Below are 65,982 nucleotides of genomic sequence, written 5' to 3'. Positions count from 1 at the left end.
CTTAAGCTACAGGTTTAAACATCTTGTCTTTTTCCTGGAAACCTTTCTCTTTACCCTGACTATAAAAAAGTACACGGACCAAAATAAAGACAAAGATAGGTGTTTAGAACAAAAGAAAACCAGAACATATCTGGCTCTTTCCACATGAGCTCAGTTCTTCCTCTAAAGTGAGAGATAAACTTTCACCCAGATGGCACATGGCAGATGTCGTTTGGACTGTTCTGCTAGTTTACATTTTAGGAGGCAAGTGACCCTCACAGCAATTGCATTGTCAGGCAGCATTATTTCTAAACAAGTATAAAAGGCAAGCAAAGTACAGAAAAATAACCAAGTCAGTCACATCTTTGGGTGTCTTTAAGTCGGCAGCAGCCCAGAAAAGAGAAGTGGATTGCAGTTCAACTTGGCTCGTGTTAATCCAGTTCTGAACAGTTTCCGCTCCTGGCATTCCCTAAACTGCCTGTTCAAAGTAGGGATTTGCAAGCAGTGTTAGCAATTTCCTGTCCAGCTGCAGCTCAAGTAGCTGGGTGCTTTTCCCCTCCCATCCTTTTCTCTGATTTCTTTTCTCTTTCTGGTTTTTTTTTTTTTTCTTCATTTTTTTTTTCTTTAAAAAAAATATGGGCTGTGGGTAATTTTAGTGCATTTCCTCTTTGTGGATTATCATCTCTTTCCTCCTAGAACCTGCATGCCCCGAGTTCCTACTGAGCACAGGCCGACAGCTGGCCTCCCCAGCACTTCCTCTCCTCACTGTGGGTTTGTTTGTCAGTCCACTTCTGAAATTAATAATGTTTTCTGGCCAAGTGCCACAAGCCATTACCACAAAGGGGAAGTAACACATATGAATAGCAGGAAGCCGAGCAGGGTCACAGTGTGAGCTGAACCTGTGGAGGGAGCATAATGGAGCCTGGCCCATTCAGCAAGTGTCTGAGGGTGATTTGGGGAAGAGGGAGCTTCCAGTATTGAAGCTGCTCAAGCTGTGGAAAGAAAAAGTTCTGAAATAAATTAGGAGCAAATGGTCTTTGTCACCGGTCCGAATAAAGAGGAGGGAGGGGGGAGAGTGTAGGGCCCCCGTGAGGTTGTTGTATTTGGGGTTTCTCCCTGTCTTGCATATTGTTTCATAAGGCTGGTGAACAGAGGGGAGTCTGTTTCCCTGGGTTCCCACAAAAGAACTCACAGGGTTCACATAGGCCAGAAGATTCAAAGAGTTACTCTCTTTTCTTTCCTTCTCTGAAAGGTAGAAGGTTGTAACTGACAGCACAAGCCCTCACCCCGCCCTGCATGGGCTTCCTTTCTCTAGGGGCCGGACCAGGGCTCTTCTGGTTCCTTTGTGCTTGCAGGAGCCCCGTGAAGGCGATCATTTTGCATCTTGGAGTTCGGCTGGCTTCCTGAATGGAGCCCACACCGTTGCTAGGGCAACCTTTGCCAGCTGCTGCAGCTCCCTGGCCTCCCCCCTCACCTGCTGTCCCCATCTGTGGCTTCCTCAGTGCAAGAGAAAGTGCTACCTTTCCTGACCTCCTGCAGGGTTCTGGCAGGGGACACCCGGCTGGAGGAGGTTATCTGTGAGGGTTGTGGGGGCCTGTGGGTGCTGTAGGAGACCTGAGAACACAGCAGTTAGTGGCAGGAACCGCTTTAGAGTTAAAATTGAAATGAGGAAGAGGTATCTGGGAATAAAAATATCAACCCAGTCTCCAAAGGAAAGAAAGGGAGTTTTGCACCCTTGTCCTACAGTGACAAGCCCTAAACTGTAACTTCTGCTCGGGGAGTCAGCGTCATGCTGTTTTTCTTGCTTGTCTATAAGAAGAGGGAGTGCTCGCCTCTTTCTAATGAGAATTCTCTTATCATTCCGGCCTCTGCTCACAGCTCAGTGACACTTTTTGAAGGAAAAATGAGATGCAGAGCAGGTGAAATAAACAATGAACATCCATTATGAGTAACAGCTCGGTGAGACAGGTCCTATTTTTATCCTCATTTTCCAAAGAAGAAACTGAGACAGAGGCCTGTAATGTTTTAAAGAGACCCATAACAGGACACCTAATGTTCAGGAAAGTGTGTGCTTGGAACTAAACTTTGTACCATTAGCTCTTTCTGTTGGAAACTGCTTGTCATCAGTGTCTTCTTGTTTTTATGAAGTTCTGTGACTTCAGCTAGGAAGTGGTGTCCCCATTGGACAGCTGGGGAAGTAGAGAAAACAAAGCTTAAATGACCTGCCAAGTCAAGCTTGAATGTGACAGACAAATCCTGCAAAAGACCTCGCTGTGTGAAGTGCTAGCTACTCTCCCCCTCTGAACATTCACCAAATCTTGGGCCATGAGCGCATATTATAAAACTGATCAGCTTAAAGATTTCTAAAGTGGCTCACAGCCGTAGGCCTGGTGTGACCCTTGCTTCCATTCCCTTTTCAGGATTACACAAGGAAGCCTCCCTGAAGGATCTCACTTCCTCACTCCCATCCCTCTGGAGGAAATTGGGGGAGGAAGGAAGGGAGGACAGAGGACAGGGACTCAAAGGTGGTCTGCAGAATGAGAGGTAATCTGGCCTGCAAATCAGCAAATTAGTGGAGGTAGGCGTGGGGAGGAAGGACCTGAAAGGGTAGGTTGTGTGGTAGCTGGTTAGAAAAATCTGTCTGCAGGGGCTGGGGATTTAGCTCAGTGGTATAAGCGCCTGCCTGGCAAGGGTAAGGTCATGAGTTCAATCCCCAGTACCAAAATGAAAAAAAAAAAAAAAAAAAAAAGAAAATCTGTCTGCAGGCCTTACTCTGCCTCACAAGGAGGATTACTCTGGGTGTATGTTTACATGTGGTTCCTCACACAGCTGTGACCATTTTCCAGAAGATCCTGTCAGATTTTCAAATACCCTTACCCCCTTTTCATGTCCTTATGGCCGACTTTGCAGTTGGCTCTGAATCTGACCAGTTCTCAAGTGAATGAAGCTTCCCATTCTTTAAAGTCCAACAATGATTTCCTAAGAGGATTGAAGGGCATAGGACAAAGTTTGAACCATTCAAAAATATTTATCCAGGCCTTGGAATGTGTTACACAGGTTTGATGAAACAAGGTGAAAATAAAGGGTAACCAAAGACCTGAACTGGACCCCTCAAAACAGAAGGCAATGTGCCGTGCATCGCAGAGGGACCCTTAAAGGTCTCTTAGATACATTCTTGTGTGTCCTTCTCTGTTTCAGTCACCAACTAAATTTTACACCCAAATTTTTTTTTTTTTTGTCTTTTTATCGGTACCAGGGATCAAACTCACGACTGCCTGCTTGCAAGGCAGGCGCTTATGCCGCTGAGCTAAATCCCCAGCCTCTTAGACCCAAATTTTACCCCTTTTTGTATAAGAGAAGAGTGATAATCCATGGGGGCAGTTTGTCCTATCTTCCTCTTCTCTTGTGGAAAATACCGCTAGAGCAGGCAAACAGACAGAAAGTTTTGAGTTACTATTTCTTCAAAGGAACTCTCAGACACACAGGAAAAGTGGAATACTATGTATAGCATTTGATAATGATATTTGAAAAGGCACAGATCTGAAAAAAATGCTTATTCTTTGTTGGAAGTTCCCCTTTCCTGTTTTTTAAGAAAATCTAAGTATTTATTCTATTAAATTTTTTGAGGTGTTTGGGATCAAACCCCAATACTAGGCAAATGTTCTGCTACTGAGCTACACCCCAAGCTCCTGTTAACTAATTTGCATGAGCTGCATCTTGATTCCTATTGCAAATACTAACAGAAGGAAAAGAAAAATGAACAGAAGAAAAGGTAAATGCAAAAGGGAATCTTGGGGCTGGGGATTTAGCTCAGTGGCATAAGCGCTTGCCTTGCAAGCAGGCAGTCGTGAGTTCGATCCCTGGTACCGATAAAAAGGAAAAAGACAAAAAAAAAAAAAAAGAAAAGAAAAAATCAAAAGGGAATCTTAGGTAGTACACAGCTCCTAGGCAATCGTAGCAAGAATATCTCTTTATCTCATGTTGCACTTATTGCTATATAACAAACCACCCCAAAATTAGTGGTCTCAAAGTATGATCCCTACTTTGTTCCTAGGTCCGTATTTGAGCAGGGGCCCATAAGGAAGACTTGTCTCTTCCCAGTGCAGGGTTGTCTAGGGCCAGAAAACCCATTTCTATGATTCCCCACAGGCAAGTTGGTTCTGGTCCACTGCTGGAAGCTCAGCAGGCATCTATCTGGGTCCTGAGATTGTGATTCTTCTCCAAGGCGTCTAAATTTCCTCACGGTGTGGTGCCTGGATTCCATGCATGAAATCCCTTGACAGCGCCAGATGGAATCTGTAATGACTTTTATGATGGGGGCTCAGAAGTCACTTCTATTGTAAAAATAGAAGTTCAAGGACAGGGGAAAACCCTACATTTTGATGGAAGAGGACAAGATTAAGAAAGAGCAGGTAAGATGGGAAATGTCATTGCAGTCCTGTGAAACACAACCTGTCTTATATAGAAGACGTTTGAATGTAAGATTGTACAAAGTAATAGTGAGCTCCTGGTGAGTTAGATTAAAAAAATCAAAAGTCACTCAGCTAACTTAGTTTCTTGTTCCTACCTTGAAAATATTACTCAACAATTGTAATTATTCTTTGAATTCTACTCTTTATCTAACTCTCATGTTAAAAATAGACTAATGCCATTGGGATATTTTTTAGATTGACTCGTAAAATAAAAAAAAGGTTTTATGAAATAATATTAATTTTTCCTAATGATGGAGCAAATGTTATGTTTGAGATTGGTTCATCTAAGTTATTGGCTTGATAATTTTCTTTTCTGAAGAAAACCCCACTCCCATTACAGAGAAGAATAAAGACCCAGGCCAAACCTGAAAATGTCTCACTTTCTGGTTTGAGTGATTGGTTTAGAGATGAGATGAGATTCAACCCAACCAATCATATTACAATGTGGATTTGTCCAGGGAAAGGATTTTCTCTTATGGTTGCTAAGCCCAAATCCCCACAACTGAGTCAGAATCTTTGGAAATTTGTTCTGGAATCTATTTTTTCATGGAAAAATGTACAACAAAATTTCATAAGAAGATGATATAATAGCAATAGTTAATGCATTGCCTATTATTATCTTTAAAGGAGTTATTCAGAGTACAAGATATAGGTATAAAAAATTCTCCAATCAATATAAGTGCACACCTTCCTTTTCTGTGAACTAAAAGACGCTAATTTGTATAACTAACTTGCATTTTGGAATCTACTTTTTTGTGAAAGATTCTCAAGTGGTTCTTTTGATTGTCCAGAGCTGGAAATTACCAGCTCTGGCATGTGTATGAAGCAGTAGTTAATTTAACCCAGCACTCCTTGTATCAGGGCGTTCAAAGAACAGCGTGAAAGGCATCATGCCAAGTATCTTCTATAATGTGGATATCAAAAAGCTGAGCATATAGCTCAGCTAAAATGTACCCTAAGCTATTATGGGTTTACAACTGCAGAGAGCCTTAAAGTTCAGTTTCTTTCTAGTTTATTACTTACCCTGAAGGATAGCACATTGAAAACATAAATTGTCTCACTAGCAGTTGATTTTAATTTCACCAGGGTTTCTAGGTCTGCTTTGCTGGGACTTGGTGTATATTTTATCTGTGCCCTTTGTAATTTTATAGACTCTGGCCCACCAGCTCTCATATTTTGTATTTCTTGGCTTAAGCATTTCAAAGCCTCTTTGACTTCTTTTCAGACCCTAATCATTTTCAGTGACCTTTTCGGGACAGCTTCCAGTTTCATTATGATCTTTTTGAGGTTTCATGGCTGGGACTGTATGCAGTATTTCTGGAGCAGATGAATTCTGGAGTCTGTGTGTGTATGTGTGCGTGTGTGGAGGCTCGTGAGACTGTACTTTCTATTTTGTTTTAACATCCTTCCTGATGATACTTGCCTTTGTGACTGCCACAATACATTGGACCGACGTCTTCAGGGAACGGTCGGCAGTGATGCCATCGGCCCTTCCTGGATCACGTCTGCACTCAGAGCCCTTGGATTTCCTTCTGCTGTGGCCGTTTCTATGCAGCTGATGCCACTGTAATAACCATCACTGCCCCTTGCCCTGTCTGTGGAAACTTCCTGATAATTATACTTGTTCAGTTGTCAAGAAACCTGGGTGTCCTTTTTAGACTTTAAGTTTTAATGTGTGTGTGTGTGTGTGTGTGTGTGTGTTTTAAGACAGTTTTGTGAGGTCAGGCAGCCTTAGCTGATGGTGATCCTCTTGCTTCAGTCTCTTGAGTGCTAGGATTACAGGTGTTTGCCCAGTTTGAAGTGTCACTTTCTGGGTGTTTGAATTACTTTTGGAAAATGATAAGCAATATTGTACTTATGCATCCATAAAATACATCATTTTCAAACTTTTTTAAACAGAAGAGTGTTTATCCCTGAAATCTGCCCTCCTAGTATCCATTCACTATCTATAATAATACTGTCTTGATTTTAAAAAGTGAACATCTTATGGTAATTTCAAAAGGTTTTACCTCCTCCTCCAATTTTAACAAGATTTCTCATTAGGAATTATGGTATACAAATATTCAATAATATAGAGGGAATGCATACAGCGAATGTTCCCGAGGTCATAAGAATAAAAGCCTAGGGGCTGGGGATTTAGCTCAGTGGCATAAGCGCCTGCCTTACAAGCAGACAGTCATGAGTTCGATCCCTGGTACCGATAAAAAGGAAAAAGACAAAAAAAAAAAAAAGAATAAAAGCCTGAACTTTTAGCCTTGATATGAAAACAGTAATGAACATAAGATATAGACTAATAGGTAGCATAGAACATAGTTTCTGGCTTTAGACTCTTATGGATTCAAATATTGGTTTCATCACTAGCTATCTATACAGCTTGGACCAGTTGTAAGACTTTATTAAGCTTGCCTCTTCCATTTGTGAAAATATGAAGATAATAATGGAGTTTCTGTGACAGCATTGTCATTGGGATTAAATATGAGAATCCATGTAGTGTGTTTAGCACTTTGGGACATGGAAAATAATGTTAACTTTTCCATAAATGAGATCCAGAAAAGGTATCCCAGGAATTCAGCAGAACAGGGAGTTTTGTGTTGGGGGCACAAGGTCTCACTATGTAGCACAGATTGACTGTGGACTGTGGATCCTCCTACTTTGGTCTCCCAGGAGCTGAGGTCACAGATGTGCACCATTGCCCCCAGCTCAAGGGGATTCTTTTTTCCTCCCTATTAGGAGAATAGCAAAATCCCAGAAGATTTCCTGGGGGGAAAAAAAAACCAACTGATAAACCATAAAGGCAGTTTATAAGTTTGCCCAAAAAATACATTGTGTTTTTACCCTGAAGCTGCCCCATTTATCCTCTGAGATATGTTTTATAGAAATATTAAATCTTCATTTTTAAGATGAGAAAACAGAAATCCAGAGAGGTTAAATAACTCACTGAAGTTTCCCAGAATATTTGCATTGTGGCTTCCTAGTGCTTTTCAAAATCTGCTTCATCTCTCTACAAAAAGAAGTCTAAAGAAAAAAAAAAAAAGAAGTCTGGTTATTGCCCATCATACAGGCTTCTCTCCCCTGAATTAAGAAGAGGGTAGTTGGAGCATTGAACTGCAGATAAATGTAAACTCAGAATCGTGGGAGTTTGTGGCATATGTCATGAGGGTCAAGACAAAAATTACTGTAGTGTGGTGAAATAAATGAAGCGAAACAAGACATTTTGAATCACTAGGATGCTGGGATCCGCGGGATGAGGATGATGGGTAATTCTGACAATTTTTTATCCTCTCGTTGTGTTGTTTTGGCCATTTTTCCTGGAACTTCAACATCTTCCACACCGACTGTTAAGCAATAAGTAAAGAAAATACAAATTAGTGATGTTACTTATAAGTTTAGATTCCTTGCTTTATCCTAATCCTTAAGAGATGAGAAATACGCTAGTTTTATCAGCAGCCATGGACATAATTTTCATCATATGAGCCATTTCTTTGTGCCAGGCTGGATATTGGTTGCAGGGCATCTTGTATAATCTTTGGTATCTTCTTATAAAACAGAGATTATTCTCATAAAGTGGTAAAGTGAAGGACTCTATAGCTAGACTATTAGGTTCAAATCCTTGCTCCCACTTAGTAGCTGTCAGACTTTAAGCAAGGTGGTTCCTCCCTGTTAGAGGAGATGGAGACAGTGTAATGAAAGGTACGGATTTAAATGAGTTAACACATTCAGTATTCTTAGAACAGTGTCTTGATCATGATAAGTAATTAATATCTATTAGCTGTTCTGGGAAGGAAAACCTTCTCCTCTACTCCCTTAGGTTCAGACGACAGGTTAGCAAGAGAAAATACAGTTTTTATTCACGTATATATTTGGGAGTTCACAGAAAAATTCGACTCAAGGGGGTGCTTAAATTTGGGTCAAATAAGTGAAGGGGAGGGGGCCAACGTTAGTTTGGGAAAGCAAACAATTTTAGGTTAGAAAAGGTAAATGAGCCCTTGGGAGAATCCATTGGAGGAGACAAGACAGTCTTAGCGGACTTTTTTTCCTTCTTCCTTCTGATTTTACCTTTCCAGGTTGCCACACTTCTTAGGGGCAGGGTATGACATTAGGATATTTTTAGGGAAGTTCTGCTTTGAAGAAGATCAGAGGAGCCCACAACAACTTCATTGCCATCGGTCCCTTGTGACCCTTTAGATTCCTGCTGTCTCCATTTTGCATACAGCTTATGGGGATTTATTCGCTTAGCATTGCCTACGTGGTAAATAGTGGAGTTGAGAGTTGAACCCAGACAGACCCACCTCAGAGCCTCTGATTTTTCCACTGTAGGAGATCACAGAAGGAGAAATTCTAATCTTGTCTCAGGTTTCTAGGAGAACATAAATTCTGTGGATTGAATTGATTATCAGGATACATTTCATCATTTGCAAAATGAGAATACTGAACAATATTACAAAATTTCTGCTTCCAAAATTAATTATGTTCTGTCTTTTTAAAGCCTAAATCATCACGGGAGAAGAAATTATGGTCATGTTTCACAGAAATGTACCAGGCAAGCCACTGTAGGGTGTGTGTGTGTGTGTGTGTGTGTGTGTGTACGTGCGTGTGTGCACACCCACATCCGTGCATGCATCAATGTATATGCACTTCACTTGCTCTGAGCACAGCGATTGTCTTTGGAAGGAAAAGGGAAGATCCAAAGAAGTAGACAGTTTAGTTGTTTATTCCTACCGCGTATGCCGTTGTCCTAGAATCCTGCACGTCCTCAGGGAGTGTCTCCCAAGCCTTTTCCAAAAGGTGACTGGCAAGGGAAGTTCTTCGGAAAGAGATAAGTGGCTTCTTAAAGTAAACTCAGAATAAATGGAGTACAACTTCTGTTTACTAAACGTTTCCTGGATGATGACTACTAACGTGCAGTCCTGCACGGTGTGTTCTTTGAGGAGTGGAAGAAATGCGGCTCAATACTGTTTCTCTATTACTTGGGAAAGGTATTTGGAAACTGCCCCAGATGGAAGAATGCGTCATTTCCGTGCAAAAACTCAAATCTATAGAAATAGAAGCTACCTTGTGGGAGATGTGTTTAATTTGGAGACCATTGACAGAGAGTGGAGGATTTTAAAAGTTTATCACGATAATTATTAATTACATTCCTTCTAGCTTATTAAATTTGTGGAGGTCTTTGCACAACCACAGATTTTTCCATGCAGCTTACTTCCTTTCTGCTAAATATCCTTTGCATTTTGCAAGGTTGTGTTTCAGAATTGTGGGTGTTTGTGGCTGATGGTTATTCTTGCCAACACTTTTCTTTTACTCTTCCAAGGGAATAGAGGAAAGCTGTATGCTTGAACCAGCTGATTCAAGTATCTTTTGTTGCTCTTCTTTCTTTAAAAAAAAAATACTGATTTTCTGTATTGGTTCTCATTTTTCAAGATAATTTCTTCAGCCCAAGGACAGGCCGATTGCAAACTGCATTATCTGGTATGGCGCTGCCAATAATTATACTGGAAATAAAGGGGAACGGAGGAAGAGAAGTCAAATTAGTCCACAGTGACATTGAGTTACAAGTTATTGAAATAGAACGCACCCGGCCTTTTAATCCCACGGTGAGGGAAACAGAAACAAAAACAAATAAAAGTTAACCAAACCAAAACATAAGGAGCGTTGTAAATAAATAAATCACCAGTGACTCCTAAGAGCCTCCCAGCAAGGGGAAGCCAGGCGGACTACAGCCCATTAAGCCAGGGAAATAAAGGAAGTAGGTGGGATCACTAAATGACTAAGAGTCCAAGGAGCCATAAAGAAAAGGAAAACGAAATCCCACTGATATGTAGATTGGAGGCTTAAAGAGTCCCTCACCAAAGCAGGGAGGACCAGGTCACCAGAAGGTCACAAAGGACAGAGGAAGCTGCAACCTGGAATCACACTTTCCAAGGGAAGATAGGGTTAGGCCAGCAATTTGACTGAGTAGAGGGAGTTAATGCTCTGTCAAGAGGGCAGGGAGAGAATTTTACTCTGCGAGGCGCTTTCTTAGTTTGATAATCAGTAACTTTAGGATTTTATTGTTTTAAGTGCCCTTTGGATGTGTACTGGTTGGGTGAGTGAGATTTGCAGTGTGCCTAAACAAATGGATTTTCTTCCTTTCTGAAAGCCCCTCTTCTCTTTATAGCCCAGAGTTTTGGACTTGGAAATTAGAAAACCTTAACAGAACCAACTTCCTGGGCTTGGGAGCAAGGCTGAGTTGTGTGGAAGCCATCGCCTAGGGTTGAACGGCAGGAGTGGTGTGAGCGTCTACACCTCAGGCTTGTCATGGGACTCTCAAAACTGTCAGGTGCTTGGAACAGCGCCTGACATGTACGTAGTAACTGTTAACCTCAAACAAGGCCCCACATCTATCTCGACCTCAATTTTGTCTTCCATGGAAGAGTCACGATGGTAATCCCTCTAGGGTCAGCGTGCAGCTTGTATGTGACAATGTGTTTTCCTTCTTAGCAAACTTTTCCATCAAGTCTTGGTTGAAAGGCCACCTCTTCCTTGAAGTTTTCTGAAACTTTTTAGGGAGATTTAGGTGTTGATTTTAACATGGCCCTGTGGTAGTTTGCCTTTATTGCTATGGTTTGGCACCTCATATTCTGCTATAAATATTGGCTCTGCTTCATCTTTGTGGCAAAGCCTGTATGGAGTATAGTTGTTTAAAAGCTGGGCTTTCAGATGGGTTGAAAAATCTTAGCTCAGCCAATAATATCTGATGTTGAACGAGGTATGTAACTTCCCCAGAACCTCTCTTTCTTTAAGTATAGAATAGGAGTGGTTAAAAAAAAATGAGTGGTAATACCCATCTTACAGGTACTATTACTAACCTCTCACCTGGTCCATAACGAATGTGCAATGAATATTCATAGAATGCATGAACAAATAGAAAATGATGCATAGTAATAGAATGCACCTGTAAAACACAATGTCATGTGCTTCCAAGACTTTTTTTCCAAAGTCTCTTAAGGAGTATTCAATAAATGAAATGTCGAGTCACTCAGAGATAGGAAGAAAGCCTTTGGGAATCTGGCATCCTAACGAATTGTATAGAACTATTTTTAAAAAGCCTTAAGAATCTTTACTCAATCTTTTTAAAGTGTTTTCACTTTATATTTCTTTTTATAATTTTTTAAATTTCTTCTTTTATTTGAATCATTTCCTTTCTCCAATTTGGTATTTACTATTTTTCTGTTTTAATTAAAAAACCTTAGAGCCTTAATTTAATATATACATGATATATATAAAATCTTAAATATATATCTTAAGATATACATATCTTAAATTAAGGCTCTAAGGATATATATATATATATACATATATATATATATATTGCTCCAAAGCTATCAATTTCCCTTTAATCACTGTATTATCTGGATCCTGAAATGTTTAATATATTTTATGTTCCTTATTATTCATCTCAAAAATATTTTCTAATTTCCCTTGTAATATTTTCTTGACCCTATGGTGTATTTATAATATATATATATTTTTTGTCTTTTTCCTTTTTATCGGTACTGGGGATTGAACTCACGATTGCCTGCTCACAAGGCAGGCACTTATGCCACTGAGCTAAATCCCCAGCCCCTCTATGGTGTATTTAGAAGTATGCTGGTTTCCAAACATTTGAGATGTTTCCAGGTACAGTATTATCCTGCTGATTTTTAATTTACCTTCATTTTAATCTAAGAATATATAGTACTTTGTGTAATGATGACTTTTATATCAATTAGTTCCAGATAGTGGTCAGTGTTTAGATCTTCTATATTTTTACTGATATTTTGCTAGATGTTCCAATAATTGCTGAGAGAAGGATAGTTAAATCTCTGACTTTGATTGCTGGATTTCCTATTTCCCCCTTTAATTATATCAATTTTACTTTTTGCATTTTGAATCTCTGTTATTAGGTGCCTACTCTAAAGATTAAACATTGCAACTCTAAAGATTCTTTAGAAATGAAAACAAATTTCATTTTGTTATAGACTCAAATTGCAAAATTCATATCTGGTCTATGTTCATAATTTTTTTTGAGACACAATCTTGCTGTGTAGACCAGGCTGATCTCAAATTTGAGCCATGTGCCCCCATTTCTGTCTCATAAATAGTTTTTTATTTTTGGTACTGGAGATAGAACTCACGACCTTGCGCTTTCATAAATAAGTACTTCTGAAAAGTATTCTTATCAGCCTCCCACCAGAGATAAGGGCTCAAGTTTGACCAAGCATGCTTTGGGTTTATAGATTTAAATATATATATATATATATATGGAGAGATACATAAACAGGATTGCACTTAAGTATTTTTCTAGCTTTATTTTCAAATTCAACCATTTATAGAACTTCTTTTCATTTACCAAACATGGCTTTTTTTTTTTTTTTTTTTTTTGGTATGGGAATTGAACTCAGAGCCTCTGGCTTGCTAGGCAGGCACTGTGCCGCTGTATCCCGGGCCCTACCTCATCATTTTTTCCCCCAAGTATTACATTGCATTAATATATAATAATTTATATCACTTACCTCCTAATCTAGCTCCTACTGAGGACTGTTTAAGAAATATTTAGCTTTTTTACGCTTTTTCACTGTGATGAGTAAATATTACAATGACACTCACTGGTTTACGGTTACTTACTTTTGGGGATACATTCCAAAGTTCTGATTTCTATTGCCTGCTGCAGTCTGGCCTTCCTCATTTCATCGGATGTGATTACTCTTTTGCAGTCAAACCTGAGGTTCTCTCCACACATGAAAGATCATGCAGTGGCCGAACAAAGTTATTGTTAGCAAAAAATAAATAAATAAATAAATAAAATATGGGGGACTGGGGAAAAGAGAAACACACCATGAGGGTTCTGTCCTCTCTTGATTTTGTCTTTTCTTTGAGCTCACTATGTGCAAGTACCACAAACAACACAGAGAACAGCAGTCAAATTTCCTTAGAAATATGGAGATATGTATGTAAACCTGGTCTGGAGTATTTTAACCTCAAGTCCCTGCTTTTTTCAACATATTACTCTCAAGAAAAATAATTCCAGCCTTCAGGTTAGTGCTCCACATTTAGAAGAAATATTGCAGGAGCCGATAGGTCCGCACAGGAATGCCCAGGCAGGGTGGTGGGAGGCAGATGCAGTGGGTGTTTATAGGAACTGCTCTCCATATTCCAGGGCCTTTGCACACCTTGTCTCACTCCCACTTCGAGTCTGCACGTTAGGCAGAGGTGTTATCATTAATTTTTTTTTTGTGGAGGGGGAACTCAAAGCTTTTGAAGGGCAAGCACACCCTGTTTGAGCTGGCAGAACTGGATTAGGTGCAGGTTGTGTCTACACCGAGGAACCTGCTTTTCGGTCTCTAAAACTACGCCTCAGGGAGTAGGTGGGGGCAGGCAGGAGGGAGGTGGAGAGTGGGACAAAGCTCTGTCCTCGGGGACAAAAGTTTTTGTGAGCCTCGAGGAACCTGCTGGCTGGGTTCAGAGATCATGACTTCAGAACTGTCCTAAACTGCCCCTGGCTTTTGGCAACAGTAGGGCTTATGTTTGCTTCCCGAATTCACAGTAGTGATCACAATGAGGCTGTGTTCATATGTAATCTGGTTTGACAGAAATTAATTTTTAATAAGAGGCTCCATTCAGTCAAACAATTGCCCTTGGGGGCCCATGTCAGGGTCAGTGGAGTAGCCTAGGGTTGGGCAATAAGACATTGTGTGTTCTTGCCTGTGGCCTGGGGGGACGGGATGGAGAGAGAGAGGGGGAGAGAAAAAGAGAGAGAGAGAGACAGAGACAGAGACAGAGACAGACAGAGAGACAGAGAGACAGAGACAGAGAGAGACAGAGAGACAGAGACAGAGAGACAGAGACAGAGAGAGACACAGACAGGGAGAGAGACAGAGACAGAGAGACACAGAGAGAGACAGAGACAGAGAAAGACAGAAAGACAGAGAGATAGAGAGACAGAGTCAGACAGAGAGAGAGAAAGAGAGAGGGTTTGTGAGTGTTGGGGTGGAGGGAGCTACTGACTGGCTGGTGGTCTGGACTTGGTCTGATTCCAGCTCAGACTGTTATTCTAACCAGAAGCTGCTTCTACCAAGATGACCAAGTGCATTTCTCCCTTGGCTTCCTCATACTAAATGTTTTTTCCCCAAATTCAGGATCTGGCAGGTGCTCCAGGACGGCCTTCACCGAGGCCTGGTTCTATCAAGTGCTGCCTGCTCTGCAGTGTGGTTTAACCCCAACAGCAACCCTGCCAGGCGCAATGTCACCAACACCATTTTACCTATGAGGGAAGCTAAGGCTCCGAGAGGTCCAATAGCTCAGATTCCTCCATTGAAATCTGCAAAGTCAGGAGGTAGGAAGGACCCCATGGCTTGCACCGAATCACCCTCCATTCTCTCTGTGGCCAAGCGTCTCCCAGCTCAGCTTCCTCTGGAGGAGCAGTTGCTGGAGAGTAGGTGGCCCCCGTTTAAACTCCATCCCCCATTTTCTATCTCTCTCTTTGGAACTTGCACAAAGGCCACCATATTTATTTATGCCCACTACCAACTTTTCTCCACTCGGCCTCCTGTCAGCACTTCTGCCTGTGACCAACACCAGGGAGGTGGCATTTGTGTCGCTTTCAGAAGATCAGGGCTTCTGTTTTCTCTTCTGGGAGCAGCTTCCATTTTTCTGAGCATTTGCTCAGGAAATGCAGAGGGTTTCTTTCTTTCTTTCTTTTTTTTTTTTCTGGTTCTGCAAAAAGACAAAATCTCGCAGCTCGCCTGCTTGGTGTGGGCAGCCTTGCCATTTTCAAGACTGCAAGCTTCTCCTGTGGCCACCCCAGGCTTCATCAGGAGCCACGGTGGGAGATTTCTCCACTAAATTACACAGATTGCCTTAAAAATAGAGCGCAGGAGTTCCCTTGTCAGGAGAGCTGTCAGGCTGCCCACTCTGACAGTCTTTTCTCCCTAATTGTGTTGGTACACGTCAAAGCATTTTTATTTTTATTTTAAAAATGTGCTGCTTAAGTTCTCGGGAGCCCTGAAATTACCAAAACGGTTCATTTAAAGCATTTCAGGGTGCCTTAAAGAAAAATGTTCTGTTTCCTGACTTAAAATCACGCACGATTCGATTTTCTATGCCTTGCCATCTTTGTAGGGGTATTGTTAGTATGAAAATGAATTTTAAAAATATACCCAAGTGGAGGCGGGAGCCCTGACCGCAGAGTCCTGTTCTGCACCAAGGGAGACCGGGCTGGGGGCTCCCGGCGCCTGGCGCTGGGTGTGTGTCTGCTTGCCTGGTGAGTGCAGCCACCGGAAACGAAAATTTAAACAAATGCATACGACAAACAAAAACTACACAGATAAGACGCAGTCTGGAAGTAAAACAAAAATGAGTGATAACCCTAGTGGTGATGAAAATCCCATCACCGCACAGAACCCTGGCGAAGAAAGTGGCCTGCCACTCAGATAAATACGCTTTGGTTCATGTTTTCCAGAATTACAGGATTTGTTGAAACTTCTTGTCCTTTGTGTGAGGGAATCTAAAAAGACCCATTTTTTCCTGTAACCTTTGGCTCCTCCATTCCTCTCCTCTAAATTGTGCTCTGGGTACCTCCTTATATGGTCGCCCTCGGAAGTGGAGGAATTTGAATGTTATGTGAAAGGCTAATTCTAATTGGGCTCGGTGACATTTGTGTCAAAAGGGAGCCTTAAGGGGGTCACCCTGAAAAAGACCAGCAAGGACACCCATCTGTTGCTCTGCATTGCGTCCTTCATTCCTTTCTCTCTAAATTCTAGTCTGAGCTGAACGACCCAACAGCCCTCCCTTCCCTCACCCACCATCTGACTGTGTGCTTGATCAGCAGGGCAAGGAGGAGTCCCCAGCCTTTCTTTAACATTTCCCATTTACAGAAGGATGTTTACCTTTGTGATCTCATTTATTACACAGGGAAGGCCGAGCGATAAGAAGGACAGGTATTATGAAATCATGTTCGTTTTATAGCTGAGGCACTGGAGGCTTTGTTGGGTGCTAGTTACTGCTTGGGATGGTACTTGCTCATTACAAACAGAAGCTGCTTCCCCTTTCCCAGCCCCAGGCTCCTTGGCGCCCTGTTTGGGCGGATTTTTGTGAGCAGAAAGCTTCCTGACTTTGGGCATCAGGCACCATTTGTGGATACAAGTTGGAGATAATTTTGTGATATGAAAACTCATCCAGGTTTATGTCTCTATTAAATAAGCTTTCCTTATCTCAATCTAAATGACTTCATGCTTCAAAAGTATATTAACTTCAATTACTTAATAAATATTTCCACTGACCTAGTTTAGAATATGGCAGTGAAAAGAGAAAGCCTCTCCTTCCTGGAGCTGGTGTTCCAGTGGGGAAGGCCAGGAATAAATAAGGAGATAAATACATGTCGGGTGGGTCTGGTCGTGAAAAGGGCTGAGAAAGAAAAGAAAGCCAGATGAACAGAGTTGTTGGCTTATGTGAGAAGATCGTGAAAGTCAAGGCCCTCTGATGAGAACCCCCCCAGATCCAAAGAAGTGGGTGCTGCCCATTTGGAGGACAAGCAGTTCTCAGGAAGGGTGCTGGTACACACAGAGGCCCTTGGGTGTGACAATGCCCAGCAGGCTAGAAAAATGCATTTAGATTATCCTACCTGGGGCTGAGGAAAGAGCTCAGAGAGGCGGGCAGGGGAAGGGTTGAAGGGTCAGAGCCACAGGGGGAATTTTGGCTTCCACTGAGCGCGAAGTAGGACACCCCTGGGAGGGCTGGAGTGTGACATGCTGGTGTCAAAAAGCACGTTTAGACAAATGTCTGCAACCTGCTGGGCTGTGGCCCACTTCTGACCCCTTCCATCCCAGCCTCTATCCCCCTCAATTGCTTTTCATTGCTCACCAGGGGGTGACTACAGAACTTGAATGGCCCAGTTCAAAAAGAGAATGTAGTGCCTCTTGTTCAAATAGCAGGAAAAAAGGTACAGCTAGGGTGCTAAAAGATTTTCCTTTCGCCTTTCTTCTGTAACCTCACGGTCGGATGGCTATGGTGTTTTATGTCTGCTATTTCACAAAATTCTAAGCGACCGCGTTTCAAATTGTTAGCTTGAATTTTGCCGTTGGCCTTTATACTGTGCGAGGCCAGTTTTCAATGCAAATATAAGCACAAGCATTTTTCTGGTATGCAGAACAACCACAGCAATACCCTTCCTGTTTTGCAGTTCATTCATCCTTAAGTATTTTGCTTTTCCCAGAGACAGTGAAAAGGCTGCACAAAATAAGCTCAACTGTTTTGATTTCCTGCTATGCAAGATTCTCCAACATTCTACTTTTGCTTGCTAATGAGTAAGACAAGACTGAGAGGAACCAGGAATGATTGGCTGCTTCAGCTTTCTCCCCCCTCACCCCCAGCATTGTTTTCCAGGTAAGTAGCTAGCTGTCCCAGAGAAGCAGGAGGACAAAGAAAGATCTGATAAGAAGCCAAGATGCTGTCTTCTTGCTGCATTTGAAACAACTTCTGGTTGGAATGGAAAGTGTAGTGTCTTGGCGTGGACCATATTCCTACCTAGTTGCAAATGTAACACGCTTGCCAAGCATCATACGTCCACAGTAATCTCGGGCTCGTGTAACATCGCAGACGCTATCTGGGAATGCAGGGTGATGAATGCTAGACACAATGTCTTTTTTTTTTTTTTCTGCTCATATGCATGGCTCAATGTCCCATTTGGCTTAAAACAACAACAGCTGAAACAAAATTATGGACAAGTTTAGAATGGTGATGTCAGAATGTTAACTCACGTGCGTGACCTCTGCACAAGCTGCAGGCTCATGAGGACAACCCTGTTCATGCAGCTTTTTCTAGAATTAGACCAGACCGGCCTTCCCGGAGGAGATGTTACAGGGCACTGATGGGAAACAAGCCTGTGGCTTGAGGCAAGCCCGCATGCCTTGGTCTGGTGACAGTTCTCATTGCCTGCAAGGCAGAGAGCTCTTAGCAAATTCTGGTTGAGAAAACGATGGTTGTTTAGAACAGAGAAGGTTCTGTCACAGTGCCCCAGGAGGGTGCTCTCAAAAAAGCAAAAGAGCTGGACACAGTAGAGATCCCCTGTAATCCCAGCACTGAGGAGGCTGAGGCAGGAGAATCTCCCTGAGTTAAAGTCCAACCTGGGCTACAAAGTGAATTCAGGGCCAGCCTCAACAGCATGGTGAAACCCTGTCTGAAAAAGACAGCCTCCCCCACAACAAACACCCAGTAAAACATGGGAGAAGTGAATAAGAGAGACAAAAATACCATAAGGGAGAAAGCAGATCCGGAGTAGTTGGGAAAAGAAGGTGCTTAACAGAAAGGGGTTCTCTAACGGCTTTCAGTGCCAGGAACTGAAGGACACCGCCAGGACACAAAAGGGGGCATCGGGATGATAATGTGGTTTGGCTGAAGTTGATTTCAGTCTTGGGGCTTGGGCAGGGATAGCTTCAAAGTAAAGGGCACACTAATAAAATTAGGGCCAGAGAATAAGAGACAAACTAGGGCATGAGTTAGAAGGGAACGGGGCACTGGTCTGCTGATGTCTTTTGGGAACTGAAATGACTTTAAGATGCTCATTCTGATGTATCTATGTATTATCTATGTGTTGCATATACCCTCCCCTCCTCACCTCCTCTTGGGGGAAGATGGAGGAGCAGAAAGGAGTTGGATCACCTTGGGGTAAGAAAAACGTCAAGGAAAGACAAGCTTTCTGAACTGGGAGAAAATGAGAAGCTTGGTCTTGGTTCTCAGATGGAAGGATAAAGTCAGGGGCTGCCTGACATTTGCGATTGCTGGCTAAAATTGTGGGAATGGAGGTGTCCCCTAAAAGTAGGTGAGGCATGGGGAGCCTTTGTAGGGCTGCAGTCTGCCTGTGTGAGGAGGGAGGCTAGGCTGTGGGGAGGCTGTGATGTGCTGTTGTTGCCCAGATCAAAGGCTGCAGGTGCCCCTGCCTGGGCTCCGCTCTCCACAGGGTGCTGTTCTGATTTTCCGTGGGCTAGGTAGGCAAGGAGTCTGGAAGGACAAGGAAACACATCTGTCTGAATTCCAGGCTCTGTTCGGAGACCTCGTCCTGGATACCCAGGGCTCTTGAATTGCCCAGACCTGATTGCAGTCTCACTAAGCCACTTTCCTGAATTTGTCTCCCAGCCTGAAGATGAGGGCAGTTCTAGGCTTGTGGGGCTGCCAAGGGCCAACTGTTAGGCAGTTAAACTGCTTGGATGTGCTGGGCAGGGCTACCCCAAAGGATGCCCTGGAGGCTGCCTGTGGTGCAGGGTAGACCTGGAAGATACGAAAGACTTGCACAGGGCAGGGGAGAGCTCTCCTCAGGTCACCAGGTTTCAGGGCAGCCTTCTGAGGAGTCTGAATTGGAATCTGGTGCTGTTTCTTGTTTTTGTTTTTTTTGGAGATAAGGTCTCTCTCTGTATTGCAAGCTAGCCTTGAACTCATTATTGTAGTGGAGACTGGCTGTGAACTTGTAGGGATCCTCCTGCCTCAGCCTCACTAGTGCTGGAATTACAGATATGTACCACCACTCTCAGTTTAAGAAAGTACTGTTGTTAAAGCAGGATAGAATACACTTTATTTATTCCTTTGTTTATTTATTTTAATGACTCGTTATACAGTTGATATATAGATATTCATTCATTTTTCTACCCCCCACATGAACTCTTTCTTCGGTCAAAAGGCTGAGAAGATGGAGGGTGATGAGACCACCTCTTACCTCTTACTTCTTACGCTGTTACTGTTTTGCTGTTACCTTCGGTGAGTACATTGGAGAATGCAGTGGTTTGAGTGGACAGCTTGATTGGTTTTATTATCTACCCTCAGGACTGATGAAGCACAATTTTGGGTGTTGTCTGTGTCTCTGCCTGGTCCCTTGCCCCTTCCTTTTGTGGTCTCTGTTCTCCTGCTCCGATTCCTGGCAGACGTGAGCTAAGCAGCTGTGCCCCTCCGGGTCCTTCATGATGTCTCCTTTGGTGCCCCATGACCATGGACTGAATCCCCTTCAAACATGAGCCAAATCAAACCTCTTCTTTAAATTGTGGTTGTTAGTAGGGACTGGGGATTTAGCTCAGCGGCATAAGCGCCTGCCTTGCAAGCAGGCAGTCGTGAGTTTGATCCCTAATACCGATAAAAAGGAAAAAGACAAAAAAAAAAAAAAAAAAAGAAATTGTGGGTGTTGGACATTATGTCCTAAAATGGGAGAGTTAATAAAGAGACTCTTACAAAATAGACTCTTTTTGCCTAAATAGATCCTCCATTATTTCTCATTTTTTTGAATGGATATAGTTGTTTTCAGGTGAAGAGTGAAAATACCTGGATATTTTAGATACCATTTGTCCTTTGATACCAAGAGTATGGGGGGGGGGGAAGATGGAGAGACTAGAAATACTGGTTAAGCAGAGTATCTTGTTTCAATCGGATGCCCGGAAGACATTCTGAGAGCTGGGGCTAGAGTTTCTCCACAAATTGGGGAAGAAGCCAGTGTCAATCTGTACAGACTGGTTTTTTTCTCTTCTTTTGCTTTAGTCTCAGATTGTGAATCTTTTTTCTCCTTTAGGCTTAAAATTAGGAATTTTTTAAAAATTAGGAATTTTTTTTTTTAAAATAAAGAGAAGTAAAATAGCTTGAGTAGGGAGAACTATAGATCAATAATGTTCCTTTGAGCTGGGATGTTCAAATTCTGCTTTGTCTCCAAAACAGGCAATCAGGGTGGGGGTCTAAGAAAGTGTGAGGGGGGAAACTTTAGGGCTTCTGTGATATACTCATGACCCAATTTCTATGGACAGGATTAACAGACAGGGTTAAATCTTGGGCACATTTCCTTCCCTCTTGATTTTCAAGCATATGCTGGACGGATGGAATATATTGTCTCATAGTTAATATAATTTAACACAATTATTGCTCTCATTTTACAGTTTAAGGAAACTGAGGCTTTGGGAAACATAGCAGCAAATTTTACAGCCTGGCAGTGACCGAGATGGACCTGAAAATGGTTATTTATTTACTTTTCTGTGACAGAGCTCATGCTTGTGATTACAATGTTATGCAGATTAGCTTTCTAATAGTACTTGGTATGAGGTTGGGATCTTTATGTCATTTAATTGCTAGAAGACAAACATTTAGGGAAGTCACCTACCCTGACCCTTTCCATTCATTAGTTTGTAAAAGCACAGACCCAGAGGAGTCACTTCCTTTTTAATGTCATACACCTGGTTAATACAAAGTAAAAAACAATCTAGGCACGCTAGATTCTATATTGGTGCTTAGTCTGCTATATTTGGATGAACGGCTACTTCTGGAAATGTATTTGGGTAATGGTACACGAGGAAAGTAGAAATGTTTCCTTTTAAAACTCTGACTTGGATTAGCGCTGCCAGACTCTTGCGTCTTTCTGCTTTTTCTTAGTGCTCCAGCCTGCTTTGTGAATTCTTGGAGCTCTCATGAGGAAAGGCATCGCTGTGGTTTGGCCTCCCCATCGTGTACTAAGAATGAAGGCCCAGCTGGCTTCTGCAGCATCCATGAGAACAACGCAGACAGGTTGATTGTGAAGTGCCTCAGTATCCTGGTAAGAACAACTCTCTGCTTTTCATCCTGTGTGCAAAGGAAACTGAAGAAAACTTTTGGAACTTTTACCTACTGTTTGGCTTCAAAGGTTGTTTCGGTTAGTTTTGGTAGTACAACAAATATTTCCAAAATTTAGAGGCCTGATAGTCATGTGTGTGTGCCCCGTCTTGGGAGTCAGCGGTTTGTGCTGGGGCCTGCTGACCCTTTCATGTTGGCTCTCTCTGGTCAGAGCAGTGATGTAGCAGATGGTTTGCAAAGCTGGCTGTGACCTTCCCATCCACAGCAGTACAAACGTCATTTGCCCTGTGACTTTGCCACTTTTTCCTCAGATAGAAGAGATGCCACTGGTTTATCTCCACCCCTTGTATCTGGGTTTAAACTTGTGATTTATTTTGCCCAGTGGAACATTAGCAAATACAACATAGCAGATACTTAAAGTGCTTGCATGCTGGGGTCTGCTCTCTTGCTGCTGTGAGTCTGGGCACTGCCTTTTGGGGGAACTCTTAACTGGCTTTGTGGAGAGATAGAAACCCAGTGGAAAGAGACCAGCCATCTCTGTTGCTGTGGCTGAGGTCTTAGATATGTAAGCTAGGTCATGTTAGACCTGCAGTTTTTATCAAGTTAACCCAGAGCGGAGGAACTGAGAGAAATCATTTGTCACCGGTGCTATAAGCCACTTAATATTCATTTTAACTTGCTTGTTAAACATTGCATTTACTATCCTGGTCAAGTTTTACACAGAACAGTGATTAAAAAAGTTACTTTTTGCTTTCTTAAAGAGCAAGATGACTAACTAGCAACCAAAGGCAACTTTAATAAATTTTTGTTCCACAAAAATAGTTTTATTGATGCATTGCACAAAAGAGTTGTCCAGATCTTGTGAAACTGGTGTTGTAAGGCAGGAAGTTTTCATTGGCAAAGAAATTTAATCAATGAAAGTCAGGATAATCTGTAGATTCTACCGATTTTAGAGGAGCTCTAAGCAAGTTGTTTCGCCTTTCTCCCACTGCAAGAATATCAAAAACAAAAAAATACCTTCAAAGGTCAAGCAGCACATGTAATACCTCCTGACGTGGGTGAAGCTCAGATTTGTAAGCTAAAATTAGTGGAGTTCCTAAGTGAAAATTAAAACTAAAGATGAAATCTAATGGGTCATTTTGTATTTCCCTTGAGATTTAAGTTTTTTTCAAGTAAGACCAGGGAAAACCCCCTTATTCTCACTTCCTGGGTTAGTAAGTGGTTTACAGTACTGGGTCTGACTACATAAATGTCTTGGAAAAAATGTCCTTATGCTTTCAACAATGTTAGCACGTAAGAAATCTACCAAGAGGCACTCGCTGCTATTCTCCTGCTAACTGTGGATGGAGATCCAGTAAGGAAGCCCTCATTTGCTTAGGTTTTCCAAGTTTGTTGCTACTGCCCCCACCCCCCCAGGTCTATCAGACAAAGCAGCCTTTGGTTGCATGCTTTCAGAGTCAACTTGCACATCTTGTGTGACTTGAGGGAGCTTCTGGACAGGGACCCTATAGGGGTTAGAGGTACTGGGGGGCAGTGTTGTAAGTGGTGGGTTGTCCTAGGTTGTGAAAAGCTCAATCCATTCAGTCCTGAAGGGTTTATTTTCCAACAAAAATGAACCTATAGAGAAATTGAGCAGTCTTAGAAGACTTGTTAGGGTAGAATACCTCTTAAGAAAAGGGCACTATCAGCTGGGTGTGGTGGCTCACGCCTGTAAATCCCAGCACTCAGGAGGCTGAGATGGGAGGATCGTTGAGAGTTCAAGACCAGTCTGGGCTACAAAGTGAGCTCAAGGCCAGCCTGAACTGCAGAGTGAGACCTTGTCTCAAAAAAAAAAAAAAAAAAAAAAAAAGCCACTAATTGTGATTGAAGTTATTAGGAAAACAAAGCTTGCCAGAAAAGAATAACGAACGATTACTGCTATTACCACTATGAGGGTGATGGGAATTGTGAGAACCACAGTGTTCTTTATTTCTTATAGCAGAAGTCTGACATGCAATGATCTCATTGGAATGTGAACACTACTAAAAAGTGCTTGCCCTGTGCTGTCTGTTGTGCAGACATATTCTTGCCTAACTAGAGATAATGTGGAAGGGCAGTGTAAATATTTTTTTAGGCTGTTTTTTTTTTTTTTGGTACCAGGGAATCGAACACACGACCTTGCACTTGCCTGGCTGGCGCTTATGCTGCTGAGCTAAATCCCCAGCCAGCGCAGTGTACATAGAAATGTAAAAATGTGTCACTATCTATAGGAGTGATAATGCAACAGGTTAACCAGGTTCTTTTTTTTTTTATTTTTAAAAAAGCAAAACAGAAAAAGGATATAAATAACACAGAATTTTTAAAAAAGTAACAAATCAATACTAGTTAATATATTGCATATTGTTATCTTGGAAGTAGTTGTTTAGATTATAAGATCTAGACATAAAAATGATAAAACAGTCTAACAATGACAGCACAAATTGTTGTTTTTGTGGAACTCTCAGAGGATTAGTAGTATGGCTATGTATCTTTCACTCATATACACACATACAGTTATATGTTGTGTGCACTGATATACACACATACACCTACATACATATAATCTTTGCCTTTCTTCTGTTTCTCTTTTGTCCTAATCCAGATATTACAATATCTATTGTACAGCTTGGATCCTATTACTCTTTCTGTTTGTCATTATTATTTATTTTTTACACTAGAGACCATGATATTTACAAATGTGAGTTTGATTTATTTCACTTATAAGTATAGTCTTAAGTTGCCTCCATTCACCTATAAAAGCCTCAAGATTATCCTTTTTATAGCTGAGTAATATTTCATTGTGTAAAAGTAGCACATCTTTTTTATCCATTCTGCAGGTGATGGGTATTTTGGTTGTTTCCAAGATTTAGCTATTACAAGTTGAACTGTTATAAACATGGGTGCACATGTATCACTATGACATGATCTTTTCAATTTTTCTGGGAAAATACCCTGGAAGGGGAATAGTTGGATTGAATGGGACTTCCAATACTACTTTTTTGAGGAATCTTCATACTGATTTCCAGAGTGGCCACACCAGTCTACACTCATACCAACAGTGGAGAGGTGTTCCTTTTTCCCCACAGCCCTACCAACACTTGTTATCAGTTGATTTCTTGATGGAAGCCATTCTTTCTGGGGATGGAACATGGAGATGAAATCTCAGTGTTGTTTTAATTTGAATTTCTTGAATGTCCAGTTAATTAGGTTATTTTCCTTTGGGCGTGTCAATATTTTAGAGTGAAGGGACTTTGTAGGTAGAAGACAGAACTTAGTGATGCAATTAAAGGATATGATTTTTTTTTTAGGTACCAGGGATTGAACTCATGTCCTTGTACTTACAAGGCATACACTTATGCTACTGAGCTAAATCCCCAGCCCAAGGATGTGACTTATGTGGAGTGAGTACCTTTAGGAACTGTATAAACAATATTTAGAGAGGGAAAGTCTTTTGGGATGTTCTTGAGTTCAGAAATTAAGGTGAAATTTCCTTTTTCTTTTTCTTTCTGAGCCCATCGAATCTGAGTCATGAGCATAGTTTAGGTGTACTCTGACATACACGGTTATTTTCTCAGATAATAGCCTTGTAACATTTGTTCTGCAAAATGCTCAGTATGAAAGAGGTAAAGTCAGATGAATTTGAAAAATATTGTAAGTCTTACTTTTTGTGACAATGCAAATTAGCATTATATATATACTGCATCAATGGCATTCACTTGAGAAATACTAGAATATTTAACCAACAACATCTGTATGTATAGATACTTACATATATGTATAGATATGTATATGTTAAGCACTTTGAATAGATATGTTAGATATGATATTATTGCAGACAGTTCACTGGTATAATGGGAAACATAAAACTGAACCACTAAGATATCATATAAAATAGGAGACCAAATCAATAGGATACTTCTATTGGTGGTTAAAAACATGAGAGTTTGAAATCCAAGCATGGTGGCATATACCATAATCCTAGACTCTGGGATGGTGAGGCAAAGGGATTGCAAGTTTGAGCCCAGATCTGGCAGTTTAGTAAGTGAATGAGACACTGTCTCAAAATTTGAAATGAAAAAGAGACGGGGTATGGCCGGGCATGGTGGCTCACGCCTGTAATCCCAACACTCGGGAGGCTGAGGCAGGAGATTGTTGTGAATTTGAGATCAGCCTGCACTACAAAGTGAGCTCAAGGCCTGCCAGAACTGCAGAGAGACCCTGTCTCAAAAAAACTAAAAGAAAAAAAAAAAAAAAAAAAGAGCCTGGGGTTGTAGGTCACTGTGAAGACCCTGGTTCAGTTCCCTGCACAGAACAAGAGATCCCATAGTGGCCTGAATGATGAAGAAAGGATTGGTTAATGTAAATGGAAAGGTTAAAGGTAAGTCAGGCTTACCCTATCAGAGCAGTGAAACCATTTTTTTTTCTTTATGAATTCTTTTTTTTTTTTTTTGTCTTTTTCCTTTTTATCGGTACCGGGGATCGAACTCACGACTTCCTGCTTTCAAGGCAGGCGCTTATGCCGCTGAGCTAAACCCCCAGCCCCTTATGAATTCTTAAATTGACTTCTCCTTTGGGTACGGACTTCATTCTCAAGCTAGTTTCCTTTGTGGGGACAAAATATCTGCCCAAGGACCATACTGGCCCTAGTTTTTACAGTCAGAAAAAGTGTCTTCTCCTATAACTATTGATAGGTAGTCCTAAGATTTGGGCTAATTTGATCCTCCCTGAACCATCCTGTGTAGTCAGGAAGGTGTAAAATGCCAAGTCTGGATTATCTGTGTCAGTGACTCAGCGAAGAGATGCGATTATCCTTCTCGGCATAGACCTTACATCAGACCATAAGAGTGCGCTCAGTTTTACTGAAACCCTGTGATTGTTACCACGAGTTACAATAGTCAAAACAACAATGTAGTGGGGAAACAACCCAAACTTTCTTCTACTGAAGAGCCAGAGAGACGACATAAGGAGTCCAGTAGATGCAAGGATAGACTCCAGTTGGGAGGATTAGCATTTGAGCTCTTTATAAAGAGCACGAATTGGCCTTGAGCAGGACCAGAAGACATTCCAGGAAGAGGGGATGCAGGAGTCAAGTTAGAAAGGGAAACCATCGCAGTGTGGGAGTTAGGCCACACTGTTAGGCCGGGAGCCCCATCTGGATGGAAGTCATAGCAATGCTCCCGTGGGAAAATGCAGTGCGTACTCCAAGTACTTAACAAATGTGGCTTGGAAACACAATCAGCGTTACTAAATTGGGAATGCCTTGTTCTTTTAGAGGTAGTGGTAGCCCTATTAAAATTTATAATACTAAAGGAAAAATTATAATACTTATGACCCAAGAAGCATAGTTGGCACATTCACGTACAATTGCTATAGAAAAACCATAGACTCTTTGAAAAGAGCCAGGCTAGTACAGGGTTGACCAGTGATGTGTTTCAGAGCAGCATATTTATTGATAGGAATGAAAGTATTCCTTTCTCCTTTCTGAGGACCCTTTGTAGAATATGCATTATTAATCTAAGAAATAATTTAGAGATAAATTTTAATGTGAATCTTTCTGTACTATTCATTGTATTACTTTGAGTAACTAAAAAGACGTCTATGTTATTCAATTAATAAAAATCTCCTAGATAGCATTTCATTATTGTTAATAGATTGAACTCCACCAACAGTGTGAATTTTAAAACCAAATATGTGTTACTATATATGGGAAACCACATGTAACCAGTGGAAAGGAGACAGTTTGTTACCAGACAATGGAAGTTCTGGTACATTTTGAACCTCTTAACATGTCTCCTTGACTACTTCTCTTCATTCTTAATTTATACATTTCTTCTTTTTCCTAACTGTGTCATTTAGCATTGTATTAGCTTCCTGTGGGATGACCCAGGATGTTTTAAAGAGACCTGTGTCAGTCCTGGGCATCCCCTTGAAACATATTTGGATCCCTCTCTGAAAAGCTCCGCACATTTGAGATGGTCATTCCACTTCTCCAATGGTTGGTTCTAAATATGTAATTACCTCTAGGTCTAGAGGAAAGGATTAACAGACCTTACCCTAATTGCTTGCTTTTGTAGAGTTGTTAAAGAAGATTTGGGCTCCAAAAACAGAGGGTGTAGCCAGACAGAAGGCAGCCTGGAGTTCAAAAGTCTTGTAATCTTTGGCTCCACAGGCCTATAAAATGGAAGTGTTGACTGAATACAAACAGCCTGCAGTCTGAGAGGCCCAGGCCCAAGAAAGGAGAAAAGCCCACTGGTCATTTGAAAAGGCAGGGGGTTCCATAAGGACTCTGACTAACCCTGTTAATGGATGACCCCATTTGATTTCCCCTCCTCGTGAAAGCCAGATCTGGAGCTGTCTGCCACACAACAAAGCTTTCCTTAGCTCCCATGCTCCTGGGATTTAGGAGTAAATGAGGCCTCTTGCAAAGGCCCTGCGTGAGAGGACTAAATTGGAAATATTAGGGGGTGACGACGTGGTAGTAACACAGCCTCATTTCCCGGTGTCCTTCTTGAGGTAACGATTATAGGCTTGTACTTTGTGAGCAAGATTAAACCCAATATTAAAACCTTATTTCAGGCCAGTAGGGGCAGCAGGCTGTTCTGTTAAAGGGTGAGAGATTATTCACTTCACCTACCTGTAGTAAGGGTTACTGGAAGCCATGGAAAGGTTCACTGGGTGAGAGGGCATTTTAAAAATTAAGCTGATGTTCTTCCAAGTGGCTTCACCACTTACCATGCCCCAGCTCTCCAGGGGTGTCTTACAAATTCACTGGTTAAGCCACATATTCTACCTGACTGGTTTGTGGAATAAAAAATTGGCATACTATTTCATTTAAGAAGATGGAATATACTATCACATAATTTCTGGTTGTAAAAAAAAGATGATAGAAAGACAGATCCAGACTTAACTTATTTTTTATTAGACAGAAACAAGAAAGAACTATTGATGTGGCTCTTTTCTTTCTAAGTTGAATGTTTTTTGGTCAGCAAGCGAACTTTCAATGTGTTTTGCTACAGATCTAGTTCATACAACTTTGAAAAAAAATAATTTGGCAAGAATTTTTTTCCACTACTGACTAGTGAACTAAGGGCACTCTCCTACGGAGCTACATCTCCAGCTCTTTAAATTTTGAGACATAATCTTGCTGAGTTCTTGGACTGACTTCAAACTTGTGATTCTCCTGTCTTGGCCTCTGAAGTGTAGCTGGACAATAAATATTTTAAAATGATGCCAATGACTCTGTCCCCAACCTCTCCTTCTCAGAGGAAGATTTTTTAAAAGATAAATCTTTATTTCCATATTTTGCTATAATTTATGAAATCAGGAGTCTCCTACAATCACATTTATGCTAGTAACCCCTCTTCTTGATTGTATTTAAATTTCTGTAAAACAAACCAGGGTTTGGTAGGTGAAAACGTTGTTTGTTATTTACTTGTTGAACTTATTTGTGATCTTTTAAAAGTAAGAAAGAAATAATGTGAGGTCCAAGTTGATGAGAAGGGAGAGTTGTCATGGCAACTTTAATTATGGCTACTGTTCTCTGGATCAAACACTTCTGAATCCATTATATTTCTGGAAGTCTTTGTCTCTCCAATGATATGCCATATATCAGCAACTCTCTGATGGTCTAATCTCCCCCCATAATTTCTGTATTCATTAAACAACTTGATCTCAGAAAGTAGCCACCACCTTGTCTATTTAAAAAGTTCAGAATTTAATTCTGAACAGAATGAATGGCTACCTTGCGAAGAATTATGTCACTTTCTCATTTTTGGGACGGAAGTCTGGTAGCAACTGTTTCTCAAGTATCAGGACATCAGTGCCTCCCACCAGTAGTGCAAGCCAGAGGTACAGAAACCTTGTGGCTTGGAGGGGAGAGTTCAGAATTCAAGTCAGGGCAGTTAGGACTTGGAAAGAAATGGAGCTCCCTGTCTGATCTAGGAGCTCCTACGTGCTGGTTTATGGAACAACATAAAATTCTACTGTCTTAAAATTAATCCAATCTAACAATTTAGACAATCTTTTCAGGTTGTACTCAGTTGCTTATTTTATTCAGAACCTTGGTTTCTATTGTCCCTTGCCCTTCTCTATAGCGCTGAGTTACAGAAGTGTGTTGCTTAAGCGTGTACAGCCCAAGGGCAAAGGAGATTTGGAGGCCTTTAGGTATTAAAGTCTTCTGAGCCCCCAGGCCATGGCCACTGGTTTCCTGACTACTGAGTTTTCTTCTGGCTTTCAGAGCCATTTCTCTCTGACTCATTTCACTCTGAATCTAGGCAACAGTGAAATACAGGCTGTTTAGGAATGCTTAATCTAGGAGCATCTTTGTCTACCCGCATGGCCCTGCTGAGGTCATTCTGAGCGGCTGTGCCTCAGATCTGATCCTTGGCCAGGTGGTCTCCTTTGAACTCTAAACCAGAGGTAGCTTATCTCGGGTGCACTCCATCTGTGTAACAGCTTTCTTCTTTTACATGATGGGAACCAAGATGGGGACAACTTGGAGGCACATGTTTTCTTGTCTCTCTTTTCCTTCTCTCCCTTTCTATCCCTCTTTCACTTTTTCTCTCCCATTTGTGTCCAGAACTTTTCTCTCTCTTTTTTCCCCCCTGTATGACACTTTTTTTGTCAACCATGGAGATGGCTAGGTACCTCTTCTATACCACAGAAGCCTACGATCTGAATCTTTCACACTTACAATATGTTAACAGAAGAATAAAGTGACCTGGGAAATCTGCTCTAAATGCATTTATATGGTTTGCAAAGCTGTTGTCTTGGTGAATTATTCTATGTGTATCTCAGGAGCTAATTATTCCTCTGCTACACCCTGAATTTGTTCCTCACGAAGTACCGTGGCAGCTGCTATGTGTCACTGGAGATTTAGGGTATTTGGGGGAGTCGAGCTGAGATGTATTAGATCTTTTCCTTCTTTCTGTAGTTCCTTTGCTTCTGCAATATTCTTGGTATTTTATTAACTAAAATGGCAATAAAGTGTGGTCTTACAGTACGTGTGTTTCCTCTTTTTGATAAAAAATTCTCCTGCCTGAGATGTTCACCAGTTGTTTGGTCTCCATTTCCATCAATTAATTTTTTTCTATTATCCACTCATATTTTGTAGCACGGGTCTTAGTGAAATTATGTTTTTTCATTTGCAGACTGGTTTATATTCTATCTCTTCCATTCAAACACAAGCCCCCAAACTGGAATATTTTATCTCTGTACTCACTTTGGTATTACAGTGCCCTGAACAGGAGACACTCATATTAGGGACTCAATAAGTACTTGTTGAATAAATGAATTTATAAATAAATGGGTGGAAGAATGTTTCCATGTCCAGATTCTGCAGCAGCCTACTGTGTTTTTACTTTTTCCCTGTTAGTTCAAGGTCCCTGTTGAGTTTAACCTGGGAGAGGCTTTTTAACGATGGACAATTGTTAACAGTATTACTGCAGGTGCCTAAGCAGTCATATCCATTGGGTTAACTCTGAATTATCTTTAATTTAAGATGTTTTTTCACCTGACATTTTCAATAGTTCATGGAAAAGCTGTTTTATGGGTTTGGAGAGGTAGTATCCTGATTATAAAGCTAATGGAAGACAAAGTTACATAACACATAGTAAGCACTACATACTTTTTTTTTTTTTTGGAGCTAGGGATCAAACTCACAACCTCACATTTGCCAAGGAGACACTTAAGCCACTGAGCTAAACCCCTGGCCCCAGCACTACACCCTTTTAATAGTGTATTACTCACTCATCTATCATTAGCTCTTGGTGCCCAGCAGGACACAAAGTAAGCATCAGTAGTGTTTGTGGAATCAGCTTTGTACGAACAATGGGTTTGAAATATCCAGTTTTGCTTAAAGTCTATAGATAAATGAAGTTGCCAAACACCAGGTAAAAGTCTTACAGCTCACAGTGTGTTTATTCCAGAAAACAAACGGGACTGTCAACCCTGATCTACGTTTCTTTGTCTTAATCGAGGTCCTGTTATTGAGCCACCTCACAGCGAACGAGGAGAAGGTACGGCTGCAACTGGTTGACAGTCTCTGCCAGTAACCTAAGAAATATAAAATGGAGTTTCTCACCACTGGCATTTTGGTTTATGATGTTAAAACTAAACTCCCCCCACCCCACATGCTACTTGACTTCAAGGCAGCAGAACAGAATTATCCATAAACCAATCATAAAACCCTTGCACTGTTACATTGGTTGAGAACTTGCACACCCACTGTTGACTGACGGGTTGGCAGATTACTTAGATTTCTGCATTGAGTGGTTGATCACAGGAACTGGCCAACCATCCAGGAATAAGTCGCTGGAGGCCTGGGTCTCAGTAAACAAGACCCTTTTGCTTTCTGGTGATTATAGCCATGAGTCATCTCAGCTTTGTGCCCAGGCTGTTTGTACCCATGGAAAAGCCTCGCCTGGGTTCAGGGGCTCTGAGTATCACCACTGCCCTAGGACTATCAGTGTCTTCGAGCAGTTTGCCAGCTGTTCAGTGAAATGGTTTAATTGAGTTATTGTCTCTTACTGATGATGCCAGAAGTACAGTTTAGGGAACATTTCAGGACCACAGATTTGTTTACTTATTTTTAAAATAAATTTTATTGGTATGCTTTTGATGTATATAATGATATCATTCATCATACAGAATTTGTACCTCTACATAATATATCTTGATTCTTCTCCACCCCAATTCCCTCCCCTCCTCCTAACCCTTTTCTCCTTCCCTATTTACAAAAGTTTTGTTTCCATTTTTTACATCTATTCTTTTTTCCCTCATCCTCTACCTTGTTCTCCTTACCATTTGAAGATGTTTTTATATTTCCCAATATCTGTTATCCATTATGATCATTATTTACCCTTTCAATTTCTCACACAAGAGAAATAATGTGATAGTTAAAGAAGACTCACAGACTCAGACACAGAGTTAGGATATGTCATTATTGTTCACTGATGTTTTCCTGGCACAAAAGTTACACTAGTTTTCTATCAACTTACCGTTTATTGATAGCAGGCCACTTAAGAGTAAAAAGGGCTAATAAAGGAGCCACTCTTTTTGATTAAAAAAAGTATATTTTACTCCTATTTGGTATTTGGCACTATACTAAGTAAGCTATCATAGGTAAAGGAGAGCAAGAAATGATTTCCACTCTTGAGGAACTTATAATGTTGGATATGATTTATAGTTTGATATAAATAACATATCTTTTTACAAGAAGATAATTTAGTGTTTCGTATTTTTTGATTTGTTTTATTTTTTAGTTCTCATAAGGTTTTCTTCCCTTAGAGTGGAACATGAAGAAAGTTGATGAGATGAACTGTTGGACTTTTTTTAGTCTTTTGGAAATTGTAGCATCCTTTTATATTTCTTTTGCTCATGTAGCAAAACCACTAAAAACAGCATTGAAAATTGCATAATAGAAATGAGCGAGTTTTAGTGAAACTTAAAAAGGTAACGATTTAAACAATCAAAATATGAATTGTTGAATAGGAAGTGTATATATTTTAAGCATTTTTCGATTATATATACAGATATAGATATAGATAGATATATGATTTTATCCCTTGATTTTGAAAATACAAATAGAAAATCCTATGTGTTGAGATGTATTTTATCACTTACTGAAGTCTGTATGATTTTCAGATTTCCTTTTCATAAGCACGATATGTTAAGCTTTAGCCTCTTGGTGATTATTTTTATTTCTTAGGAAGATCCTCTTTCCACTCTTCTGCCCTTCTCCTCAGCAGAGCGAACACAGCACCTTACCAGGCTCCCTTTCCTCCTACGGCACGCTTCATCTGCCAGTTCTCTTCACTTCAGCTCAGCTTCCAAATTTAATTCATTCGTTAAGCCTATTTTTACCTTGAGACGTGAAATCTGAATGTGTCGCTAAACTATCTGAGAAAGTGCTTTTCTTTGTGCCTTTCATCTAAGGCAATGTGTGCTTTCCTAACGGTATTATTTATAGCTGTGGGCTGTGAGAACTGAACACAGACAGGCTGCCTACATCCCATGTCACTGTCTTTTTTTTTTTTTGGTTAGAGTAGTTAGTCATTAGCACTGAGTTGTTTGGTCACGCGCGAGGAGAGAGTGAACATGTAAAATTAATGTGCTTCATTCCCGCAGGGGTGGTGTGAAATCTGTGGGAGAAACTCCCAAGTGAGGTAAGCCCCAGGTACTTACTCTGCCAAGAGTTCCAGGTACATGGAGTGTGTTCATGTCACTTGCCTCACCCCCTTTTAACCTAGAAGTCTGTGCTCATGAATATATTAGTAATGACAAGCTGGCTTAGTTTGTGCCGCAGTAATAAACAGCCCCCAAAGCTCAGTGCTGTGCACATTTATCTCATGCATCACATCCTTTCCAGACTGGCTGTCCCTCCATCCCCTGTCGTCTAATGGAGCAGCCTCTATGGGGAACACTCAGTCACTGTAGCAAGAGGAAAACAGACTCAGCAAACCGCTCGCTGACTCTAAAAGCGTCTGTGTGGCAGTGACCCACATGATTTCTGGTCGTGTTTCTTTGGCTAATGCAAGCCACTTGGCTACTTCTGAGTTCCACAGGGCTGCGATACATCTCCCTGATTTTCATTTGATGGTATTCAGTAGAAAGTAGACACTTCCAGACAATGACAGAAGCTTGTAACTGAGCTTGGCAAAGAACCAGTGTCTTTTTTCTTAATACTTTTACTCCCTGGGGGTGGAGGAGTAGACATAAGGTAAAGACTGTCTTTGTTTACAACAGTAGACACTTTCTTAAGGCGTTTACATCTTCGTTATATGCTGTATCTGTATTTATTTTGTCTATTATTCTAACCCAGTCAGTTAAAAAATTAACTGTTGGAAGTTTTCACTTCTTGGTGTCTATGATTTGTCCCCTGCCTGTATATGAAGTTTCCTCCCTTACTGTGATCAGGTCTCAGACTCTAGACTCTGACTGCAATTTGTAACTCTAGACATTGCTTCTCATCCGTTAGTGCTTGCTTTTCCCAGTCCAGGTTAGATGCCTCTGTGTTTCCATAGCAAGTTGTCTTTGCATATCTTTCTCATAACACTTACCTTATGGGAGTATCATTTATCAGCCTTGTAGAAATCTAACATCATTCCTCTGTGAGGCTCAGACCCATAGCTCCACTTCTTTTTCCTCTCTTTGGGCCATGATGCTCCATCCATAGTGACTCTCTTTCTGCTCTGTGAATAAGTACAGGTTGAGACTCATGCTCATCCCTTTTTGCAAAATGGATTTATTCTACCTCTAAGAGTTGCCAAAGTTCTGACAGTTTCAGCATTGCTGGAAAGTCCAAGTCCAAAGTCTCCTCTGAGATTTAAGGCAAACTCTTAGCTGTGAGCCTATGTAAAAATGAAAAGAAAGATAAACACTGTTGATATACAAAAGCACAGGGTAATCATTTGCATTCTAAAGGGAGAAATAGAGAGATAGAAAGAATGGGGCCAAAGCAAGAACGAAATCCAGCCAGGCAAACATTAAACCCGCAGTGCCATGCACGGCACCAGAGGCAATCTGTGGCAAGATGTGCACTCCTAAGGGCTTGGGAGACCCCATTACCACCACAGCACTGCTGGTGGTGGCCTAGCCTCGTGGCTTTTTCTGGCTTTGCTCTTTCCTTGCAATTTTCTTCAGATGCCCCATGTTCCTGGCTTTTCCAACACCCTGGGGTCACCACTGCCCTGGTTTCACCCTCAGGATGTCACAAAGTGTCCTGTCAGGGCCAGACTGCCTGGCCTCCTAGGCCTTCTTCTGATCTAGGTGGAAGCCTCCCTGCTAACTCACAATCTGCACACTTGTAAAAGCAGCACCTTGTGTGTGACACCAGGGGCTGCTGCCTTCTGGAGCAGCAGCTGAGTCTTTTCGCGTCTTTCTGGTGGTTGCAGAGGCCTCTGAGAATCTGGAGGCAGACCACAGTGAGCCAAACCCTGCAGTATCAATTTCCATTCCCTAGGCCACCACCATTCTGGATCCTGGCACCATGAGATTCTCTTCACGAAGCAAAGTCTTTTGCCCTTTCACTTTTGAACCTGTAAAAGCCTTATTTTCTCATAGTTCCTCAAGATATTTTTCCTATTATCATGTTCTAGAGAACATGACTTCTTTTTAATGCTAATCTTCTCAGCAACCAAGCTCTCTTCTGCTTCAGCTCTCAACTTTACTAGTTTCCTTTTGGACTAAACTCAAAACTTTTAAGATCAATTCAATTATACCATTTGCTTTTGCTTCACTATATGGATCTGGCTAAAGCCCTACCCCTGCCATTACCGATGCTACAGCCACAACATTAGGCTACCTTGAAATTTTCTTTGCTAGATTAATTAGTCTGTCACCCTTAATCTCAGTCTCCCAGAAAATTTCAGAACATGAACAAAATGTAGAGAAATTTCCTGCCAGAGCATAGCATACATGGCCCAGAATCCAACTGCCAATGGAGTCTTTTCTTCTCAAATCAAATCTCCTGAGCCTGGTCTTTACTGGCTGTATTTCTATCAGTGTTCTGGTCTGCCCTCCAACTAGAATCTCCCCTTGAGCTCACTCACAGTATTCCAGGACTGCTTCTCCAGCTAGCATCTCTAAACTTTTCCAAAGTCTTTCTGTGAGCCAGTTCCAAAGGCTTCTGAATCACATGATCAGGTAGTGTCACAGCAATGGCATCACTTCTCTAGTAACAGAATCTTTTCTATTAGTTTTGCGTTCCTAAAACACAATACTTAACATCTACAACCAAAAGGAGAAAATGTTAATATTTACTTACTTATTTTTTGAGACAGATGTAGTGCAGGCTGGCCTTGAAACTGATCTTGAACTCATAGGTATCCTCCTGACTCAGCCTCTAAAGTGCTGGATTACATGTGTGCAGCACTGTGCCTGGCAGAAGGTATAGGTAGGGATTTCAGGTTGTAGGGATTTCAGTCCATAGTTGGCTCCAAGGCACAGTGGCATGGCCAAGTGTCATGGCAGAGGAGAGACAGCTCAAGGCATGGTAGGCAGGAAGCAGAGATAGATCAAGCAAGTAGAGGAACAAGGATAGACCTAGGGCACAGTTCCAGGGATCCACAGCTTCTGCTCAGATTCCACATTCCAACAGAAAGTCAGCTGTAACCCCCGCAGTACAATCACCCCCAAATCCACACCTATGAGTAAAACATCTACATGTACACCACACAGGCACTATAGTTAAATGTACGAGTGTCAAAGAAATATGAGAGCAGTTCAGATCCTGGCCTGTGAAGAATACCTTGTAGGTGGGTGGGAAGCTTCTCATAAAATTAACATTTCTTGAATCTGTCTATCTCTATATAATTTTAGAAATATATATGATCTGAGAAGCTCCTGTGAAGAAAAAAAAATTCCATATTCCATTCACATTCTGATTATCTGGCACTAAGAATATTTATTAAATACGGGCCTTTTGGATAAAATTATAGTTTTTCTTTAACTTCCAATGTTGCTAGAGACTGTGACAAAATCAGAGACAGTGCCTGTTCTTTGCTTTTAAAATAAGCAAACCAGAAATACCTTAGCTCAAATAGCTCAAAAACAGTACGAAAGGATTGAAATGTCACAGAGGAGCTGCTAGGATTTGGTCTGTGGGAATTTATTTGACCTGCACTTATTCCTGTGCTATTTATAGTCAAAGGCAAATATAATTTTAGGTCTCCTTTTGAAACCACAAGCGGAACTAAATGCCATTTCTGTCAGAGGCCAGAAGAAATGGGTTGGGAATAAGCTGATTCCCTACTCAATGCCTAGTACAGGGGACAGAATTCATTAAACACTGGTAAATGAATGAATGAATATGTGGATTAATGAAACAGCAACTTTAATTTTATTCTTGTAACAAGTAAGATGTCTACTAAGTCTAGCACCCAACAACAAGCACAACACATTCAGGTGCTATATTCAACATGAATTCCTGTTCAATGAATGAAGAGATAATTATATTTTTCTACCACCATGAACATTCTTGTGCACTTACACATATGTGAGACCTACATGGTCACAAGTTTTCCCTGGTTACCTTGGAGAGCAAATGGCCTGGGCAGAGCCTTATGGAGGTAGTGTGGTTAACACGGATGATTAATGCTAGGAAGGAAATAGTTTACCTTTTAGAAATAGCTCATCATGGGAAACATCTACTCTGTTCCAACTACTCCCCCATTTTAGAGATTAAGATACAGACGCTAGAAAAGTTTTTTGGAAAAGAAACAACAAGAACCATCTCAAGGTTGCACAGACAACAGAGTTAGCTGATACCACTTCTGCATGACCTAAAAGCCCAGGAATCCATTATACCTACTGCCTTTCTTTTGTGTTTATAATTCATGAGTGTGCATTAAAATTACTTAGAATTCTGCTTCCCAGAAATAGCTTCTGGTATTCTCTAGAATTTCAGCAATCATATCTAATTTCAAAGAAACACATTGAGCGTTACATACTTTTTCTTCTGAATTGTAGTTTCCTTTATTTTTTCTCTTTCTCCTAGCAATCTATTTAAACATTTTTCATAGTAGTAAGCTTTTTATCATGTACTTGAGTGACAACTCTTTCCACGTATACACCTCCGAGTAAATTCTAAACTTCTTAAAGGCAGCAATTTAAATTTTTTTTTTTTTTTTTTTTTTTTGGCCTTTTTGAGACAGGGTCTCGTTATGCAGTTCAGGCTGGGCTTGAGCTCACTTTGTAGCTCAGGCTGGTCTCGAACTCACATACAATCCTCCTACTTCAACCTCCCGAGTACTGAGATTACAGGCGTGAGCCACCATGCCTGGCTCAAATTTTTTCTTTTTTTTTTTTTTTGAGATAGAATCTCGCTATGGAGTTCAGGTCAGTTTTGAACTCACTCTGTAGCTTAAACTCATAGTGATCTTCCTGCTTCAGCCTCTCAGGTTCTGAGATCATAGACATGTGCCACCATGCCTGGCTAAAAGTTTATATCTACTATAGTGTTTACAGGAATACTGGGTATAAAATAGATAATATTTATCATCACTGTTTTTAATTATATAGTGTTTATCTTGGGACAGACACTCCAGCTGCACGGTGTGCATTCATTCACTTAGCTTTCCTAAAGAGGTATTTTGAGATAATACAGTTATTATCCCATTTTCCACATGAGGAAGTTGTCTGGGTCACTAATGGTTAGCGAGTGGCAGAGACAGATTCAAATCTGGGTGGTCTGCTCTGAAACACATACACATCACCAGCCTCCTGACTAAAACAGATGCACATTGAATACTTGTCAACTCTGAGAAGTGGAGAGTGAAGGAATTACGGGTATGCCTGGACACCTTTCATATGTAAAAGGCCACTAGCCAGCCCTATTACTTACTCCTTCAATTCTAAACTCCTCTGCCACAATTTTGAATTTTAAAAAATATTCTTCTCTCTCCAAATGTCCTCTGGGCTAGTGAGACTGCATGCATGGGCCCACCACACCACTCTCTCTTTCTGTCTTGTCTCTGTCTGAAGTCTGTCCACCTCTAAAGCACTAGCTCAGCTCCTGAGTCCCCTTCGAAGCCTAGCTGTCCCTCACAGGGCCGATCGCCCATCTCTCTCCTCTCAATTCTCCTGGCCTAATCAGTAGCCACGAATTTTGTCTTTTTCTTCATGTTTGTATTTCTTGTTGTTTCAGACTAGGTTTAGGTGGACTGCAACGGAAGAGAAGAAGTCACCTAGAAGCAAATCCTCCCTGTGGGCCCCTGGGGACAGCTAGACCCCGGCCCCTTCTGGCACATGGGCTGGGAAACCAGAAGGCCCCCTCCCCATCCCATAAGTGACTGGCTGATCCAGAGAAACACGGGCTGCAGTAATAGCTATGGAGGTGAAATGCAGTTTGATATGTGTGGTGTTTGGTGTTTCACTGACTTTGCAGGTCTACGGTTGGTGGTCTGATCATCTATTCAGAGGATAACAGTATGCAATGTGGCATCTGAAGGTGGTAGCCATTGCTAATTCACTATTATCTTGTTTTGAAGACCTGTAGCATTTTCATTGTTTTGTTGGGTTGGGTTTTATTCTGTCTCATTTTGTTTGATTTTGTTATTCCTGATGGCAGGGGCAGCTATTTCAAAGATAACAGCATATATTATGGTAGCCATTTTGGATTTACGCTTACATTGTTTTGAAGTCCTTTATTGCATTCATCGTTTTGTTTTTATTGGTCCTATTCTGTTGTGTTCTGTTTGATTTTTATTATGTCTGAAGGTATCTGCAGCTATTTTGAAGATAACAAGGGCACTATGGTAACCATTGTTGATTTCCCATTGTTTTGAAGTCCTGTGTCACTTACACTGGCATATTTGTTTTAATTGACTTTATTCTGTTTCATTTTGCTTGGTTTTGTTCTCTTTAAAAAATTTTAAAACCCACTAGATTTGTGGCAGGAAGAATATCAATATTCATACAATGAATAAGAAAATGTCCACTTAAATGAATGCAGAGTAAAAGAACACATTGTCAACTGTATTATAAGGCTGCTTTCAAAACAGTTGTACTAATTTCAATTCTTTTTTTTTTTTTTTTTTTATTGGTACCGGGGATCAAACTCACGACCGCCTGCTTGCAAGTCAGGTGCTTATGCCACTGAGCTAAATCCCCAGCCCCACTAATTTCAATTCTAATAGTAGCCTGTATAGTTATATTATTGCTAACTTTTTTTTGGTGGTGCTGGGGTTTGAATCAAGGCTCTTTGCACTGAGCTACAGCTTCAGTCCCTTTTTAATTTTTATTTTGAGGCAGGGTCTTTAAGTTGCCCAGGCTGAGATTAAACTTGCAATTTTCCTGCCTCAGCCTCCAGAGTAGGCATACACTGCCACAACTGATCTTATCAGTATTTTAAATTTTACAATCCCAGTGATATGATATTGTGACTTTAGCTTATATGTTCACAATCATTAACATGTTCCAACAACTTATGTTTATTGACCATTTGAATATTTTCCCTATTGTGAAATACCTGCTTACATATTTTGGCTATAATACTGAATTTCCTTTGGCTTATAATTATTATTACTAGTAGTAGTAATGGTAGTAGTAAAAATTCTTAATTTCTGGAATATGCTCTTCATTGGGTATATCTAGTAAAAATCTCCTTAATTTTCGCTTAATAGATATATGTCTATTAATAATAGAAGTTATTACTTTAGTACAATTTAGCTTTCTTTTCTTTTATCAATAGTGCTTTTTGTGTCTTCTGTTTAAATAATCTCTACTTATTCTGAGGTTATAAAGATATTGTCTTAGGTTACCTTCTAAAAGTTTGATTAGTTGACCTGTACATTTATATCTTTATTCCACCTGGAATTTACTTTTATGTGTAGCGAGTAATACCCCAGGTTTCACTTTTTCCATGGGCATACTCACTGACTGTTTGATGGAAAGACCATCTCTTCTTCCATGGATCTGTGGCATCATTCTCATTTCTGGGTGGTCAGGTCTTTTTCTGGGCCCTCTACTAGGGTTCACTTGTTTGTTATTTATCCATTTAGCAACACAATCCTGCATTATTTATAATTGCTTTACAACAAGATAATATTTAGTAGCATTTTGTTTGTTTGCTTTTCTTGGTCTTGTGAAATGTCATTTTCAACAAAGAACCTGCTAGGATTTTGACTGAGATATTATTAAATGCATACCTCACTTTGGGGAGATAACCACAGTATTGCATTTCTTAATTCATAGATATGGCTTATCTACTCATTTATTTAGGTCTTCTCTCGTTTTTCTTGATTTCTCTGTAGAAAGCTTGTTGACCTTTTGGTTAGATAATACTGTGCTTTTAAGTGTTATAAAACAGATTCTTTAGGAAAAATAGGTTAATGATTATTAGTGTATAGAAAAGTACTTAATATTTTAATTTTGATTACATTCAGACTCTATTCCAAATTTACTTATTAGTATTTATATGTATGTATCCTTTGGAATTTCTATTCACTTTATCATGTTTCTTGAGAATAGCAACAGCTACATTTTGTACTTAAAATTTTATTGTTATTATCTTATTGGATACAACATTTAATTAAATGTGATATAGAAGCAGTGATAGTAGACAACATTGTCTGGCATCTTGCTTCTTCAGGAAACCTTTTGTGACTGCATCCACAAAGAGTTATGAATCTTGGTTTAGTGCTTTTAGCCTTCATCCTTCAATTATTGCTTCTGTGCCGTGGTCCTTTATTTCTTTTGTGAATCCTATCACATGGATCGCTCTATCAGCTAGGTCTCCTTCCATCAATTTATATCCTATTTCACTCTGAATATTTCTTTTGATAGTTCTCCTAGTTCATAAATTTCATTTTCACCTCATTTCAGATGCTGCATTCTTAAATTCAGTTCTATTTTTCAGTTAAATTTATAGAGCTTTTACATGGCTCATTGTGAGTTACAGCTTCCTGTCCAGATTCTAGATCCTGGCTTTTATCTCTTGCAACACAGTACATGTTGTTATTTTAGGTCTGCTTTTGATGATAGCTTGCAGTCGCTGCTGCTTGGTTTCTATTGTCTATGTTTCTGCTGATTTTAATTTATGTCATCTTATTTTCTCTTATGCCTGCTTATTTGTTTGCTATAATTAGGAATTTGCTAACTGTTTGTAGAAATAATTTGAAGTTTCAAAAAGATGTCACGTTCTTCTAAAGAAGACTCCCCTTGGCTTCATTAACCTTCTAACTGTGTTTGCAGTATGTAACTTTCAAGCCCAGGGATGAGGGGAAGGGAAGCGTAATCCTCCAAAGGCCTCTCCACTCCTGGTTCGTTCTCACATCATTCTGTTTCAGGGTCCTAGAAGAAAGCACTAAAGGTTCACCTAGTTTTTCCTCCTCAGTGAACACTGACCCCAAATTTTTTTCCACCAGCTCCAGCAGACTGTCACAAAGAACTCCAGTTCGATTGCCCAGTTTTTCAGCTACTCTCCCAGGAACTGTTGCAAAACTGCAGGAGTACAGTAGCATGGATGCGGAGAGATTCTTCCAGAGCTTTGCTTCCTGCTTTATCTTCGTCTTTCTTTGTGTGTTGGTTCTTCAATGACTTCAAGGAGAAGTCTTTATGGATTAAGTCTTATCCTATATCTGCTATTACTGGACTTGGAAGTTCTCTATTGCCTACTTTTGATTGTTGATTGTTTATTTTTCCCTACTCATATTGTTTTTATTTTTTTCTCACTGCTAAGTAAATCCTAATACCCCAAACAAAAGCAAAAACAAGAAAAAGAAAAAGAAAAATAATATCTGAACGGTATTTTCCTCTGTAAGCACTTGGTGGATATTTTTGATTAACTGTAAATTAACTGTAAACTGTAACCTTTGTACCTTACAGGGAGCATGTATGTTTTCTCCCTTAACCTCAACTATGAACATGCTTTCTTGGGATTGGGATGATACTCAGAGGAAAAAAAGACTGGTATCAAGACTGCAGTGAAATTTCCAGTTATCACGGCTACCTTTAATTAAAGTCTCCATGTATGGGTGCTCTTTAATCTAGATGAAAATGTGTGGTGATGCTCATTTGGTAGAGTATTGGATTAACTGAATCGAGTTGTGCTTTCAGTACTGCAGTAAGACTCACCACTATCTATCAAGTGGAGACACGATGTTCATCTGTGATAGACAACATATCGTGTGGATTCCATGGTTCCCACCTCTTGATGTACACACTTGTATCATTCTCAGTATTTGGGCAGATCTTTGAGGGATTCCAGTCCTGCAATTGATTATATTCTACAGCAAAGGCAAAGGGCTTTTACAGATGGCATGTAGGTCTCACATGTGTTGACTTTGAGTTATTCACAAAAGGAGATTACCCTGGATGGGCTCACTCCAATCAGATGGGCAGTGTCACTTGCAAGAACTCATAATGCAAACATGGCCCACTATTAGTGAGGTAAATCCTCCTATAACTACGAAACATTCTTTATAAGTGGTAATTCCTTCTGAATGTTGCTTTCCTAAATATAATATATTTTGGATATAACATCTGAAAACAGTTCCCTCTGGTTCTATCGACCATGATTTGCCAGTATTTTTCACACAAAACAAAATCTTAATAAATCTCTGTAATAAAATAAACAAATGCCTTCATAGAGGAGGACAACAATATGACATGGCTCAAAGACCCAGGAACTGTGAAACAGGAGAATCGGCCATAATCAATTAGGCTGAAAATAATTATGAATAGAGAAGATTCTGGAAACTGTCGAGGTAGTACATCTATGTATCTGTGAAAGAGAACAGGAGGCAGATATAGTGCTAACTAGTATTAGGATATGTTATGTTTAAAAGAAACATTAATTTTATTGTTTCACGATTAAAAGCAAATTATATCCACATCATATGCTGAGAGCCTATGCAATGCTCTTCAGCACTTGAATTCTTTAAGTACCTTATTGGCTTCTATTCATCCTTGTCCTGAGCCATGAGTTCACTCTGCAGGCATTTCCCGCCTGTTCTCAGCTTTAAGAAGGGGCTCACTTTCCTTCATTTTGTGTTTTCTTTGTTGGTTTCTAATTATTTTACTGCATTAGTCTAAGCTGTTAGTCAAGGAACTCCAAGAACAGATTTAAGGAGAGTGACAGATCTTGACTTTCCTGTAAAATTATAAACCCGTGTCCATGGAAACAGAGGGAAAAGTAAAATCTGAGATTCCCTTCATTTTTATCTTGCTGTGTGACACAACAAAAAATAACCACAGTGATAATCGCACAATTACATGTTGCAGCAAATCCAATATTCCAGGTGTCAGGAAGGCACCGTCCCTCAGCCTACGGACTTTTGTCTCATATAAAAGAAGCATATTTTGTATTATAAGAAGCATGTCTTAGCTACCGTCAACCTCAGTATGTGGTTTTAATCCATTATAACCTAGAAGTATGAGAATGATAGGTTTTAATAAATATTTGTTTGGATAGAATTACCGTGACAGCTATGAAATAATGAAGGTACAGTTATTTATGAATACTTCTGTATTTGAATCAGCTGGCATAACAAAGTATCAGATCCTGAATGGGCTAAATGACAGAGACTTTTTTCCTACAAAGTTCTGCACACCAGAAGTCCAAGATCAAATTGCTGCTGATGTAGTTATAATTCTGGAGCCAATTCTTTTGGCTTGAGGGTCTTTTCTGCTGTATGCTCCTGTGACCTCCTTGGGTACTATAGGGACAGAGAAATGATGGGAGTGAGCTTTCTGGTAGGACATTAATTCCCTCTTCTTCATGACTCATCTAACCCTGATTCCCTCCCCCACCCCAGGTTAACTCCAAATACAATCACATTACGGGTTAGGTTTTAATATGTGCATTTAGGGGTGCACAACGTTCAGCCTATGCAGCTGCCTTGTATATTTGTATACTGAGATGGTCATGGAAATTTGCCGTTGAAATCTCCTTCAAGAGAAACTGCTGTGGGGAGCACCACTGAGGAAGAGCCTGAGTCACAAGATCTTAGAGTCCACTGAAGTGCCCACACTTTTCCTAGCTGTTCCCATCTGATCACTGCACATTAGTGGGATCTGGGATTTTCCAAATAACCAATTTTTTCTCAATTTTCAACCTGGCTGAACATCTCCCAGGGCTACCTTGCAGGCTGAGACTCTTCCTAGCCAATCTTCCTTTCCTTCCTCTTCCAATGCAGCCACACCTGCAAATTGCCCTGGGAGCTTCTTCCTGGGTAACTTCCGCTTCCTCCTCTCTACTTTCCACCAATATCTTCCCCAACCACCTGCCACACCTCTACTAACATCTCAGCATGTGTTTCTCAGGGGATCTCACCTGGCACGACTGCCTTTTTGCAAAATGAACGTAAAATGGCTTTCACAGACACTGCTGAGTTACGGAGTTACTTAAAATAGACACAGAAAATTTAGGGAAATAGAAGAATAAAGAAGGCAAATTCAGCTCCAGGGGAGTCAATTTTCAGAATGAGTCTAATATGTGGATAACACATCTAGCTCCCCCCAAAATGTATAGCTGCCAATAGAATTTGAAAGTATGTGTATAAGATAGTTTGCATTTTGTGGTTTAGAATAAAAATAAGTTGCTGTCAGAGAAAGACATGGGGTTAGAGTAGACACTAGGTAGAACCTAAATCAATGAAAGTTTTACTGAAAAAAGTCAAATGTGATACTGGGATATATTAATATATCTGTGGGACTTTGCATAGATAGTGAAACAGGTGGAAGACTGATGGTGCAGAGCCCCGTTTTTGTAGCTAAATGCATGGGTCTGGTGTTAATAAACATTAGCAATTATCATCATGTCACCATACTAATTTTTATCTATCAACCATTAGCCTTAATATTATTAGGGACATATCCTCAGAAGGCTTTAGGCAATTACTTTGAGCCAGAAAGCAATCAGATGTTATAGATGTTAGTGTTCTCCCTCCAATATTTATTAAATATAATAAAGTTACTGTTGCTGACGTTGCCATCTATCTCTAGTTTAAATGTTAGCTGATCATCACATGTAATTTCCTTTCTAGTATCAAACACTGTTAGCATCTTGAGTTGGGCAATGTAATTGATAGCATGCGATGATACATATTGAATTTAATCCTTGTCAGTGCATTCTGATGATAGGTTAAATTCTAACCTGTACAATTTAGGAAGAGTTTATGAGTAATTTTGGAGGGAAACAACACTTAGTAAAGTGCTAGTATGGCTTTTACAAATCAAGATGTATTTTACATATTCTGACGGATAATTTATGTATTGTGAATTAAGGGATGGTAACATTGATTTCTGAGTGTGTCTCTGGAGGTGTTCCTGAAGGAAGGTAGCATTTGAATCCTGGGACTCGGTAAGGCGTATGATCTTTGTCAATGTGAGAAGGCATTATTCAGTCCACTGAGGGCCCAGAGAGAAGGAAAATGGCAGTGAACAGTGAAACCAGACTCGAAGCTGGAATGTTCATCTTTTCCTGCTGTCGGACATGAGAACTCCTGGTTTTCAGATTTTGAGCTCTGATTCTTACCAGGCCCCTCATGTCACCAGCTTCCTGGATCTCCAGCTTGCAGATGGTAGCTCACGGGGCTTTTTGGCCATCACAATTTCATGAATTTCCATAATACACTTCAGTATGTGGGTGTGTGTATGTCCACCTATGATTTCACTTTTCTAGAGAGTCTTGACTCATATACATACATTAATATGAATTTGAGTATGAAAGCATCTAGATAACTAACATCTAATTTAAGGTATCTTATTTTATCAACACATCAGAAGCCTTCTTTTTGTTCTGTCTCAGTTATTAAGATCTCCTCTGCAAGTTACCATTTTTTTTTTAAATCACAAGAGACTGTTTCTACTGGATTTTGAAACTTCTCTGTTTATAGCACTCTTTTTTTAAAAGGGGTTTTTAAATTTATGTTATAATTATAAGACTCATTAATGTAGCAGTAATTTCCTTTATTTGAATTTTTATTTAGTATTCTACTATGTGATTTATATGTCCATTCTGCTGTTGATGGAGAATTGGGCAGTTTCCAGGCTTTGATTGTTGTAAACAGTGCTGTTAGGAACATTCTTCTATTTGTCTTTTGCTGCACACGTACGTGTTTCTGTTGAGTGTTTCCCTGGAAGTAGAATTCTGGGTTGTATAGAATGGGCATATGTTCAGATTTTAGCACATAGCAGTTGCACCAACTTGCACGAAACCAGAAGTGTCTGGGTGTCTTCATGTGCTCGTGAATGTGTGATGTCACTTTTTGACCTTTTCTTACTCAGTTCCAGCGTGTATTTTTTTAAAAAAAATCATTTGATGTATTCATGGGACAAAATATTCTGAGGTCAATGAAGAATAGGAAGTAGAAAAGAAGGAGAGAGATAATATAAAGTTTAGGAAGAGAGGAAGATCAGAAATGGAGCAAAGCAGCTGGGTGTGGAGGTGCACACCTATAATCCCAGCACTCAGGAGGCTAAAGCTGGAGGATCATCATGAATTCAAGGCCAGCCCGGGGCACATTGCAAGTTCAAGATAAGCTTGAACTACACGGTGAGATCCTGTCACAGCCTCTTTCCCCAAAAAAGAAATAAAGCAAAGGAAATGAAAGAACGATTGTCGGAGATATGTAGGAAACACCAAATTTTTTTTTTCCCTTTGCTACCGGGAACCAAACTCAGGATCTTGCCTTGCCACTGAGCTATTTTCCCGGTCTCCAATTCATTTTTCTTTCTTTCTTTTCCTTTTTTTGGTACCGGGGATGGAATTCACAACCTCACATTTACCAGGCAGGTGCTTGTGCTGCTGAGCTAAATCCCTGGCCTCCAATTAATTTTGATTGCCTATGAAGAATCAAAATAAAATTCAATCCTAGGAGTATTGTAGGAGCATTTTTTATTTCTGATTTGAATGTCTGATTTCTTGGAGTGTAAAGATATGATGATGGAACAAAGGTAAATAAAATGCTACTAGTAAGAAAATATAGGAAAAAACCAATAAACCTACTTTTCTTTGGGGGTCATTTAGAGACAGGGTCTCGCTATGCAGTTCAGCTGGCCTTGGGCCCGCTTTGTAGCCCAGGCTGGTCTTGAACTTGCAATGATCTACCTGCCTCTGCCTCTCCAGTGCTGGGATTACAAGAGTGCATCACCATACCTGGCCCCATATTTTTTGATATTAAGAATTTTTGAAGATCTTAAAAGAAGAAAAGGAATGTGATGTCTGGTTTCTTCCCTTTCTCTTTCTTTTTATATCTTCTTCAATTTGACTTAACATGCTTTTTTCTTGGAAAGCTAGATGCAAGTGACAAACTTCCCAGCTATTATAGCTCAAACACCTGAGCTAATTCTCTGATGCAAGTGGTACAAGCCATCACTGAGAAGAGAAACACTGTCATGATGGAAAGGGAGATGATACTAGAAATCTTTTGGGTAAATGACTTTTAAAAAATCTTTTTACTTATTTTTTTTAAATTTTTGGTTTTGATTTTTGATACAAGGTTATTGTGTATAGTTCAACTTGACCCTTGAATTCATAAATCTACACTGGTCTTGAACTTGTGATAATCCTGCCTCAACTTCCCAAGTGCTGACACTCCAGACATATACCACTGTGCCCAGTGTGCTTTTGTTTTGAGGGAAAGATAAAAGTCTCATTTAGTGGACTTTATGAAAGGGAATTCCTAAAAGATTAAAACCTCCTGCACACTTGAGCCTTCTTGCTTACCTGCTTCTGACTTATTCTTATCTCTTTCTGCTTAGTAACACTGGCTTCAGTGAAAGCTGGTTGGCAGCAGACATCATTGGAAACACAGCATCTTTGTCTTTTTGGGTTTGCTTGCTAATTCTGCCCCCCACTCCCACTCTATGTGCCATCTGGAAGAAAGGAACAGGTTTTGAGTTAAATTTGGAGATCTATGAGGCATGAGATACGTAGTTGCTCTGTTCATTTGAATTGAAAATTTGATCCATTTCTGGAGACTTCTTAGCATCAACCTTCTGGGTTGAGCTATAAATCTGGAAATGACTTCAGAACATTATTTGCTGTGATTTTACAGGGCAAAGTGCTGTCTCACACCTAGCAGAAAAGCAATAGAGCAATAGCACTCAAATTGCTGTTCTTGTCATCTTTCTGTTCAGTTAAGAGCACTGAAGAACTTTAATTCTGTGTGTAAGTTACCGTAAATGGAAACAGTCCAGAAACCCTGGATTTTTTCAGACAATTTCCATGGTGTGGTTCTCATTGTGTTACCAAGACATAGCTTCCATTACTGTCCCAGATCAGCTGAAGTCATAGTTTATAGGTTCAAAGAAGAAGAGAGGTGTACCGCCATCACTGCAGAGAATGCCAACACACACACATTCTACAGTTACTATGACCGACCTAATCCCCTACTAATGTGTATTTCACTATCTACACAGTAGTAAAGCCTAGAAAACACCAATGATTATTTCAGTGAGATGTAGATTTTAACCAGAAGCATATTTATTTTGCAAAATTTATGTTGTTATATGCTAAATGAATTTCTGCTTCTTTTTTGGGTTTTGTGGAGAATTCGACTAGAGCTACAATATTATTAGATATTTACTTCCCAAGCAAAAACATAACCAAATAATTAAATAATTGCACTAATCTGTGAAAGTGGATCAACAGGCCAGGGTGGGTTTAAATATTGGGTGATAGACAATCTCTTCCTCCACGGAGTTTTTTTTTTTTTTTAAAGATTACTTAGGCAATATGGAACAGATAGTACATATATCCTTCCTAAGAAACTAACTTCTGTATCACTCAAGCCAAGTTTAACTGCTGAGAAGGATAGTAGGGGTTCTTCTAGTTTAACCTAGAAATTAATGGAGGCTGAAACAAACAACCCTTGTGATTTCATTCAACAGCCAGACTCTATAAGTTTATGGGATGCATTGGACCATGGAAAAAAGCAAATATTGACAAATATTAGAGGAGATGATATGCTGAAACATTTGTCAGAGAAATTTTTTCATTTTAATATGTTTTTTAATATAACAGCAAAGTTCACTTTTCAGAGTATGAAAAATATGTATATATTAATGAGAATCACATCTTTTCACATAACATGTTATTTAAACACAAATATAATCATAGCTCTCTGCCTATCCATGTACTTGTTTATTCAACAAATATATATCATAGGCTAGACACTATGCCAAAGAATCTCTCTCTCTCTATCTTTCTGCTTCTCTCACTATCATCTACATAGTTAGATCCTAATCTGGTTTCTGTCTGGGTTGTGTGTGATACTTTTGATTAGTGGGGACATAGACCTATATATAATGTTCCATTGATCCTAAAGCATAAACTTCCCCCACAGTATTAAAATTTTTTTTACTTTAAAGAGAATAAAAGCTAACAGAATAAAACAATAAAACCAAATAAAACAAAACAGTGAAAGTGATACAGAGCTTCAAAACAAGATAATAGGAAATCAACAATGGCTACCATAGGGTATCACGTTATCATCACAGTAGTTGTCCATTTCATCAGACATCAGATGAAACAAAACAGAATAAAACCAATCAAAACCAAACCAATAAACCAAACACAACAGCATAAAGCCAGTCATAACGGAACTTAAATAAAACAAAATAATAAAACGGAATAAAACTAAACAGTGGGAACAATATTGGATTTCAAAAACAAGACAGAAGGAAACCTTCTATATTTTGCTATATTATATACTGTTACCTTCCTAGTAGGTGCTCACACTACCGGCTTTAGGGCTGCAAAGTCAGTTAAACAGCATAAGCATTTAGTTGCTTTGGTACCTCAGATGCTATCAATTCCGCCTGTCCTTCATCCAAACCAGTCAGTTGCTTACGGGTTGGGGATTGGATTTCTTTTTTTCTTTTTTTTTTTTTTTTTGTCCTTTTTAAAGACAGGGTCTCACTATGCACTTCAGGCTGGCCTTGAGCTAACTTTGTAGCCCAGGCTGGTCTCGAACTCGTAATGATCCTCCCACCTCAGCCTCCCAAGTGTTGGGATTACAGGCGTGAGCCACCACGCCCGGCAAGGGATGGGATTTCTTGATTCTTAGCCTGTATACCTGGCTTCTTTCTTCCTGGGCCCTGCCTGGTTCGTGTGGCTTATAGGAAGGGAGAACTGGCTTCTTTCTTCTTGGTGCCCCACAATATTTTAATATCTTTGATTTCAGGATGCATCCTAAAACTGAAACAGTGTCATAGCTTGACACACTGTTTATATCTTTCAGGTGTTTAATATGGTAGTTTACTGGCATCCTCAATGCTATATCAATAGGATATGTTGCTATCTCTCTGTCTGTATATCTATCTATCTATCTATCTATCTATCTATCTATCTATCTACCTGTCTACCATCTATCATCTATCATCTCTAACATATCGCTGTATAATATACCCAATACCCACTATGGCAAGCACTACAAGAATAGCAAGAGACTTACTTGGATTGGGATGTGTGACAATGTTCGGACAGCGTGCTGCTGTGTGTCCAGAAGGAAGAGTAAGGCCCAGTTCAGAGGAGATAAAAGCATCACAGGAAAAGAACAACTGGGCGAGAGGCAGTTGGGACTGTTTGAAGAACAGATGGAAGACTGGAGTTGCTGGACAGAGCAAACAACAGAGCCTTTCAAAAAGTCTGATTCTTTTAGCTTCTGGCAAGCATTTATTCTGGAAAGATGTTTTGCAGATCACTTGGACTGAAGGCCTTTCCTTTGTATATTATTTGTTGCATGATGGAGTAAAGGCATCATAGACTCTGCCACTGCTTGGGAAAGTCAATCTATATTTGACCTTTTTCTTAGAATGGCTTAGAGCTTAAGTAATGATATTTAAGCTAAATTATTAAACTAATTTTGCTTGAAATTGCACACACTTAAGAAAAAGTATCAATAAATGTGCAGGTTGTGTGGTAGCAGCTGTAATTCACAGAGGTTCAGTTGTGATATGCAATACTCTTTATAAAAACAAAAAGTAAAAAGGTAACAAATGAAATTAAATGTACATAAAGGTAAACATCAAGTTCAAAGTCTGAAACACACAGTGTATATTTTTAGGTAGGAAAAATTTTCCCTGTAAGTCAAATTTATCAGCAATTGCTACTTTTTTAATATCAAGGATGTATGGTTATCTATGGTCAAAGAGAAAAATTCATGTTAACGGAGATTTATCATGAGTTATTTTTATCTTTTTAGACACAAAGTATATGTTCTCTGCACTATGTGTAATTTAATGACAGTTAACTTACCATAGGCACATTTAAACAGTTATCTCAAAACCAAACTAAAACATTTTTTCAATTATCGGGTTTAAGCACATTTTCCAAGAGAACCACAAAGTAATCCATTATTTTATGACTTTTAAGCAATTGATTTGCACATCTTTGAAACATACACCCTGTTAACAACAAGAAAATCTCCATTAAAACAAGTGCAAAATATCTTTTCACTGTGTGTCTCACTTTTTATGGTTGTCTTCCAGGTTTCTGTTTGGTGTTCCAATTTTATTTTGCTAGAGGTAATTGTATGTAGATGCTTTCTGAATGTTGCATTCCCTTTAAAATCCAGGTGCACACTTGCATGGAAGCATTTATAGAAAATAAGGACAATCCTATGATAAGCAGGAGGATCTTTAATGAAAATAGTGTGATTTCTTTCAAAAGAGTGATTCTCTGCCAAGTTCGATACGGGTGGAGTCCTGTCTGAGTTGATACCCTCTGAGCTAAGATTATTGGTACCAGCAAGCTCCACCAATGTTTAGAAACCAGATGCAAACCCTGCTGTTTCCTAGGAAGTGTGGTAGTTTAAATGAAAACTCCTGTGTTCTGCTGGGATTTAATTGACCACACATGGCAGAGAATGTGAACCGAAGAACTCAGAGGATTACGTTCGGTTCCTGTAAGTGAAAAGTCATCCAACTCAAACAGGAAGGAACAAGATTTGAATGCTAGAGGGTGGAACAAAACTGCTATGATTTCTAAGGTGGAAATACTCAGATGGATTTATATTTTCCTTAACTTTTCATACAGAAATGGAAAAAGCAGCAATGTACAACTGGAAAGACTGCATTTAAAATAGAGAAAAATTAAAAAAAAGTAACTATGAAAACTGTAAGGGGAAAATGATTCCTGAAATTTTATGCTCCATAATTCATGCTTAATTTAATTAGTGATTATTGAAATGTTTTGCTTAGTGCTCATTAACCACCTAAAACCCTCATGTAACCTCACATTAATCAATTATGGCTGCTCTTAGATTTGGAATCAAATTGTTTATCTAATATGAGTGCCTCTTAGTGGATACCATTAGGATTTCAAAATAGTGTTAAAAGCCTAGAGAAACAACAGAAATTGAGAGTTCCTAATGAGAATACTAAAAACAAGGTATGAGGAAAATTACCCATACAGAAATAATCTTACTACTGTGATAGAATGTTTATCAACATACGAATACATATTCACACACATGTATAATATTTGTTCTCTGTGGAACACAGAAGATGAGGAGTACTAACATAGGAGAAATACGATTAATTGACTTGTGGTTTTTATATCTGTTATTGGCTTGTGACTGTGGGAAAACTGTATGATCTTTTTTCTAGGTCTTTGTCTTTTATTTTAAAAAATGGAGGAACTTGCAGTGTCTTCCCCGACAACTTCCTCTAGGACACAATCAAGACGATACTAATCAGTACGTAACTGGTAAAAATGTTAAATACATCAGCATTAAATAATAATGTGTCATTGTTGTTAGTATTGTACTAGAAACATTCAAAGCCAGCCAGAAATGTGTTGGTCTACAGAGCTAGCTCCTATTCAAAAAAAAAAAAAAAAAAAAAAATCATTTTTTCCAGGGCTCAGGGAGCTACTGAAAACTTTATTGTTCACATTGGCCTTTCTAAAATGTAATGATCAAATCTTTAAGTTAGCCAAAATGTAGCTCTGAGAATTAAATTTGGCTTATTGTACTCAACATATGCAAAACTGTCAACAAATTTTCTTCTCTTTGAAACTACTTAAGGTCAAGAAGTTTCAAAAAACAAAGGAAAAGGTTTTCTTGGTACAAGTTTACCTTCTTTCCCATTGGGAGACATGATGGTGCCTTACTGCTTTAATATTGAAGTTGTCAGGGCTTACAGACTGGAAATGCACAATGAAAAACCCCTCCCTGTTCAGAATGAATGCCCCAGAGAGCTGACCACCCTCCTCCCTCCAATCTCAAAGGCCAGATGGGCTCTAGACAAACCCTGGGAGTGTAGATGCTTGGACAAGTGGCCGTCAGCCATGGTGTGAGGAGATTCCCTCACTGAAACACACGTGGAAAGCTGTTGGGTGCCCAGAGCAGTGCCAGAATGGCTAGAAACGGAGTAACGCGATGGACTTTAGCTGAGTCTGCACCTACAGAAGCATCCTGCTCTTAAGAAGCTGAGATTCAGGCTCGTTGCACTAAGGTTTCAGAGTACAGTATACATTATGAGTTGTCCTGGTTCTCAGGACTTTGGTTGCGTACCTTAGCTTCAGGAAAAAGGTCTTTTTCAGTAAGTTTATTTCACTGGGGGATTATTGCCAGTCAACTGAGCATGACGGGGAATGAAAAAAATTTTTTGTTTGTTATAAGGGCAAAGGGGCAGGATGAATAGGATGTGGTAAGAGAGTCTACTTCCTGTAGAGAGTTTGCACAGTAGAAAACTCAGCAGGCTTGTGTATAATAAGTTGTACAGCCTTGAAGCACACAGCAACATGCCTGTTAAGAGACATTATGGCACCTTTGAAAACCTATGAAACTTAAATGCATGTGTGAGTGTGCTTGCACACACACACACATGCACACACACATACACACAAATAAGAATACTTTCAAACTAAATGCTTTCAGATGAGGAGTGTGTTCAGGTGGTGTGCCATGGTAGAAATGATGTTGTGTTTGGAGTGTGAAGACCTAAATCTGATCTAAATTGGGCACACTTTTCCTTTCCAAGGCTCAATTTTTCATCTATCTATTAACCTTATGAATTTATAATAGGTCTGCATAAATGAGTGGAAACCAGTTTCAAATGGCAAGCACTGTATAAGTAAGTCTTCTTACTGTTTTTGTTAATAAGAGAAGTGACAAATTTCATTTATTTTTTCCCAGAAGTGTGTGGAATATGATTTGTGAATAAATTCATTGTGTTTAGCAGTTTCATGGGTAGACACTGACAATGAGCTGGCCAGCTAAACTGTCTCAAAAGAATTTGAGAGCTAATTATTAAAATTATAATTTTGCAGATTCTATCGATATGTTCATATGAAACTGAAATTTAACCATGTTCCTTTCATTTTGTTTGGTGATTTTATCTATGTTAGTGTAATTAGATCCACAAAATAGTCACAACAGGTAGATATTGTTGTTTTTTTGTTTTTGGTCTTTTTCCTGGGGATCGAACTCACGACTGCCTGCTTCCAAGGCAGGCCCTTATGCCGCTGAGCTAAACACCTCCAGCCCCATATTGTCGTTTTTTTAAAAGATGGTGAGCTGAAAGTTATGTAAATTAGTCAACTAATATTCACATACATGTATTTAATTGAAAAAACTGAAAACAAGATAGTGCGAGCATACTTTATATAACATGTGAGTGTATGAGGACTTTAACAAAGTTTGGAAGGTAATTGAAAGAAATACAAATGATTTAGAACGAATTACTTCGTTTTTCTTAATACTAGACCAAGAACCTTCACACTGTGCTGTGTTCCCACTTTTTTTGCTTCTTTTTAAAAAAATTTTGACATGGGGTTTTGCTAAGTCAGTAAGCTGCTCAGGCTGTAAAACTTGGGCAAACTTGTGCTCCTCCTGCTCTGGTCTCCCCAACCGTTGGGATTATAAGGAACGGGCCCCCATCCTTGGCCTTCTCAGTGTGCTTTTTTAAAATTGTAAGACAGAGTGATGTCCCCAAGGAGAGAATTTTGTTGGTATGGTTAAAACAAGACAAACACCATTTCCCCAAGGGAAAATCAGTCTAAAGATCATTTGAACTCTGAAAGATATTATTAAAAATATTTCAGCTAATCTTATCACAAAATGGAGAAATTACAACTATTCTATCACCCGAGGAATACAGGGATTTCAGTACTATATTTATTGAAAACTATAAAAAAAATGGAACTGGAATAATAACTCATTGTCTTCCAAAAAACATCCTGGAGCATTTTCCTGTGTCAATTAACAGTTAATATGTTGTCTACTCAGTGACATTAAAATGTGTTCCCTAAACCTTTTTCACAGACATCGGCCTTGATGAGTGGCAGACAACATCCCAGGCAGGCCTCGGAAAGGAAATTCAATTACATAGCTTCCACATTGTACATGCATTGGGCTGAAGTCAAAGAGATTCAAATACCAAAGAATAACACTTGACCCCGGATCCCCTTTAGGGAATGCCAAGTGATTTCACAATTTTGTTTCTGATAGAGAGGAGAGTGCTTCAGGGCAATTCGGGGTGGTGCAATTCCAGGATAGTGAACATCTGTCAATGAGGAGCACAAGGGCTGCCTTTGGAGTTTCAGAGGCATTTCTGAGGCATTGCAGAGAGTGGCAGGTCACCCAGGGCCGTGATAATTTTACACATAATAGAACAAGGGCAGAGATTTTTTTTGTCTAAGAAGTAATTCAAGAAACAGCTGTTCTCTTTGTTTATTCAAGGAAACTGGTTTCCAAGGTGGAGGTTCATGCATCCCAGAGGTCGGTTACAGGCAATCAGCTGGAATCTGGAAAGAGAATATGAGCATTATTATTTGTCTTTGCCTAATACTGTAGTGTAGGAAGGAACTTAAGCTTACCAGGACTTCTGGAGTAGATTGGTACCAGCAGTCCTCAGTAACCTTCTTGGGTGCTTACATCTGATTCCTTTGTGTTCTGAACAGTGTGGAAGTTTTCCCAAGAGGGGTTTGGAGTTCCAAATGCTTTAGATGGGAGCAAGTTATTATTTCCACTCTTTTGTTTGCTTTCAGACTTTTTTTGGGGGGGTGGGGGGACTGGGGATCGAACTCAGGGCCTTGTGCTTGCCAGGCAGGCGCTTATGCTGCTGAGCTAAATCTCTAGCCCTGCTTCCAGACTTTTGAAGAACAGTTTAGTAAGTGGATTTACGGATTATATTATATTGTTTTAAGTGAATGAATGCTCACTAAATAGACAAGCATTCCAAAAATGACCATTGCAGAGAAACTCCAGATAAAAAAAAAATGACCATGTAAGCAAAAATGAACAGCAATATGATGGGAGATGTAGCTATTTGCCTATTTAGCTATATAAGTAATATAACCTTTCCTGTGCCTGGAACAAAATACCAGACACCAGAAACTTGAAGGAAGAGAGAATTATTTTGATCATGGCTTCAGAGGATTCAGTCAATGGTTGGCTGGCTCCAGGGAAGACATGGCGCAGTGAAAGTGTTTGGAGGAGAGAAACTTCTTCCCCACAAGGTGGCCGGGAGACAGCAGGAGGGGAAGGGAGGAGGCGGTACAGGGAAGCACCCTGGACTTAGCAATTTAAGCTGAAGACATTTATTTCATTTATTTCTGGAGGCTGAAGTCTAAGATCAAGGTGACAGAAGGTTGTCCCTTCTAAGGCTTCTCTTCCTGTTTATGTCTGCTCCCCCTTACTCGCTGTTCATATGACTTTTTGTCAGTGTGTGTGTATGTGTATATGTGTGTGTGTGTGTGCGTGCACACGCCTGTCTATGCCCAAATTTCTCTTTATAAGGACACCTCATTCTGAATTACAGCTACCTCATACTGAAGACTATTCAAACTTCTTTCTTCTTTAAAACCTTATCTCCAAATATGATTATATTTTGTGTTACTGAGGGGTAGGAATTTAACATATGAATTTGAGGGAGGAGGACAGTGACCATTCAGTATTAAGCAACTTATAAGAAGACTTTCAGGGGCTGGGGATTTAGCTCAGCGGCATAAACACCTGCCTTGCAAGTAGGTGGTCGTGAGTTCGATCCCTGGTACCGATAAAAATGAAAAAGACAAAAAAAAAAAAGTAAAAAAAAAAAAAAAAAAGAAGACTTTCAAATCACTGATCCAAATTTTCAGAAGATTTTAAGGAGACACATATTTGTAAAAGTTTTGTACTCATAATGGATACAAACTATTTAAAATGTCTAGATTTCAACTTAGCATCAACCTTCAGAAACTTGGTTTAGGTGTGTGCTCCATGATACAATAATACTATTATTAACTCATTAATTTAATAAACAGGAAGTGCCTGTCACATGCAGGTACATGGATTTAGGTTCCTCAGACACATCAGAGAAAAAACCAGATCCATGTCCTTGTGGCGCTTAAATTCTGTTGGGGGAGAGACTGACAAGTCACAGGCACAATGGTTGTGACTGAAGGATTTCTCCTGGACTCTAGGAGTGTTGCCGGATGACAGCCCTCAGCAAGTAGCCCTCTTGAGAACTGCCCTTGGCTGAAGAGGGCTACTTCACCCAAGCCCATGTGCGTTCCTGCCAGCACAGATTGTAGGGAAGTCTGGTGACTGCAGACCTGCAGAATCCCAGACACCTGGACTTGTCTTGGAGAGATTCGAGGGTCATTATAACTTGAAAGCTCCTTGTGGGTTTGGATGCGGACTTTGTTCAGAGTAAATCGCAGACCCAAATGTCCACTGTCTCACAGTCTGTTTCCTGGGGGATACACTATGAAACAATGTTGTAGTATATATCATTATGTTATGCTGTGTTATGTTACTTTATTTTATATCATATTACAACTGACCATCTATCTCTGTGGGTTCTGTGTACATGGATATGATCAACTGCACAGAAAAAAAATTGAAAATAATTGCATCTGGGATGAACATATAATTAGTTCACTATACCCTAAATAATGTAGTATAACAACTATTTATTTAGCATTTTTATTATATTGAGTATAAGTAATCTAAAGATGGTGCAAAATACTGTATATGTTGAAAATAAGTGTAATTCATACACAAGAAAGAGACTTATCATTCATGGATTATGATAGCTATTGGTGTCTTGGAACAAAATGCTTGCATATTCTGGGGGACAACTGTATTTATTATTTGTCTATTTTATAAGAATGCAGTATGCAGTGGGGAGTGGTGGTGCACACCTAAAATCCTAGCACGCGGGAGGCTGGGACAGGAGGGTCATTGGGAGTTTGAGACCAGTTTGGGCTACAGTGTAAGCTCAAGGCCAGCTTGAACTGCATAGTGAGACTCTGTCTCAAAAAACCAAAAGAAAAAAAAAAAAAAAGAATGCTGTGTTCATAAAAGCAAGTACAGTATTCAGGTTTTTGTTCACTACAAAAAGTATTAATATTTGTTGAACAGTGAAGAGATCTTTAAACAGGAATAAATATAGACTTATATCACAAGATTAAATTATGATAACATGTGTGGTCTTAATATAGTGTTTAGCATTGTGTTCTCAGAAAAGTTGACATTTATTATGTTCATTTTGAAGACAATTTATAATTCTCCATTTTAAAAGCCAGTAGTCCAACTATTTGCTTATGGGTTAATTAATCAAACTATTTTTAAAAAAAACCAAGCTGTGCATTAGGGGCTGGGGCTATGCTATGAGAAGGGTGTGAATCTTGCTTACTGATAGGGTGTTAAGTAATGTTTCATTAGGTTTTTCACTTTTTCCCACTTAACTGGCTTTTGTACATTTTTTCTCAAATATTCAAAGATCTGAGGCTCAGAACCTGTTTTCAAATGACTTTTTTCTTCTTGAGCTATTTGGTTAATACTTGTTAACCAGAGGTGAGGATTTAGCTCAGCGGCATAAACACCTGCCTGGCAAGCGTGAAGTCATGAGTTTGATCCTCGGTACCAAGAAAAAAAAAAACTTCTTAACCAAAATACATTGCATAAATCATTAAATCATTGGACAATGGTTGCCTAGAAATTGGAGGAAACAGTTATCATGCTTTACAGATCTGAGCAAATTCTTTTAATTGTCTGCATTATTGTTATTATTATTTCACCATTGTCACCAATCAGGATATTCAGAAAAGTCTCTACTTGCTAACCTTTTGGGTGAAATCAGTTTTGACTAAAAGATTCCAAACATCCTACCAAAACTTTGTTATCTCTTTATCTCTGAAGATTTCACACCAGCGTTCCTCTTCCGGGAAGTCTTCCCAGGTTAGATTAGCTCTTTCTAGCCACACTATACTAGTCACAGGTTAAAGTGTCATTGCATTTGACACCTTTTGCTGGAATTCTGCTTTTGCCTTTGGCTTTACCACCCCTGAAGGCTCAGTAGGAACAGGAAATATGCCTTATTTATCACCAAGTATCTTTTGCTTATGGCGAAACCTGACAGTTAATGAGACTTAGAATAGGTAAGTGTTAGTGTGTAGGCAGGTATTGTTGGGCTTTACAACTCTTTATACTGACCTTCTGCAGTATGTACTGTGATCATCTCTACAAGGATTTGAGGTCCAGAGATCTTAGCTAAAAATCCTCCAGCTAGTAATGTTCCAGATGGAATCTGAACATAGAAAATATGTTCAACCCGCATTATTAACCCAAGCTCCCTACCCACAGATGTATCTGGAATTGAACTACACATATAAACTATTTTACATAAAAGAAGAACCATGACTGGAAATTTTAACCACAATTTAAACTTGATCTTCTCGTTAGTTCAGAAACTTCCATAAGTAAGTATCAGTTCTCAGAAGCACAGTGTGGTCATATTTTCTGGTTTAAAAGTAGAAGGTTCCATGGTTGAGTGATGTCCTGACTTCCATCCTGCTATAATCTTCTGTGAAAGGGTAGCTTATGTTTAGCTTTCTGAAAGAGGGTAACATATGTTTAGCTTTGGCTCTGCCCCACATCCTGGGATGAGTCTATACTCAGGAATAACAATAATGTGAACCAATGTTTAGTGAGCACTCACTGTATAACTTGGCCAAATACAGTTGGTGAGTGGTGGGGTCAGCATGTGGATCGACATCATCTGATACTCTGACCACTAAACATGGTATCCTGGCTCAGCTAGGACTTACCTCTGCCCAGGACTTGCAGCTCTGCAGCCAGGACACTGAGCCAAGCTTCTTCATGTTGCTGTGTTTCTTCTTTCCCTGTCTGGAACTCTAGTTCTTCTGGGATGATATTCCTGCCTGTGGTAGCTATCTAGTACATTCTTTTGCTAGTCATTGATTTTTGGTAGGATTCCCAATAATTGCAAGTTGTTAGACCTCCGCCTTTTTCATGATCCCTTCCACTGCCTGTGCATCCCGGGTGCCTGGGTTGAGACTCACACATTATCTTAGGTCTTGGAGCAACCCCAAAAGTCACCTATCACAGATGCATCACTGACACTTGAATACAAGTTTTGTCACATTGCTGCCAGGTGTCCATGTGGATGTTCTTTTTTCCCTTGAAATAGAACCACTTATTTGTTTAGCTTGGTTTAAAGTTTTTATTAGTAAACATTTGTAGTTCATAATCTCACTCCTCATGGGGAGTTGATATATGTACAGAACACATCTTCATTCTATTTTTATCCCTTCCCTCCCTCCATCTCTATTGTTTTTATTATTTTAGTTTATTAATACATGTGTGCACTCATACTGTTTGCATTACTTGTATTAAGCTGTTACGTACACATAATGCATCCCAATTTTTTCCCCCAATTTCTTTTTTTCAACTTTTGTCCCTTTCTCTCCATCCTTCGATCCCCTTCCCCTCTGAGAACTGTCTATCTCCCTATTTCCTGTTATTTATCTTTTATTTTGCTTTGTGGATGTTCTTAGAGAAACTTATTTTGTCTTTTCATTCCCATAGCAGAACATTTTATTTTGAGGTTTAGTCTTACTTCCTGTAACTCTCATTTTCTTGGTTTATACAAAACCTAGGCAATCCTTTCAGTAACAGATTCTACGACCTTTAAAAATATTGTGTACTTATGAGCATTCTTAATATCTCTACATCATTCTTCTTAGTAAATATAGTGTCAAGTCCACTTACTATGAGCATACAGGAAGGTGAAGAGAAAATCATTTGGAGTCATACACACCCAGCTTTGAATTTTGGCTTAATCATTTACTGGCTTTATATGTTTTAGTTTTAGTTTTCTCATCTGTAAAATGTTAAAAAATGATACAGTTTAAAGAGGAATTGTGAAGATTAAATTAAGGAGGTGAAATATACTACTTGACAGTGTGCAGACATTCAAACAAATGGTACTCCTTTATTTTCTAAATAGTTTATTTTTACCACTGGTTGCTTTTTTAACCGTCAAGCTTTTTAAGTTGAGCTTGATGTGTCAAACAGAACTCAGATGTGATCTAATCATCGCCAAGCACAATGAGACTTCACCTGTGACAGCGACGGTTGAGAAGATACTAATACTGAAATCAATGGTCCTGTTGGGCACGGTGGTGCATGCTGGAGTCTCAGGATCCGGGGGCTAAGGCAGGAGGACCATGAGGTGAGGCCAGCTTGGACCACATTGCAAAAAGTGGTCTCAAAAACCAGACAGACAAACAACAAGCAAGCAAACAAAACCAAGCCAAATCAAACCAAACAACAGCCAACAGCAGCAAACAAACAACCAAAGCCATTTTTGTTCTGTTTTCTCCCTGTCAGGCTTTGTGCTAAGCACTTGATGATCATGCTGTCTTGCAGTCTTCTCAACCATCCTTTGAAGTGAAAGGAGTCCTTGTTTACAAATAAAGCCACTGAGGCACAAGGAGGCTGTCTTGCTCAAAATCAAACAAATAGAAAATGGTAAGGTAGGAACAAATATTGTGCCTGACACCAAAGACCTTCCTTCCTCAAATGTTAGTTAGACTTGTACTAATTCACTCAGTGGTGTACCTTTTCTGGTGGTTAGATACAGGAGAGCTTACCCAGAGTTTCTCCTGCTTGCCTGACATCCCAGATTGTTAGGAAGATCTTGTCCTTCTTATTCCCAACAGGCACTGCCTTTATTTCCTAAATGCAAGTATATTATTTTACCATGGGTGCTGTAATAAAAGACTAAAGACTTTCACAATGGGATTTTTTTTTGATCTGAGTAGCACATATGACAAAAAGTTATTTTCTCATAGTCTGAAGGCTGGATGCCTAAGACCAAGGTGTTAGCAGTTCTATTTTCTGCTCAGCTCCTTGATGGCCACCTTCTTGTGGTCTCAAATGATCTTTTTTTTTGAAATGGGTTCTTACTATGTTGCGCAGATTGATCTTAAGGTTCAGATCGTGTGGTCTTCCAATCTTAACCTCTGTGGAGTACTAGGTCTGGGATTACAGGTTCCTCTTCTACATCCAGATACCTACGTGATCTTTCCGCTCTGTGTTTCTACATTGCCTGTTGTTCTGATGTCACCAAAGTAGATGAGTTCATTCTATTTTTTTAAATTTTTAAAATTTTGAAAGTAATAAAGTACAACAGAACAAGACAGAATAAAGCCAACTGAGACACGGTAGTGAAATTGGTACACAACTTCATAGCAGGTTACCGGGATAACAGTAATAGGTATCACAGTATATTTCGTTATCTTTACAATAGTTGTTCTTTCAATCATGTATATCAAAATAAAATGAAATACAGAACTTACCAAAACAGAATATTGAATAGAGCAGTACCATTAATCAGAATAAAACAAAACAGTAATAAAAATATTTGCCTTCAAAGAGATGGTAGAAGGAAATCCCCCTTATTTGCTATGGTCAACCTCCCAAGAGATGCTCAGATTTCTGGTTCACACTTGCTAATGGGAGGACAGGGGAGGGACATAGGGGAAGAGGGATGTTTGACTCTAGGCCATGCACCAGTAGGTTCACTTTTGCTTAAGCAGGGAGGCGAGCTGGTTGCTTGGTTTCCTAGGGTCGTAAGTTCCAACATGGCGTGGAGCTCAGGAGACACTGGTCGTTCATTCTATTTTTTAAAAAAATTTATTTTATTTTATTAAAAAAGAATATAGGCAGCAAGGGCCAGGAGGAGATCCAGAACTCCCGAGATCCGGCCATGGTGGGACTCAGGCAGCTTATTCACCTGCCCTCTTGGTAAGCACCTGGGGCATGGGCCAGGAGAAGAACCAGAACTCCCGAGATCTGGCCATGGTAGGACTCAGGCAGCTTATTCACTTGTCCTCTTGGTAAGTGCCTGCAGTGTGGGCCTGGAGGAGAACTATTACCTGTGAGTCTACTACCACGCTGGCTGAAAATCAAGCACCCTTCCCCTGCCTTCCCCTTCTTCCCATAGCTACTGGGGATAGATTTCTCAGCATCTCTTGGGAGGATGACCATACACAGTATAGCAAATATGGGGGATTTCTTTCTATCTTCTTTTTGAAGGCATAGGTTGTTTTCACTGTTTTGTTATGTTTCTTTTGCTCTACTCAGTATTCTCAATTGGTTTTATAATGTTCTATTTTTGGCTTGATTTTGCTATATCTATTTGACTGGACAACTATTGTGATGTTGAAGAGATATACCATAGTACATATTACCACTATCCCAGTATCCTACTGTGAAATCCTGTACCAATTTCACTGCATGTCTTGATTGGCTTTTTTCTGTCTTGTGCTGTTGCATTTTTACTATTTTCAAAATAAAATTAAAATAAAGAATATAAACAATGATACAGAATTTCAAAACAAAAGCATAAGAGATTAACAATGATTAATATAATTGTGTATTGTTATCTTCAAAGTAATTACTCATGAAAGATATAGGCATGAAAAAAAGATCAAATAAGGAAAACACAAACCGTTCTTTAAGGGTCTATTTCAATGGCCTTGTTTTGACATTATTACTGCTATAAAGGCTTGATCTCCATATATAAGTCACATTCAGAGATGCTCAGTTAACTGAACATATGAATTTTTTTGGTTCAAGTGTACTAGAGATTGAAACTTGGACCTTATGCAGGCTGAGCTCACATTCTATCACTGAGTTTTCCCCAATCCCTCAATGTATGAGTTTTGATGGGAAGATAGTCCAACCTAGACTGGGGTCATATTTATCTAATTAACTGTCTTATTGATTTGGCTTATGGCTAATTGAGAATTTTTTGAAATGTAGATTTTGTTCCCCAGTGTTCTTACCCATTCTTTTTACATTTGTGCTATCTGTAAACTCAACATGAATTCTGTTTGCATCTCTTCCTGCTGGTTAATAAGACAGAAGTGACTCCAGAGCTCACAGTTATGGAGCGAGATAGCCTCCTGTCATTGTCTTTCTTTGTTGTTTTTGAAGCTTTCTGAGTGTCTCTGCTCCCTATGGCTGGCTTACTAGCTGTCTGTGGTCCTGGGGTCAGTCTTTATATGTTGGTTTTGATTTTTATAGATGAAATATGGATATCATGTTCAGCCTTTTTCTAATGAGAGTTTCAGTTAATTTGGTAGTTTGGGTAACAGAAAAGATACCAGATGAAGAAGCCAAGTACTTGAATTCTAATTCTGGTTTTGTGAAGATTTGAGTCATAAAATCCCTTAGGT

The 65,982-nt window shown here is 39.7% G+C and overlaps 1 long non-coding RNA gene across 1 annotated transcript; it reads right to left on the bottom strand.

The window, feature by feature from the left end:
- Positions 1-31,959: 31,959 nt before the first annotated feature.
- Positions 31,960-52,089, bottom strand: LOC134477178 (uncharacterized). The gene is made up of 3 exons (XR_010049088.1): positions 51,956-52,089; positions 35,114-35,245; positions 31,960-32,108 (listed from the first exon to the last, which is right to left on the bottom strand). It is a non-coding gene; the product is annotated as an uncharacterized LOC134477178 (long non-coding RNA).
- Between the last annotated feature and the right edge of the window lie 13,893 nt (positions 52,090-65,982).

Source organism: Cavia porcellus, unplaced genomic scaffold (genome assembly GCF_034190915.1).
Source record: "Cavia porcellus strain 051 isolate PalLab524CR breed Dunkin Hartley unplaced genomic scaffold, mCavPor4.1 scaffold_8, whole genome shotgun sequence".
Classification (NCBI taxonomy): domain Eukaryota; kingdom Metazoa; phylum Chordata; class Mammalia; order Rodentia; family Caviidae; genus Cavia; species Cavia porcellus.
The sequence above is the reverse complement of the archived record's forward strand: the minus strand, read 5'-3'. Positions and strand labels throughout refer to the sequence as shown.